Source organism: Martes martes (genome assembly GCF_963455335.1).
Source record: "Martes martes genome assembly, chromosome: 15".
Taxonomy (NCBI): Eukaryota; Metazoa; Chordata; class Mammalia; order Carnivora; family Mustelidae; genus Martes; species Martes martes.
In genome coordinates this window covers 42830855-42902943 of record NC_137903.1, presented here as the reverse complement: position 1 = coordinate 42902943, position 72089 = coordinate 42830855, and the positions used below count along the sequence as shown (strand labels likewise).

General features: G+C 40.6%; 1 pseudogene across 1 annotated transcript; it reads left to right on the top strand.

Moving 5' to 3' along the window:
• Window positions 1-25506: 25506 nt before the first annotated feature.
• LOC308355941 (large ribosomal subunit protein uL1-like) lies at window positions 25507-69937 on the top strand (annotated as a pseudogene). The gene is made up of 3 exons: window positions 25507-25641; window positions 68515-69088; window positions 69926-69937. The product of its transcript is annotated as a large ribosomal subunit protein uL1-like (transcript).
• The last annotated feature ends 2152 nt before the right edge of the window (window positions 69938-72089 follow it).

The following is a 72089-nucleotide window of genomic DNA, read 5'->3' as shown; positions in this document are numbered from 1 at the left end:
GCTTTGTATGAATGAGGATGAGGGCATAGGTTTGATATTATGAGGGTACCTAGATGATCCATCATTTTCCTTTATGTGCCCAGGAAGGCTTTGGGCATCTTATGAGTTCAACTGTGTCCCCCACAAAAAGTTATGTTGAAGTACCTGTGAATGTGGAAATTAGGTCTTTTCAGATAGAATCAAGTTAGGAAGAGACCACATTGAATTAGGGTAGGCCCTAATGTAATGACTAGTATCCTTATAAGAGAAGGAAATTGGGACACAAAGACACATGAGAACAACACAAGATGATAAAGACAGAGGTTGGAGTGATGCAGCTACAAGCCAAGGAACACCAGGAATTACTGGCAACTTACAGAGGCTAAGAGAAAGGCATGAAACAGACTCTCCCTTAGACAGAACCTCTCTGACTCCTGGATCCTGGAATTTTGGCCTCCAAACCGTGAGAGAATAATTTCTGTCATATTAAGCCACCCAGTTTGCAGCAATTTGTTACACAACACTAGGACACTAATGCAAAGACCAAGGGTCTGTCCTTGGCAAAACAGTGAAGTAAGTACCTCTGGAAACTGCTATTCTTGCCTGATTTACTGTACACACTTCATTCCATCTTGCTTACCTTCTCTCTACCCTCCATACTACTAAACTTCAGATCATCCATAGCTTCCCACAGCTTACATAAGATAGAAGACTTTGTCTTAAAGCTTTGCCAGATGTGAACACTGTCCATCTTTATAGCCCTCTCTCTTGCCTCACTTATTGTCCTTGTAGTCCCTTAAAATGACCCTTCTTTTGCATGTCTTGGTGATTTCATACAGATGTGTTCTTTGCCACTATGAAGACTCAACTCAAATACTACCTAAGAAGACTTCCTGAACCTCTGTAGGTAAAGAATTTTGTCTATCTTTGTTCTTTGGCATAGAGCCTCAAAAACCTGTGGAATTTTCTGAGTGGCAGAAGTGTCTGTTATGCTAATGACGCTACTCATGGTAGCCCCTTGGGTAACTTCAGGACAGGGACTCCTCATCAGAAAAATGTTGGGACTTTCAGTAGCTAGACCTCCAAGGAGAGAAGTATGAGTGGAGGATGAATTCAGTCATGTGGCCAATGATTTAATCAGTCATGGCTCTGCAACGAAACCCCAATAAAAACTCGGGGCACCCAAGCTCATGGAGCTTTCTGACTGGTGAATACATTGATATACTGGGAGGATGATACACCCTGACTTCATCTGAGCTCCCTCCCAGAACTCACTCAGTGTGCATCCTTACAACAAAACTGGAATCCTAAGTATAGCACTTTCATGAGTTCTTTGAGTTGTTCTAGCAAATGGTCAAAACCGAGCAAGTTATGAAAAACCCCAAATTTATAGCCAGTTGGTTAGCAGAGCAGGCGACCTGGGGACCACCAAAGTGAAGCTTGCTTTAGTAAGAGCAGTCTTGTGGAATATCGACCCTTTAATTTGAGAAATCTAACATCAATTCCAAGTGGTTAGCATCAGAACTGTACTGTAGTACACCTAGTTGGGTTTTAAAACAGAACAACCCCATTTTACTCCTCTCCACCTTTCTCCAGCTGGGTGTTAGAGGCTGTATTGTTTTTGCAGGTCTCCAAGGAATCCTCCTCCACAATTAATCTATATTGTTTGAGTTGGAAGAATCCCATTTCTTTAGCTCCAGATTAAGGATTTGACCCAGACCTGGCCAATACAAGGATTCCATTTTCCCTGGTTGCTTAGAATGGGCATATGATCCAAGTCAGCACAAATGAGATCATCTTCACAGAAAAGCACCTTCTTTTCTTCTTTCCTAAGTGGGTAATGTGCAAGAACACAGATGCCTGATCCATCCCTGCAACACTGAGGAAGAATAATGTCTACACAAAAGAAAAAAAGACTGGAAAGACTGTCCTGACAAGAGTTTCTGAGACCCTGAATCGAGCTGTGTTTGAAACCAGAAATGCCTCCTGGACTTCCTAATTACGTTAATCAGTGAATTCTCTCTTTTATTCAAGCTGGTTGGAGCTTTCTGTCACTTGCTACCAAAAGAATCCTGACAGTAGCCCATCCTTCCAAAGCACATCCATGACTCTCATTTCTACCATCACACTCGTTACCAGTATGAGTTTGTTTGCCTGTCCAGCCACTGGACCGGGAACTCTGGGGGAAAGATGGCTATGTCCAGTCTTTGATGTCTGCAATTCCTATCTCAATGCCTAGAATAGCAGTATCCAATACAGTTTTTTTTTTAAAATATATTTTTTATTTATTTATTTGACAGAGATCACAAATAGGCAGAGAAGCAGGCAGAGAGAGAGGAGGAAGCAGGCTCCCTGCTGAGCAGAGAGCCCGATGTGGGGCTCGATCCCAAGACCCTGGGATCATGACCTGAGCTGAAAGCAGAGGCTTTAACCCACTGAGCCACCCAGGCGCCCCCTCCAATACAGTTTTTGAATGAATGTTGGGTAAGTAACCGCCTCTTTACAGATGCTCATGGCATCCCTTTGTCCCTTTCGCCTTCACCGCAGCATCGTCTCATTCACATGGTTATAGAGGGGGAAAGAACCAGTGTAAAAGTTGAAAGAATTAAATTGGGGTCCTAGATCTGCTTTGTAACCTTAGCTGATTTTATCTCTCTCCAGCCTCATATGTAAAGTGACCAATAACTTAAGATCCTCCAAAAGAAAACCTACTGTGACTCCAATATCTGCTAAATTATGCATTAAAAACTAAGGCAGTCCTGTTAAGAGCTAAGCTGTGAGTTCTCCCTGGAATCACTGTGTTTTAATAGATGATTCCTAAAGCCTGAGAAACCTAAAAGAGTAAAAGAGGCAGGCTACAAAGGTGGGATGCTAAGCTACAGGGAGAAATGTGTGATAAGTGTGCCCAGCCCAGGGACCCCATACATCTCATCTTCCTTGGGATTTGCTATGGGAACTGCTACTGGAAAGATCTAGGATGAGACCAACTGCAGAAGATGGAATCTGACAAAGTCTATTCAATACGTGCACTACCCCACTCCCAGCTTAATCATTAGAACTAGACCATAGGGCGCCTGGTGGCTCAGTCAGTTAAGTGTCTGGCTTTGGTTCAGGTCATGATCTCAGGGTCTGGGATCAAGTCCTGCATCAGGCTCCCTGCTCAGCAGGGAGTCTGCTTCTCCCTCTCTCTCTGCTCCTCCCCTCTGCTTGTGCTCTCTCTCTCTCTCTAATAAATAAATAAAAACTTTAAAAAAAAAAAAAAAGAACTAGACCATAAACAAGAACTTGCCTAAAGCCCACTGGTTAGGTAAGCAGCTATGTCCATGGCATTGACACTGTCACCCCAAGCCCAAAAGGAAAGCATCTATTGCAAGAAAAAGATGGAGGGAACCCAACAAAGAAAACAGGCTAAACTATGTCTCTCAAGTCTTACCAAACAGGAGTGAGACCCAGACCCAAGTCCACTAGGAGACTGCCATAGCCTCTAGCTTCTAATGGACAATGTTTCTTTTCCTGAGGATATTTACTGCAATGTCTTTATTTTAGGCCAAATTTCCCTCAAGGGTAAAAGCTGTAGAAGAATATCAAGAGAAGAACTATTGAAAAGGACATATGTAATAAATCTGATGTCCCCCCCACCGACCTGCCCAACCTGACAGAGTCCTGACAGGGCACCCAGAAAGTGGGCTCTGACTGGACAGAGTCCACTTTTGTGCCTACAAACCCAGAGGCAATGCCTAGAAGAGAAGTCAGTGGAGGCAGAAAAAATCAGCTCCATCATTCAGGCCCCGGATTACTCCTGCTACCATCCCAGGGCTTGAGAGAGGGTGGCCACTGAAAATGGGAAAATAAAATAGAAGAAGGGAGATGTTCAAATTATTTAGAACAGACCCCTCCACAATGTTCATGCTTTCCTTCTGAATGACCACACATGGTCCCTCAGGGATTCCAGAAGATGTAGCTACATAGACAAGTCAAACGTGGGGCTGCTGATGAGAAAGTGAGTTTTGTTTTCTGTTTTGTTTTGTTTTTTTTATTTGACAGATAGAGATTACAGGTAGGCAGAGAGACAGGCAGAGAGAGAGGAAGGGAAGCAGGCTCCCCGCTGAGCAGAGAGCCCGATGCGGGGCTCGATCCCGGGACCCCGGGATCATGACCTGAGCCGAAGGCAGAGGCTTTAACCCACTGAGCCACCCAGGCACCCAAGAAATTGAGTTCTTAACACTCCAGGGAGAAACGATACTAAGTCCCCAACCCAGGCCCACTGGGTGCTGCTCCATGTGTTTCTAAAAACTTTAATTCCTTGGTTTAAGACCTGAATTTCTATTATAATGCATGTCCTCCCAGAAAGATAACATTTTAAGACAGTATCAGTTTATAAAGTGAATGAGTTCCTATTCTTTACTAAAGTAATTTTGATGAGTGAGGAAGCCTGGAAGGAAAGAGAGGAAGGAGGAAAAGAGTGCTCATGAGGGTGCCTGGGCACAAAAGGGAAGGCTGAGATGACCGCCTTCATAACTTTGCAAAAAGTTGTCCTAGGAAGGTGGAAATAAAATTGACTTTTTTAATTTATTTATTTGACAGACAGAGATCACAGAGAGAGAGAGAGAGGAGGCAGCAGGCTCCCTGCTGAGCAGAGAGCCCTAAGTGGGGCTCAATCCCAGGACCCTGGGATCATGACCTTAGCCGAAGGCAGAGGCTTAACCCACTGACCCACCCAGACACCCCTGGAATTAAAATTCTTAAATATTACCCATTGAGAGAATGTACATTGAGCACCCATGAGTCATCCCTACAGAGAACCCCACAGCTCCTAGAAATAAATCTTGCATTAGAAAAGCAGGAAGTATCCTGTCCATCTTCAAAAGACCCCAGAATATTTCTGAACTGTCTGTTCCTTCTTCCACACGGGCATGATCTGGGATTATTCCAGGGAGAATTAAGCATTTCTCTATAAATCTCACCTCCTCGACACAGGCTGTGGAAAGCTACGGGTCGTCTCTCCACATGCTTAGGCTACTCCCATCGTGTTCTTCATACTGCAGTTCCTAAAGAAAGAACCTCAAGAAAGAAGCACAGTAGCCGAATTCTTAACTGTGGGGACTGCCAACTTTCCCTTGGGTGAGAGCACCCTCTGGTGGTGAAAGTGTGATTTGTGGCCTAACCACTCCATCTCCAGAGGTACGCTGTCTCCTAACTGGGCTCAACCTTAAATCCTTCCAGATGGAAGTGTATTTCAGGATCTCTCTTGGTAGCATAATTATCCATCAGAATCAAAATTACAAGATCTTGGCCCAGGGCCTACTCTATTACTCCTAGCATGTAACTTTGGCCTAGTTACTGTCTTCCATCTCACTTCCTTTATTAAAGGTAGGAGAACATTGCCAAGTTAGGATCAAATGAAAATGCCTACTACTCTAAAAAGTACATTAAAATAAGAGATACCATTATGGCTTATCAGATATATACAGATCTCAGATCCAACAGAAAGTTCTTAATATTATACGCATATTCTGATAGCTGCTTAGCGTATGTGACCCTTACAAATCTCTTACACCAGTGTCTTCCTTCCGGATCCCTGCTTTTTACCTTTATCTAACCCCCTTACATTGTGATTCAGTGCTTCTACAGTCTGCCCCTGCTGCCTCCAGTTTCTTCCTCAAACCATCTTGCCAAGTGCTGTGCTATTAATCCCAACAGCCGTGTTCATCAAGTCACTTCCCAGCACTGGAACCAAGGGCAACTTTCCATAAACTTGAGTATGGATCTGCAAAAGCCAAAGACCTTGCACAGCAAGGCCAGAGCAGCCTGATGTTCCTCTACTTTCTTCCACCTGGCATCCCTAATATGATTGGATTTGTGTCCCCTGCTTTGCTGCAGGCTAGCAGGTAATCCCTGGTGAGGGGCATGGGACTTTCAACCTTTGCCTTTCTTCTACTACCCATTCTACTTTGCTCCTTCTCATATATACTGCAGCCCACCCAAACCAATCTACTTAAATTCTCCAAACACAGTGCTCTATCACGTATCCACGGATATGGAGTTTGCATGTGGGTTTCTTCTGCCTCAAGAAAATTCACCACACTTGTGGGTAGTCCTCACTCATCCTCCAACACTCAACACCAGAACCAATTCCTAGAAGCCTCCATTCACTCCTCACCTCCAAAGTTGGGTTAAGATGTATCTCCCCTGTGGACCCCTGTGGTTGCCATGATCAGGGCACTCATCACGCTATACTGTAATTGTCTTTTACTTGTCTTTCTTCCCCTATTGCCTGGCATAATATTCAGAATTCCATAGGCACTCAGTACAGTTTGGCAAACAGAGGATGGCTTCTCTGTTACCAAATTCAAAGGCCACTTTTTTTTTTTTTTCTAATCTTACCTGATCAGATTAGAACAGCATTGTCTGGCTGAGTACTCCACTTTCTTCCCTTGGCTTTCACAACAGCAAAGCCTCCTGGTTTTCTCCCAGCCCTGGTTTCTCTGCTGGAATTCTACATGCTGGAGTGTCCAGGGCTCTAACTTGGGTCTCCATTCTTCCCCGGGTTTATGTTCTCCCCAGGTGACCTCTCCCAGTCTCATGGATTTAAACGTTGTCCAGACATTGATGACTTAAGACAAGCCTGGGTCTCTAGCTTTTACCCTTCCAAGACACTCTAGACTTTCAACTAACTATTAGATAGCTTTGGTAAATTCACATCACCTATGGATCTTAAACTCAGCATGGTCAAACAGAACTCTTGATGTCCAATCCCTCATTCCCACTTTATCTCTAACTTTCCCACTTCAGTTGCTGGCCCCAGAATCCACCAAGGTGTTCAAGGCAACACTCAACAAATTATCCTTAATCCTCTATCTTTCCCTCACTTCTTAATTCATCACCAAACTCTATCAATCCTACCTCCAAAAGTGCCAAATCCTGTCACTCTCTCTCACTCCATCACAAGGGCCTTCTTCTAAGCCTCCACCTTCTGTGTTATAGAATCCTAATGGGCCTCCTTCTATCCACTCTTTCTCCCCTCCCATCAGATTTCCACATAGCACCCAGAGCGGATTTAAGGAGGCTGGTTAGAAGGCTATAACAGAGATGGTGTGAATTCTGGTGACTTGATTAAGACAGTGGTTTCTAGCAGTTATTTGTATCTTTGAAACTGGAGCATACATTTATACTATGTAAAATCCTACTTCTCACCCCACTTTTACCCAATAGCTTTAGCATTCAGTAATGTATCTTCTTTACATTAATTATTCCTCTGATGGTTGCCAATGGTGATTATCTAATACCATCATGCCTTCTACATTATTAGTTGGTGTTTTACTATAAGGAAGAACTTTCTCTTCTCTTCTCCCCATTTATTCACTCATTCATGTATATTGATGTGGACTCATGAGTTCCTTTTTCATTCAATAGGTTATAATCCGTAACTATCATAGTTTATTTTGATGCTCAGCTTGTTCTAGATTTGGCCTGTGGGAGCCCCTCAAGCTGGTTTCTGTGTCTTTGCCAAGTTCTCATCATTTTTTGAGCATTTTTTTTCTTTCTGACACAAGATATTCTAGGCTCATCTTAGGCTTTGCCCCAAACCTGGCATCCACCATTTTTCAAGCTGAGAGTGGCATGTAGAATCCAAGATCTGGGCTCCAGTTGGGCTCAACACTACTGGGGTACTGCTGTTCCCAGTCTCTTTCAGTGGACAGAACTAGAAAAGACGTATACATGTACACATGCATATATACATATACATACACCTTCATATGCATGTGTGCATACACATATACATGCATATACTCACACATATGTAAAATGCACATACACACATTTATACTTGTTTTATACAGCCATAATTTCACATCAATACCTTCAACTCTAACACATGGTCCATTTCATTCTAGCTTTGTCTCTTTCCATACCTGTTTTTTTCATCTCTGACAACAAGAAATACATTCTATCCAAGTCCCGTTTTGTAACTTACCTCCTGACACTGCAGGCGTGTGGCTCCACGTGGGCCAGGGCCCCAACCGCCCCTTGTGCCTGACTCCCCGCCGGCCTCTTTTGTGCTATTCTCACACACATCACTATATTTTAATTCTCTGCAAAGGGCTTATCTTCAGTGTACCCTTACTAGACTATCAGAGCATCCACAGCACCTAATTTAATGCCTGATGTCCAGTGTGTCCCCAGTAAATATTTGTTGAATGAACAAATGAACTCAAATGCATGGATCCTGAACTAAATATCAACTAAATATCAAATCATGGTGGGGAAAAGGAGGAGGTGGCAAATCATGGATAAACAGCACTCAGCCATCCCTGAAGTCTAAATTTCACAAGAGTGAACAGACATTGTACTTTCATGGGTCCTTCTTTATAGAAAGATCATCAAAGATGACAAGTGAGAATCTTTATATATCAGAGCAGCTGAAATAAAAAAGGATGGATGTATTTCAGAAAGCAGGGTTTTCAAAAACTGGACATCACCAATCTTCAGAGAGAGAACTTCTAAAGTCAATCAAGAATAATATGCAAGGGGCACCTGGGTAGCTCAGCTGGTTGAATGTTTGACTCTCGGTTTCAGCTCAGGTCATGATCTTATGGGTCATGGGATGGAGCCCTGCGTTGGGCTTCACACTCAGTGAGCAGTCTGCTTGAAGAGTCTCTCCCTCTGCCCCTCCCCCCTCTCTCAAATCGATAAATAAATCTTTTTTTTTTTTTTTTAAGAACTATATTCAGAGAGGATGATGAGAGGAACTTCCCCAGGACAGAAGACATCTGGGCAAAAAAAAAAAAAAAAAAGTCAGAGAAAAGAAAAGAAAAAGGGTAAAAATAAAAAAGAACACACAGAAAACTGAAAGTGGAGTTGGTAACCAACCAGGGAGACCTCTCAGCCACCTCAGAAAACAAGGACACGGGGCACCAGGCTGGCTCAGTCAACATAGCATACCCTTGATCTTGGGGCTCTGAGTTCAAGGCCCACGTTGGGTATAGGGATTACTTAAAAGTTTTTTTGAATCTTAGAAAAAAAGAAGACAAGGACACAAGTGCACCCGATCAATGAAAGCAAAAGGAACATTCATGAACAGAGGTGAAGTTAAAATTTCATGGATAGTTAAAACCATGACTTATTGATGATAGCTGCTTTTATCTTCTTACCAAAAGGAATGTGGGGTCATCCTTGAGGATTATACAAACTACAAGAAATTTCAAAAACGTATAGATAATAAGGAATATATTGTGGTCCAATTACAGCATACAGAAACACGTATTCCGTATGAAGCCGAGCACTCAGCTACTTGACAGCTTTGAGACCACAGTATTGTGGAGTCCTTGCAGGTCCCTCTAACGTACCCATCTTCCAGGTTTGTGGCACACCGCATTTACTGAGATTGTTTCTATGCATCCAAACAGTACTGGCTTTTGCATCTCTGGATATAACTTCTGGATGAGAACTTTGCTCATTGAATATTAACCACCTGCAAGATTTTCAAAGTACCTGGCAGAGATTTCTGCAACTCTACAGAGTGCCAGCAATTATAAGGAACCATCAGAAAGTTGTGAGCTGTTGACAATCACATTTGGATCTCAGTGACATGCTAGAAAATGTTTAACAGCTATTCGTGGGGAGGTAGGAACACTGATTTGTAGCATTGGCCAATCTCTGGGGTGTAAATACTCTTTCCATGATCAATTTCAAGACAAAATCTCAATGTCCCTGAACAAGGATTTGGGAGGAGATGCATAGAATTGTCTCCTGTGAGCTGGTACAAGACAACTCCAGTCAACCTCCGTCCATCCTACCCCTGTTTATAAACATATTTTTATTCTTGGTCTTTGTTCATACAAATAGTGTACTTCAAAATTGTTAGCGTATAACAGGAATGATGGTTAAGTTTGTTTTCTCTTTGCTTGGGGGTTTTTCATTTATTTATTTTAGAGAAAGTCCAAGTACATGCAAACAGGAGGAAGGAGAGCATATAAAAGGGCCTGTGTAACAAAATCATTTTCATGTTGGGACGCTGGGATGCTGTAAACAAATTCCTGAAGAGAATAAGCATTTGAACTAAAGTAAAAAACACCTCTTGTGCAGATGAATCACGAACCTTCTAATAATGACAGTACCCTCATTTTCACAGTACTTTATAGGTTTGAAAGAGCTTTTAAATGCATTGTGCCTTCTGGTGGACTTTTTTATTGAAGTGTAGTTGACATACAATATTATATTAGTTTCAGGTACATGACCTAGTGATTCAGCACTTAGATTACAAAGTGATGACCACAATAACTGTAACGACCATCTATAACCATACGAAGTTGTTATATATTAACTCTATTCCCTGTTACATTGTATCTCCATGTCTTACTTACAACTGCACATTTGTACCTTTTAATCCCCTTCTTCTATTTTTGCCCATCATCACACCCCTCTCCCCTCTGACCACCCCCAGACTCTTCCCTGTAGCTATGAGTCTGTTTCTGTTGTTGTTCATTTGTTTTGCTTTTTATTTGTTTTGTTATTTATTTGTCTTTCTCTGACTTATTTTCCTCAGCCTAATGCCCTCTGGGTCCATCCACGTTGTTGTAAATGGCAAGATCTCATTCTTGTCTATGGCTGAGTAATATCCGTGTGTGTGTGTGTGTGTGTGTGTGTGTATTCCACGTCTCCTTTATCCATTCATCTATCAATGGCACATGCAAGGCTCGAACTCACGACCCCAAGATCACTTCCTGATCCAAAATCAAAAGTCCGATGCTTAACCTACTGAGCCACCCGGATGCTCAGGAGTATGATCTTGAATCTAAGGTACAACATAGGGTTTTATCTGGCTCTAGAAGGGCAAGTGGGCTTAGACAAAGAAGAGGCAGGGAAGCACCCTGAGGCGACCTGGAGCAGAAGGCAGAAGTGAAAGCACGCAGCAGGCACGTGAGCAACAGGAAGTTAAGCTGCAGAGCGGGCACTGAGGCTGATTTTTCAGCTGACAATGAAAATATAAAGAACAGATGTCTTCCAAGTAGTGCCTATTCCTCTGCCTGATACAGCGTGAAAATCTGAAGTCTGGGTGTATACAATGGCCCCAAAGCTTAACGCATCCTGGTTCCTTCGTGGACTTGTGAACAGTCACTAGAAAAATATAAACAAACTACAGAACATGTCCAAAAGTTGGGAGCTCTTCCTAATAAACAACACAGAAGGAAGGGAGTATGGTAATGGCATCCAATTCCACAGTCCACTTAAGAGGAGAGAGCCCTAAGGAAGAAATGCTCCCTGGTAGCAAAGAGGACAATGCTGTGATAACAATGATGATGGTGGCAAGAGCAGTGTGGATGGAGGGTTAGTGACATCCCGGGAACCGGGCTTTACCTACATTACTTCATTTTATCCCCACAGAAACTTCATGACATTTATTATTAGACAGGACTTCTGGTAACAAGTAATGTAAAATTGACTTGAAATCACTTAGCATCAAAGGGGATTAACCATCTGGCCGAGCTAGAAAGTCCTGGGGTACATATTCCAGGCTTCAGAAATGGCCAAATCTGAAGAACCAAATGATATTATCAGGATTCTGTCAGTGTTCTCATTTTTCAGCTCATTTTACTCTGACCATTGGCTTCGTTTGCAGCCAGACACTCTTGGCATACCTGGGGAAACTGACAGCTGGGAGCTCCAAGCCCACCATTTACACTTAGAGGTCGAAAGGAAAAGAAATTTTCTCTCTTGTTCACTCCCTCCCTCTTGCTCCCCTGCTCTCTCCTTCTCCTTTACTCCATCACGAAAGGCTCTGGATGGCCCTGCTGCATTGGGTGCACACACGACACCCAGACCAAATGCTCCGAGGGCCAGGTTTAAGACCTGCGGCCATCTCTTTCCACCACAGGTAATGGGACTGACATACCTGCGGGCACCATAAGAGATAGGAGGGCAGATCCTAGTGCAAAGCAAGCTGTGAGGCAAATGCCCACCACAAGTAAACACTACCATTATCCCTACTTGGCAATGAGAATACTGAGGCTCTGGATGGTTGAGTTTAAAGCCAGGTTTAGGAGTAACACTGCCTATTGTCTGACTGACGGCTATTAATCTGAGAAACTTCTGAAAAGGACTGGACCTGAGCTCCATCCAGATCATTAGTCCAGAATCCAGGAGATAAGAACTGGGGAGCATATTTTTTTAATATTCTTGGGTGATTCCAATGTGCAGCCAGTTTTAAGAACTCCTGGCCTAAGCACCAGGTCCCTTTAGTAAGAAAGCCCAGGTTGCACGCAGCGCTCCCATCCGCCACGTTTATCATCAAACATCTGAGACTTAACTGACACTTCACCTGCCTCCCTGCTCATCTTTGTGTCCTCCCACGCCCCACCTTCACACCCGCAGTCCCTTGTACCTCGCTTGACACAGCAGGCATTCAATAAATCATCTGTAAAACGACAGCTCCCCAGATTTTCATACAAACACTCCTAAAGGGCTCAGAGGGGAAAACATCTTCACGATGTGATCGTGACAATAATGATGGGAAGGAGGAAAAAGCAAAAGGAAGAGTAATCCATCGTCCGTATTTTCTGAGTCAAAAAAGAAACAGAAAAAATAAAGATCTCAGTAGGTAAGATTATCATGTAACATAAATTATTTCTCCACATTAACATACCCTTGAAGCCAGTTCCTCAGTGTTCACTCTGCCAGGTTCCTTTAATTATGACATCCTATTCCCCAGTTAAAGACTAATTAAGCTTGTCAGCACCTTTCTAGAATATTAACTATTTTATTCTTTAAAAAGCTAGACTTCATTAAGTCAAAATCCTTTACGGAAAAGCAGTACATTCTAATGACTTCTTGATCTCTCATTTCATTTGACTATACCACACTAAACAATGGGTTTATTCCAATCAAAAGTTTAAGATTAATTTTCCTGCAGTCAAGCAACTGCATGTTGGTTAAAAGCTTCTGTCAGAGCTCTGCTAACATAATAGCTATTCGCTCTGTGTTCCTTTTGATAAATTCTGTTTCTTTCTCACAAAACAGATTGATGCTCTCAGACTTGCATTTTCCCCCTTGTCAGACTCCTGGCCTCTGTGTTTCATCTCTATTTCAGTGTAGAGCTATGTGCAGGGTAACTCTAATTTTCCCCACTTAGCTGTCTCTTTTCCTAGAGCCTCTCCATTTTCAGCTGCCCTGGGATTTCCCTTTACACCGCACCTGCCCTGACTCCGGACTCTACTGGGGCGTGGGCCAAACTCATAAATGTTTATAGGACTGTTTGCAGCAGACCGTGGGCACCAGTCACGAACACCTGTTGTTTCCTCACCTTTCTCCTGACCTCCAGTGCCCAACTCATGCTGGGCTCAGGCATTCCTTCCATCCAGAGGGTTCCTGGGGTTTGCATATCTGCATAACCATCTAATAATCAGTCTGCCAGTGGGTTCATTTCCAAAAAAAATACTGGACACTAAAGTGTGTTTCGGGCAACTCAGCTGAGCCCTGAGGCTAAAGAAGCATTTGCCTAAAAGGACCCTTTCTGTGAAATTCCAAGGCTTATTGGCAATCATAGCCCCTTAGATCATTTTTTTTCCACGGTTCTTGTTTGTTCATTATTATTGTCAGTAACCACTAAGGAAAAAGGAAGGTCTGATTAGGGAAAGACTGTATGTTTCCTCCGAGGAAGAATCTGGAATTTTCTTTAGGACCCTAATGTTCATGCATTCACTGCTCCTATCCCCATGGACCGCCACCGCCAACATAGCAGGATGGTAGACTTGCTGGATCTAGGAGTCTCCTTGCTTAATTCTTCCTGGACTCAAGCATTCCCTTCATCGGATGGCTGTATGTGTCAGTAGCACTTGAGTTCAATAGACTCCAAAGGGCCCACATGGGAATGTAACTGCTATTTGCAATACTGCTCTCATGGGAAAATGTGTACACATAATAAACCTGCAGCAACAGCAACATGTCTCCTTCCCTCTACCCTGACTCGGGCCCTACCCCGAACCCTATGGAAGGTACTAGATATCCAGAAGCACGAGGAAACAGCAGCTCATCTGCTCAGCACTCCTAACCACACTTGTCTTCTTTGTTCTTTTTTTTTTTTTTTTGAGCAAGAGAGGGAGATTATGAGAGTAAGAGAGAGAGAGAGAGCACACAGAGGTAGAGGGAGGGGCAGAGGGAGAAGGAGAGAAGGCATCTGAAGCAGGTTCCACACCCAGTACAGAGCCTGACATGGGGGCTCAATCTCACAACCCTGAGATCATGATCTGAGCTGAAATCAAGAGTCAGATGCTTAACCAACTGAGCTACCCAGGCATCCCTATATTTGCAGAATTTTTAATCTCTTGCTCAACAGAAGACTGGTAGATTCCCCTATCTGCATCCACTTTGAAGCTTCTGTGATACCACATTTCATGTAATGGTGAAAATTTACATCCATCACTCACAAAATACTGAGAATGGAAAAAAGGAAAATACTAATGTATCATGAGAATAGTTTTGACCTTATGGAGATCCTGAAAGGAACTCAAGGACCCACAGAATTTCATAGACCACACTTTAATGAGTATTCCCGACCCATGGTAAATCCCACCCAGCCCAGCCCTGGAGACCCTATACCCCAATCTAACCCCAGAAGATCATCGCGAGATAGGAGTTTGAAGATATTCATACAGCTGACCCTTGAACAACAGAGGGGTTAGGAGCACTGGCCCCCTGTGCAATTGAAATTCCACATATAGCTTTTGGTTCCCCAAAAACCTAACTACTAATAGCCTACTACTAACTACTACTAACTACTAATAGCTTTACTATTAAAGTCTTACCGATAACATGAACAGTCGAATAGCACATATTTTGCATGTTATGTGTATTATACACTATATTCTTACAGTAAAATAAGCTGGAGGAAAGAAAATCCTATTATGAATATCATAAGGAAGAACAAATACATTTAGACGACTGGACTGTATTAACTGAAAAAAGTGTGTACATACGGACATGGCTTTAAATCCTAGTGTTTTCATTGAATCAGTGAGGATGCATTTAGCAACAAGTAGCTAAGAAACAACTAAAAGTGGCTTAAGGGATAAGAATATTCATTATATGTCATAAGTCCTAAGAAGGATGGTGCTCAGATGGGCTGATTCAGCACGTCTTCCCATATCTCATTCTGCCATCTTCATTGTGTCACTTCTGCTCTTTGTTTTCTCCCTTAACATTTGTTTGATGGCATCAAGTGTCCCCGTGCATCAAAGCCTCACACCAGGACACCCAGAGGCAGGGAAAATGCAGTGTCCTTTTAAAAACAAGAATAAGCTTTCCAGAAGCCTCACAGTGCATAGCCTCTCTTGTTTCATTGGCCAAAACTGTCTTTCATTCTCATGCCTAAACCAATTCATTGGCAAGGGGAAGGACATCACCAGGACCGAATCAGACCAACTAAAAATCACTCCTGTGGCTGAAGAGGGACACTGCTCCCCACTGGTGAAAAATACTGGGGTTCTCTTTGCAAAAGAAAGGAGAGAACAGCTACAGTTGGGTGACAAATAGCTTCTTTCTGCCTTCTATCTAGCCGGGTTATCCTGGAAAAGTTACTAAACATTTCCCAGCCTCAGATTCCTTATCTACTAAGTACAAATAATAGTAGTACAGACCATCCAGGTTTTCGTGAGAATTAAATAGGATTGCTCATTAACAGCCACTTAGCACAGGGCCTGACACAAAATAAGTATCCAATAAATGCTAGCTACTAATGTGCCATTTAATTCTCAATAAATTTCCTAATTAGATATTCTTTCGGATATCTGAGCTGACCTTCCCTCCTCTTCCAGCAGCTAACAGTGTCCTCTATAATAATCTATCACATGATTGAAAGGCCTTCTTTTTTATGGTTTAATCACCAAGCAGCTTCTTCCCTACTGTCCCTTTGCCATGTATCCAACTTGAAGAGAACAAAAATAGACCCAGTGCTAAATTAGCAGACTGACAAACACGGAGGATAACAGGAAAATTACTATAATCCTGGCTATAACGCAGTTTACTCCATCTGCAATATCCAAAGATAATATTTGCTTTTTCACAATAAACTACCAAAGACTTGTATCTGGCTAATAGCACGCGGTGACCCTCAGTTCTTGCTCTTGCTTTCTTCCTGCCGTGTATTATTTCCTTCTGGTTGATGTGGGCCAAGTGTTTTCATTCTGTGCTACACACCACGAAAGACTTCTTCCTGAGAACTGCCTCAGATGCCTACGAAACAGGACATCGGAAAGAAAAATCTCTCAAATACAAGGTTTCTTTGGCTTGGTAGTGCATTATCTTTGCATTTATAGAGAACGCTCAGGGACGATGGTATGTGTGCGTGTTCTAGGGCGGTTAGAAAAGGGATGACTAGACTGTCTTGCAGGAGATGAGCGAAATATACATAAGTCATCTGAGCCTTTCAGAGGCTGTGTGTGGCTCAGGTGTTTCGTGAGGATTTCTCTGAGCAATTCCTCAAGATCATTGTAATACAGTCCTCTTTGTAGACAAGGCTGCACAGGACAAGAGAGCGAGCGCTGTGCCTGGGAAGTGTCTGTGCAACCTCCAGCAATGTCTGCGTCCTTCCTGAGCCCCAGCTTCCTCCCTCTCCACCCTGAACTCTGGAGCTCTGGTACTCCAAGCGGGGCTGATATTGCCTAACCATTGCCTTCTGGGATGTGAAAATCCTTTCACAACACTGTGCTCATGCGGGGTCCACTCCAGTGAGGGACTTGGGTGCTCTCCAAACATGCACAGCAGCTCCTACCCTTGGCAGACAGCATGTGAGCTGTGTCCATGTGACACTCTTGCTTGATCCTTGGCTGTGTGGTCTGCTTTTGTGTAACAAGAGCAATGTCTGGGGTCTATTGAAGATGTGCTTCACCTATATGGAAGTGCAACAGTAAAAATCTGTTAAAAAAAAAAAAATACTTGAAGAAGGGGCGCCTGGGTGGCTCTGCTGATTATGATGGGACTCTTCACTTCAGCTCAGGTCGTGATCTCAGGGCTGTGAGGTTGAGCCCCACTTTGGCCCCCATGCTGAGCAGGGAGTCTGCCTGAGATTCTCTTCCTCTGCCCCTGCTCATGCTTGCTCGCTCATCCTCTCTCTAAAATAAACAAATTAAAGAAATCTTTTTTTTTTAAAGGTACTTTCTCTCTGCCCCCACTTCCCTCTCTCTGTCTCTGAAAAAACACTTTAAGAAAAGATCTCAGTGTTTTGATGATCAAATGGCATAGGGTGCCAGAGATGGCTTAGAAACCCTCTCACCACACACATTCTTCATTTTCCATGTAAGAAAACACTGCTGCAGCAGGCTGGAGACGGAGTAGGGCTGGAACGGGCATTGGGTCTGCTTGTCCCAGAGAGAGTGGAATTTTCACTAAACCCTGCTACTTCTTCTAAATATACCACAGTGGCAATATCAGGGGTTAGGCACTCATCTAAACATAAAATACAAAAGTTATATTCATAAGGCTTTACACCTCTTGCTTACAAGCAATGTACACCTCTTCTTTTTTAACTTTTTAAATTTTAACTCCAGTTCATTAACATGCAGTGTTAAATTAGCTTCAGGTGTGTAATATAGAGACGCAACCACACTTTATTTCTTCTTTCATTTGAGCTTCAGCACACAGGAAGCAGACACTTAGAAGGGTTAAGTGACTTGCCCGGTGTCACTCAGCCAGTGGTTAAGAAAGCCAGCACTGGAGGCCAAGTCCTCCAACCCTGGTCTTGTATGTTTCCTGGACTTCGCCCTGCCTTCCATCAAACTAGCTGATCACCAAGGAATGAAGCAGATCTTTCCACTGCCTCTGGCTGCTGAATGATCAACCTGAAAAGAGCTGGTCCAACTGGCAATATTCTCCAAGCTATTCACAAGTTCTAATCTACTAATATTAACACTATAATTAAGTTTACTTTTAGGAAACTCCTGAATAGGAAACCAACCAGAAACCAGATGTTCTGGCTGATTTGGGGGGGGGGGGCTCTAAAATGGCTCATAGCTACATGCTTAACCATGTTAACGCACAATTATATGAATGGGCAGTTCACGTAGACACATTCCTAAATAAGCTAGTTTTTGATCCAAACGGTTTTTTTCGTCACATGATATTGATAATTTCTTACATTTACAATGAGGAGCCGCGGCACAGCGGTCAAGCAGGAGGGCTCCAGGGGTCATGTCCCAGCTCAAATCATGCCTCTTTTACGAGCTCTGCAACCTTGTCACCATCTCCTCATTCACATCATAAAGATAAAATTGCAGCGCATACATCGTAAAGTTGTTAAGAGAATTAAATGTGGTAATATCTACAAAGAATGTAAATTGTACCAAGCACATGGTAAAGGCTCGATACATGTCAGGTACGATTATTATTTATATAATGGAGGGGCACATTATCCTCATTTGATAAACAAAGAAACAGAGACACAGAAAAGTTAGACATTTTCCTAAAGCTACAATGTCTTAAATGGCCTTCTGGGAATTTATTTGCTAAAAACCTTACTAAAGGTTAACTGGTGTCAGGCTGAGAGCAAACATAAGACTAGGGGAGAGAAGAGGAGGAATCACAGGCTGGCTGGGTGGGCGGGGCTCTCTGAAGGGCCATGGGAGACCGCCCTGAGTTAAAGGTTGCCAACTTCACACTTCTGCTACATTTAGTGAGTGGCTAGTCTGTGCCACCCTGCTTACCTCAAGTGGTTTGGCTTTCCCTCAACGTGTGACAATGGCAGAAGAATCAGATCAAATAGAAAGACACATTTTAGGTCACATATTAAGACAGCTTCTGAGCAGAAGGCCTGCTGTGTCTAGGTCTGTTCCATGTGACATAATAAATCTGTTTAAATTCCAGAGGTATCAGTTATGAGGACATAAATTCCTTTTCTTATGACATCTGTAAGTCAGGAATACTCATGGCTGATACTGAGTTTAAAAAAAAAAATCAACTAAATTATCTACAGCGATGGTGTCATTTTAATTTCCAGTCTGTCTTGGATTAGTCAATAACTTGTTCAATGAGTCAAATCTGTCACTAGTTTATTTAAAACAATATCAAAGTACTGTAGAGGTATCTAAACTCTTATTCTCAATTTCTCTTCTTATCTCTTCACAGAGCAGTGAGAATATGTGGACTGGCACATACTACATTATCATAGCATTGCATAAATATAACGACATTTATTGTCAACTTCATGAGAAATTCAAAAGTCATCCCGGAGTTAACTTGAAGGCTCTGTCTCATTTAAAAAAAGACCCAGATTTTTTATTATTATTATTATTATTCCATTTTGTCATCCAGAGGATACTGGTTTCTATCTTCAAGCTTGTAATCTCATGGCCAGAAGCTTCCAGAGCCCCAGATATCACCTCCTCACTCAACATTCTCCAAAGCAGGAAGGGAAGAATGAGGGCAAATGGATTTTCTCCTCATGTGGCTCTGTCTTTCCTCAGGAGTATCTTGTCTAGAAGTTCCCCTAAGGTTCCCCTGGCTCATCCAAAACTGTCCCTATACCAAATGTGCAAAGGAGGATGGGATAGCTATGGCTCAGTGAGGCCAATGGAGAGCCAATCGATGCCTTGGGGTTTGACAACCACCTGTACAGAATCAGAGGCTTCAGCAATGAAACACAAGGAATGGACGGATGTTAGGCAAGAAAGGAAGAGTCTGCCACAGAAGTCTTAGCTTTTCCCAGACCACATAAGCCTTAAAACAGTCTGTGTGTGAAAATGTGGCATTCTGCAAGGATGCTAAAGGATACACACTCGAATTTTTTAACATTATACACACTTTTTTAAAGATTTTATTTATTTGAGAGAGAGAGAGAGAGAGAACGCACAAACAGGGGGAGGGGCAGAGAGAGAAGCAGTCTCCCCACTGAGCAAAGAGCTTCATGGGGGGCTTGATCCCAGCACCCTGAGATCATAACCTGAGTCAAAGGCAGATGCTCAACTGACTGAGCCCCCCCATGCATCCCAATATTATACAGACTTCTAATCCAAGAAACTTCTGGAATTCGGAAAGGACCAGAAGATGGATCTCCCATTCATGACCTCCTGAGCAAGGCTTTTAACCTCATAAGTCTCCTCTCCCTTGTTTGTAAAATGGGTTTATAAGAAGGCTCTCCTCAGGGGTATGTTCTGAGGATTTTAAAGTTAATAGAAATCACTTAAAACTGGTCTTGGCATATAGCAAGCCATAAATAAATCTTACCTTATTATTACTGCTAAGTGGTTATGGGGACTAAGTTGGAGTTTCTACATAATCCAGGGTTAGAAAATCATGAGAGCTTGAGAATTTGGAGATACCTAGGGCAGCTTCTGGGACTCATTTCACAAATATGCACAAGGAAAGAATGGGCAGGTACAGAGAGACGCTGCGGGCCATGCAGGTGACTTCAGAAAGAAGGACGTTAAGGCACTCGCTCTGAACCAACGGATATCCAGTGGACCCAGACCTGCCTCACGTCCAGCCAAAACCGAGCAGCTAGCGGTATCAACTCAGGGGCCTTACACAATCTTGCTCACATTAGTCCCTGTAGGGGCTAGTTTGACAAAGCCAAGAACCCTGGAGCTGCAGAGCTGTGTCCCTCGAGGTGGTGCTGAGGGTGTGATGCTGTGCTATCTGCTTGCCAAGGAGTGACTCCAGGAAGCGAGAGACTCGGGAATGACCCAGAGGACCTTTCCCAAACTGTTGACAGGAGCAGCTGGGAGTCACCGTGGCCAGCATGGAGTCACCGCCCGCAACAGGACAGGGGCTGGGGGCCGCTGGCACGCGCTGTCACTGAGGGTCATGAGACACAAAAGGAGGTGCTGTCAATAGCGATTTCGAAAAGACAGTGCTGGGGACTGCCAATGGAACTGACGTCCATGATTCAAAGCAGCAGACCCTAGGTGGGAACTGGAAGATCTCCTCGATCAGAAGTTCTGGCTCTCCTCGCCATCAGTGCAGGGGATCAAAGTGCTGGTCACTGAACAGCAAGCTGTAGAAGCAACAGCGTGGGCTCGGACTCAAAAGACCTGGACTCGAGTTCCGAATTTTCCATTCTGTGACCTTGGGTAAGTCCCTTATTTGTCCAAGCTTCAGAGAACTTAATAAGCCAATATATATGTAAATGCTTTACAACAACAACAAAAATGCTTTATAACATTAAAAAGTACCAGGAAAATCAAAAACACTGTTTCATTATTTTTTCAGTATATTCCTCAATGAATAGTAAGATCTGCACAAGGGAGCCTAAAGGGGAGACAGCCCCAGAACATCTGAGTAGGGGCCCAAGCCAGCTCTGGAGCCCCCCAACAGCAACCTTAGTTGCAAAACTGAGGTTTGGAGAATGAGAGACTCATTAATGTATTGGATCAGAATCAAATTTGTGATCTCGACTCAGGCCTCTGCATAGACGTGGTACAAGTTTTCAGCTGTTTTAATGTACTTGAAATCCCACTTTGTGTCCAATGAAAAACCACCTGAACATTTCCTGAAGAGGGTTTTTTAGGGAAAATTTAACCATCACACGTCTGTGATTGAACTTCCATCCGTGCAGCCCCTTCCAAAGTTCCTTGAGAAAACCAGAAGGCAGCAACATTTCAGCAGCTAGGAGAGAAGGACACATTACAAGCTGGGATCACAGCTGCTGAGTCGTCAGGACATCCTTCAGCTGGGTGCAGACGAGTGCTCTCCACCCCGTGCCCCTGTCCCAAGGATTCCCTGAGCACATCAGGGCGGTAGCACCACTTCCTTGCCTCCCTTGCCTTGGGCACCATCTTCTGTTTTGGCAACTACTACGCTTAGGACAGACGCCATCTGCCTATCCACTCTGATTTTCCACGGCACTGACGTGTGGGATTCAAAACTATTCAATCTACTGTCAACAGAGTCTTCTTTAAAAAAAAAAAAAAAAATTTAAGTAGGGGAGAAGTCAAGAAGTAAAGGAATCCAAACACTATCTAAAATCAAACAGAGAAACAGCATTCTTTTGGTCTTGTTTTTTAAATAGAGCTTTCCATCCCCCATGTGTTTATTCTATAATTAGAAAGTATGTTGTAGAAAGGGTGTTATGATCACCCTCTAAAAATCTTGTTTTTGTAACACTGAATTTGCCATATGATATTAATTTGGGGAAAGAAAAACACAGGAAAGCAGCCACAGCACAAAGAGTTCGCAATGCGGTGCTATGGAGTTTCAGAGTCAAAAGGAATAGCTAAAAAAATAATAATGTCTATTAATGTTTTCAGGCATGAAAGTGATGAAATTGTCTAATTTGAGTCCACATTGACTCTTGCCTAAACTATGGCAAGAGACTGAATTGATTATCCTGCTTCCCAATTTTTCCCTCCTCTGATTCATTCTCCAGAAATCATTGTCCTGAATCCCAGCTCTGATCCTTCCCTCACTCTGGTCAGAACCATTTAGTAGACCCTTATCACCTACAGAACTAAAGACTGCCTCAAATCTGGTATCACACAATCCTTCTAGAGTCATTCTCTACAGAAGTGGTACTGCTCCCGGGGCCGGGGGAGCGTCTGAAAATGCTGGGGGCATTCTCTCCAGTGATCGAACTGACAGGACTGGCTTTAGAGGCTGGTCCTAGGAACACACACTCCCTGAGGTGACAAAGAACCATGTACCCCAAAATACTAATGTCGTACCCATTGAAAAACTCAGAGCCTACCTTTTTAAGATTTCCTATTAATTTTCTGCTCCTTCCTCTGTCATATCCAAAACTCTGACCCTCTTCCCTAGTCCCACTTCCGACCTCAATGGCTGTGCTCAGACAAGTCTGAAATGTCCTTCCCAGTTCACCCATCTTTACTACCCTCAATCCTTCAAAACTCAGAATAAACTATTCCTATTGTCCAAACAGCATTAACTTCTCCCACTTCTGTGTTCCTTAATCACTCTGCTTATACCTCTGCTTTAACACTTGTATTCTGCCTTTAATTAGTGCTGTTTTCATTACTCTTATCTCTATTACCAAATCATACATTCTTTGAGGACAGGAATTGCCTTATTTATATATTTTTTTTATTTATTTAGTTGACAGACAGAGACCACAAGTAGGCAGAGAGGCGGCAGAGAGAGAGGAAGCAGGCTCCCTGCCGAGCAGAGAGTCCGAAGCGGGGCTCAATCCCAGGACCCTGAGATCATGACCTGAGCCAAAGGCAGAGGCTGTAACCCACTGAGCCACCCAGGCACCCCACCTTATTTATTTTTATACACCTTTAACACTGAGCACTCACTTAGTGCCTGGTGCTTTGTAGATTTGTTGAATTTAATTGAATTAAACTCATTCTTTTTAAATACTTTTTCCATCAAATATATGTGGAAGCATTCTAAATTTTTGTTAAACTACTAGTGGATTTAATATGTAAAGTTTTACTTTATTATATTAGTTCTTCATGGGCAAAACTCTGAATAAATTGCAAAAACGGTTGGTTTTCTGCCCCTGTAACTTAGACAGGGTTAAATCCTTTCAAAAGAAATAGCCAAAAGGAGTTAGTCTTCCAAAAGTCACAAGGAAAAGGAAAATGTAATTTTTTGGTGTTACCCAGTGAGATCTTTGTGTACACATAGCTCCCCAAATGACTAAACTTTACAAATTTCACTTGACTTTAATTCAACTTTAAAAAAAAAAAATTTTTTTTTTTAAAGTCACCTTTGGACTGGGATGAAACGTGGAAAATTCCAACTCAAAGTAAAATTTTTTTTCCCCCTAGGAAGCTGTGAGCAAATGAAAACAAGGTTTGGTGGGAGCATTTTACCACCTCTACCATAGGACGGGTCACTGCCAGCGCCATACCTGTTGATGAGACATTTGGCAGAAGGCCTGTTGCAGAAATACAGTCTGTGACTTTATTTTGCTGGAGATTTCATCCGTGAAGATTTTCTTTTCCAGTTACAAAGTTCTCCCAAGAGGGACATAGCTGCTTTTTGGAAACCTGTGAAGTGTTGGCAAGTCTTGCCCTGTTTACCATGGAAACTTGTACTTGGATAGAATTACAGTGTATGACCTGGTACAAGCATAGACGGATGTTTGATGCCTGCTGTTTTCTCTTCGTGTTGATTTGGAAATTTGAAATCATGGGCCCAGATCCAATAACTTTGATCCTTCCAGTTCATTTGTTCATCATGGCATATGGTCATACCTGCACAGACTTGAAAATACACTGGCAGATGACAGAACATATGTTACAATTAAACTTTATGGGTTTGGTTCTGATTAATCTGCATAGGGTTGTCTGAAAAGGGAGTAGACTATCGGTAAGCACGGATGATTTAATGTCTGCTTATCTGATGTTTTTTCTTTAGGAGTTCGAAAATATCATATGGCTTGGAAATTGTACTGACGAGTTATTATTTTTTTTTAAATAAGAAAGAAAAAAAGTAACTAAACCCGCCTGCAAGCAGATATTATCTACTTTCCTCTAAATAACTGTTTAAAGCATCTGGCCCAGGATTGTGTAAGAGATTTGTTTTCATGTCTTTGGGAAACAGTTAGCAGTCTCACACAGGACCTCTTCGCTTCTTGCCTGGATTGTGACAATAGCTTCTAACTTGATCCCAGACCACAATTCTCACACCCCACCCTCAATCCATTTGCCACAGTCTTACCAGCACTGTCATTCAAAAAACAGAGCGGATCACCCCAGTCCAATGGTTAAAACCCTTTAAACAATTTAGAAGAGGCTTCAGGAGAAAGTGCCAAATTAGCATGGCAAGGAACATCCTATCCTAACCATTCCTCTCACCTCACACGACCCTCCTCTGGACCACTCGTCACTTGCTCAGGTGTCACCCAGTGGTGCCTCTCTGCCTCTGAACCAGCTGCTCCCACGCACATGATGTCATCTCTGAGCTCGCAGCCTTTGCATGGCTTGACTCTATTCGCTTTTCACCCCATAGGCCGTTTTCTCTAGAAACCAACTGAAATTTTCTCCTCTAGAAAAGGTGACCTCCGTAAGCATTCCAGGAGTACTGTGCATATCTCTAGCATGGCAGCTGTCACAGTACCACGTGGAAGTAGACTCATGGGGGTTCCAAGAGACCACATTTTATCCAGAGCCTAAAAAATATCCCAGTACGTGGAAAGTACTCAATAAAAGCTGATCTTATTACGATGGAACAAAGGATGCAGGAAGGAAGAAAAGTTCGCATTTATACTTGTTTGTCCAGTTACACTTTAGGACACTGAGAATTCTTGATTTTTCCATTTTGAAAGGACCTCAATGATGAGGAATTATTTTTTTCCCTTCCTACCATTTTGAGAAAACAAAGTAGATTTAAGAACGAAGCTGAACTAAAAGAAAAGGTACACAAGGTAAGAATTGAAGACTGCTCTTTTCACGGTCAGCTCAGCTACAGCTCACGGTCCAAGAAGAACCCGAAGCATGCAGCGGCTCTAAAGCAGCAGATGCTGACACTCGGATCAGTGCGTTTGCCCCTCGTCCACCTGCCCGCTCCCACAGGCTGAGAGAAGGTCTTCCCCTCATCGCTTTCCAAGGAACACAATTAAGTATGCTCTGACAGGAGATGAAGAAGATCCGCATTCAGCAGTCCAATAAGATTGACAGCAAGGTCCAAACTGAGACGGATGCTGCCAGCACCGGCAACACTGCAGAGAATTCCTATCTCACGTATGACACGGAAGGTCCTCCGCTGTTCCTTGTATTATACCCTAGGAAGCCAAGTACAAATTGTGCAAAGTGAGGAAAGTCTTTTAGGGCACAAAACGAGTCCCTCATCTGCTGACCCAGGATGATGCCTCACAAGGTAAATGAAAGCATTCGGGTTGATTTGGAGACTGGCAAAATTACTGATTTCATCAAGTTTGACACTGGTGCCCTGTGTATAGTGACGAGAGCTGCTAACATGGGAAGAATTGCTGCAGTAATCAACAAAGAGAGATCCTGGTTCTTTTTTTGTTTTGAAACAACAACAACATGGGGCACCTGGGTGGCTCAGTGGGTTAAGCCTCTGCCTTTGGCTCAGGTCATGATCTCAGGATCCTGGGATCGAGCCCACATTGGGCCCTCTGCTCGGCAGGGAGTCTGCTTCCCCCTCTCTCTCTGGCTGCCTCTCTGCCTACTTTGATCTCTCTCTCTGTGTCAGATAAATAAATAAAATCTTTTTAAAAAGATATTAAGAACAACAACATTTATTTACTTATTTTACAGAGAGAGTGTGTGTGTGTGAGCAGAGAGAGGGGAAAGGGAGAGAGAGAATCTGAAGCAGACTATGACTGAGTGTGGAGTCTGATGCGGGGCTCAATTTTAGAACCCTGAGATCATGACCTGAAATCAAGAGTTGGCCACTTGACCGAATGAGCCACACAGGTGCCCCCATCCTGGTTCTTTTGGTGTGGTTCATATGAAAGATGCCATGACAGCTTTGCCTCTCAGCTCTCCAACATTTTGATTATCGGCAAAGGCAACAAACCAAGGATCGCTTCCCTGAGGAAAAGGGATACACCTCACATTGCTGAAGGAGAGACAAGAGACCTGGCAGCCAAGCAGAACAGTAGGTGAAATGATCTCTAGGTGATGTGAACTGGAAGGTCTCTGTACTTAATTAAAGATAATACGGCACAAATAGACCCCATAAATTCAGAACAAACTGATGGCTGCCAAAGACGAGGTGTTGGGGGAGGGGGACTGGGCAAAATGAGCGAAAGAAAGTGAAAGCTACAGGCTTCCAGGTATGGAATAAATCATGGGGATGAAAGGCACAGCATAGGGAATACAGTCAATGGTATTTTAATAGTGTTGTATGTGTGACAGATAATAGCTACACTTGTGAGCACAGTGTACCATACAGCCTTGCGGAATCACTCTGTTACACACCTGAAACAAATGTAACATTGTGTGTCAACTATATTTCAATTTTTTTAAAAAGATAGCACAGCACGATTGAAAAGAAACAAAGAATTGAAGAATGGCACAAACCATTTAAGAACTGAGTATTGATGATTTATGCAATCATCATCCAAATGATTTTGTGACCTTTGCACTTTGTACATTGACCAATGCAGAACATCTAATATAAAAATGCCAACCTTGGTTTGTGACCAATAAGCTGCCTCCATTTATCCCAAAGATATTGGTAATTTTCAGGATAAAATCATTTTAAATTCACTTGAATACAAAAGGAATTAACATAAAATTCCTTAGCAGTTTTGGGGAAAAAAGTATGTTATTAATTTGAACCAGTAATAGGGTTTATACCTCCTTCTCATATTTAAAACAATCTGCTTCCAGGATTTGTGACTTTTCCACTTCTTTTCTTTTATTCCTACATATGTGCTGACAGTTCAAAGAACCCAGTCTTTAGTTCTAGTGCCATTAAACCCAGCTCCAGTCCAGAATTCACACTTTGTGACTTCTTCCAGCCAGGCATCAAGGGATTAAAAAGCAGTGTTTAAAATCAGTCTTCAGGGGCGCCTGGGTAGCTCAGTGGGTTAAAGCCTCTGCCTTCGGCTCAGGTCATGATCCCAGGGTCCTGGGATCGAGCCCCGCATTGGGCTCTCTGCTCCGTGGAGAGCCTGCTTTCTCCTCTCTCTCTGCCTGCCTCTCTGCCTACTTGTGATCTCTGTCTGTCAAATAAATAAATAAAATCTTAAAAAAAAAAATTTAATCAGTCTTCAATGTAAGAGGAAAAAATCCTAGGGTGTACAACAGAAGTACAACAGACTTTCTAGCCCCCAGACTACATCTCTTCCCACCTCCTGCCCTTACTGGTCAATGTCTGAGACCACTTTAACAAACAGAAACACCAATTAAGAGAGAATAGGCTTAAGATGTTGAAGAGATTACCTGCTGACTTAAATTCATATTACCTACTATGTTTCCCTTTGCCTTCTTTGCCAGGAAGCTCAGAGCCCAATCCAGGTGTAATACAATGGTTCTATCCTCGCTTCAGTTAGATGCATCATTCCTTCTACTATATTTTATGGACTACACGTTTGTGCCCCTCCCCCAAATTCATATGTTAAAACTCTAACCCCCTAGTGTAGTTATATTTGGAGTTGGGAACCTCTGAAGAAATAATTAAAGTCAAGGCAGGTCATTAGGGTGGGGCCCTGAGCTAATGGGATTAGTGTCCTTACAGGAAGAGTCACCAGAGTGCTAGCCTGCTCTCTTTTTCTTTCCCCTTCCCTCCTCCCCTCCCTCCCTTCACACACTCTAAGGAAAGGCCATGTGAGGACACAGCAAGGAGGCACCCAAAAAGAGAGCTCTCACCAGAAACCAAATAAGCTAAAACCTTGATCTTGGACCTTTAGCTTCCAGAACTCTGAGAAAATACATTTCTGTTGTTTAAGCCATCCAACCTACACTATTTTGTCATGGCAGCCCCGCTTACACAGAGGATTCTCTCCTTATTGGACTCTTGATTGCTTGCCCAGCAATTAGTCCCTAAGATCTGGCTGCTGTAAACTCCACTGTGCAGCATCTCCCATCATCCACCCACCAGTCTCAAAATTTTTGAAAAATTATTTCATACACTTAATGAAATTAAAACAGATAACAACAGCACAATAATTTGGGGGCTACACTCAACCTATATTTACAACTTTATATTCAACCTTGTCTATTGCTTTTTAAAGAGTACCCTCTGTAATTTCATAAAAACTGGAGCACCTGGGTGGCTCAGTTGGTTAAGCACCCAATTCTTGGTTTCAGCTCAGGTCGTGATCTCGCAATCATGAGACTGAGCCCCGCATCAGGCTCCATGCTCAGCACAGAGTCTGTTTCAGATTCTCTCTCCCCCTCCTTCTTTCATTCTCTCTCTCAAATAGTAAATAAAAAAAAAAAAAAAGCAATGACAACTTTCTCCCTTCTTATATTTAATGTCCAGTTTTATAATTGCTGTTTCTATAAAACTGTCCAAATTGACAACTGTACTACTATAGCTTGATTTCATGGGACAGTGTGTCATTATCAAACACCGGAAAAAAAAAAAAAAACCTACTTCTACCTCATTTGCTTTGTTTACATGTTTTTCTCTTTTTTATAATCTGTAATATCATCCAAAATCCAGCCCCACCACTCCATACTCAGCCCTGTCCTTCCTACCGTAGTCAGCAAATAAGTTCAGTATTGCCCATTTTTTGCTGTCCTTCAGTTTAGTTTATGCAAACTCTTTTCTTCTCATAAGATATACTCCAGGGGTGCCTGGGTGGCTCAGTGGGTTAAAGCCTCTGCCTTCTGCTCGGGTAATGATCCCACGGTCCTGGGATCGAACCCCACGTTGGGCTCTCTGCTCAGCAGGGAGCCTACTTCCCTTCCTCTCTCTCTGCCTGCCTCTCTGCCTACTTGTGATCTCTGTCTGTCAAATAAATAAATAAAAATCTTTTAAAAAGACATACTCCAGATAGCTATCTTATAAGACTTCCAAACTGTGAGATCTTCTAGGAGAAATATAGATGCTTAGAGCTACAAAAAAGCTAGTATTGTTCAAAGAATACTTTTTGTATCAAGGAAAAAAAAATCACTGATTAAGATAACAAGAGTTTCTGAGTGCCTCAGCGAGTTAAGCATCTGACTCTTGATTTCGGTTCAGGTTATAATATCAGGGTCATGGGATTGAGCCCAGTACTGGGCTCCACACTCAGCAGGAAGCCTGCTTGAGATTTTTCTCTCGCCGTCTATCCCTTCCCCTGCTCAGGCTCTCACTCTCTGAAATAAATAAATAAATCTTAACAAAACAAGAATTTCCACTGCAGCTCACATGCCTTAAAAACTATCTATAAGCTATGTGTAGAAGAATGAAACTCGACCATTCTCTTACACCATACACAAAGATAAAGTTGAAATGGATAAAAGACCTCAACGTGAGACAGGATTCTATCAAATCCTAGAGGAGAACATAGGCAGTAACCTTTTCGACATCGGCCACAGCAACTTCTTTCAAGATATGTCTGCAAAAGCAAAGGAAACAAAAGCAAAAATGAACTTTTGGGACTTCATCAAGATCAAAAGCTTCTGTACAGCAAAGAAAACAGTCAACAAAACAAAGAGGCAACCCACAGAATGGGAGAAGATATTCGCAAATGACTCTACGCACAAAGGGCTGATATCCAAGATCTATAAAGAACTCCTCAAACTCCAAACCATAACAGACTCTTGATCTCACAAAACAAACTGAGGGTTGCCGGGGGGAGGGAGATACGGAGAGGATGGTAGGGTTGTGGACATTGGGGAGGGTATGTGCTATGGTGAGTGCTGTGAAGTGTGTAAACCTGGCGATTCACAGACCTGTACCCCTGGGGTTAATAATACATTACATGTTAATAAAAAATTTAAAAATTGAAAAAAAAGAACTCCTCAAACTCAACACACACAAAACACATAATCATGTCCAAAAAATGCGCAGAAGACACAAACAGACACTTCTCCAAAGAAGATATACAAATGGCTATCAGACACATGAAAAATGTTCATCATCATTATCCATCAGGGAGATTCAAATCAAAACCACATTGAGATACCACCTTACAGTTAGAATGGCCAGAATCAACAAGACAGTAAACAAAAAGTGTTGGAGAGGATGTGGAGAAAGGGGAACCCTCTTGCACTGTTGGTGGGAATGCAAGTTGTTACAACCACTCTGGAAAACAGTGTGGAAATTCCTTAAGAAATTAAAAATAGAGCTACTCTATGACCTTGCAATTGTACTGTGGGTATTAAACCCCAAAGATACAGATGTAGTGAAAAGAAGGGCCATCTGTACCCCAATGTTCATAGCAACAATGGCCACAGTCGCCAAACTGTGCAAAGAGCCAAGATGCCCTTCAACAGATGAATGGATAAAGAAGATACGGTCTGTATATACTGTGGAGTATTATGACTCCATCAGAAAAAATGAATACCTAACTTTTGTATCAACATGGATGAGACTGGAAGAGATTATGCTGAGTGAAATAAGTGAACCAGAGAGAGCCAATTATTTACGGTTTCACTTACTTGTGGAGCGTAAGGAATAACACGGAGGACACTGGGAGATGGAGAGGAGAAGTGAGTTGGGGGAAATTGAAGGGGGAGACAAACCATGAGAGACTGTAGACTCTGAGAAACAAACTGAGGGTTTTGGAGGGGAGGGGGGTGAGGGGTTGGGTGAGCCTGGTGGTGGGTATTATGGAGGGTACATATTGCTTGGAGCACTGGGTGTGGTGCATAAACAATGAATCTTGGAACACTGAAAAAAAATAAAATTAAAATTACAATATTAAAAAAAAGTTGTCCATAAAAATTCTGTGAGCCAAAATATTCTGAATTTGCATTTAATGAAATAGTATATAGCTGAGAATACTTGAGATAAATCTATTTTGACTTTTTTTTTTAGATATAGAAATAAAGAAATGACATTTATTTTTTCAAAACTGTATTTGGTCATTTTGACAAAAACAACTAAAACGTGGTTGAATCTTGTAGATTCCTATGTGGACAGACTTCAATGAGATACAACATTAGTAAAACAGGAAAAATAATAAACTGAAGTTAAATGTGATTTGAAAGTACTTTATAAGCAACTAAGAAAAATTCTAAAATCTCTGTCAAAATTAGCCTCTTGGACATTTAGAAATTAAATAAAGTTAAATGATGACTCAAGATGCAACAGTGTGCAAATACAGAATGACCATTTCCACTTAGCTGTCAAGCATGAGTTCAAGTGTGCTTCTATACATGGTTTTGGAAAAGACGCTTGGTCAGGAAAGTGAGTACCAGTTCTCACTTCTTTGAAAATTAAGGTACTTAGTGTTTCCTAGAAATGCCCAAAAAGAGTTCAGCAGGCCTGACATTCAAGGTGTTTCATGGCATCCCCAATATATGACTTTTCCAGTTTTCTATTCCCCGGTCCTATCATAGACTCTATTCTCAAGTCAAACCAAACTCCCCCTTGACCAGACTATCAAATGTTCTCCACCCTGCCCATGCTCTGTTCTTTTACTATCTATCCCCTTGCCTCTTAGAATGAAATCCTCATGAGAGCAAAGATTTTTCCTTGTTTTGCGCTGTATCCCCAGAGTCTAGGACAGTATTTGTCATAAAGGGAGTACTCTATAAATATTAAAGGAATGAGGGGGACCTGAGTGGCTTCATCAGTTAATCATCTGCCTTCAGCTCTGGTCATGATCCCAGGGCTGCATGGGGCTCCCTGCTTAGCAGGGAGCCTGCCTCTCCATCTCTCACTCCCCCTGCTTGTATTTCCTCTCTCACTGTGTGTCTCTCTCTCAAATAAATAAATAAAATCTTTTTTAAAAATATTAAAGGAATGAATGAATAAATGAGTGAAATCATTCCCATAAACATCCAAGCTTCACTGTCTATTTGTGCCTTGGCATATAGTTTCCTCCATCCTGAAGGCCGATATTCTTCTTCTATACATCTTCATGGTCCAGCTGAAATTTTATAGCATCTAGGCCCATGTGAGAGTTGCCAGTGCACACACTTCAGCCCTCTCCATGGAGTGGAAGAAAGTTATGGGATCAGCCTTCAAAATTTTCTTGTCACATACACAGACAACACAGCGTGCACACATACCTGCACGCATGAGCACACACACGCGTGTGCACGCACACACACACACACACACAGTTGTCACTCAGAATTTATTACATTAATGAAGAGTGCTATTGCATGAGGTGCCATGCAAGTTCTAAATGTGATTTCACCTTAGCTAGAAATTAACCAGAAGAGTAGACCTATCATTGGATTAGTGCTATGGAATGGCAAGAGAAATGTATCAATTACTGGTGTTCGATCCACATAGAAACAGCCAGAATGGCGAACTCTGCTGCCAATCACCACAATTAGTTAATAAACTTGGATTTAATTTTGTCATGTTAAGCTCAGTTGTCCCTTGTCTGGCTCCTGGGACACAGCCAGGCCTCCCTATGGCATTCTGATAGGAGTTGGGGAAAAGAGATGGAAAAAAGATAAAACAGAACCTCCTCAAACCTACATAAATCTGAAAGCGCCTCCTGTCCCTGGGCTTATGTCAGGGTGACCTCTCTGCTGCCCTGGTCAGGGAATCTGACATGAGTGGGTTAGAGATTTATGAAGGCAGAAGGAGAGGTGCTTTTGTTCATCCCTTGAACTTATGGGGGTTACTTAGTACCAAGCCAGTCACATCCTCATGTTTTCAACCACCAAATTCCCCTTTCTTGACCCTCTCCTTGCACGCACTCAATCTCGACCAGCCAATTCAGTAGTTTAAGTTCTTTCCAATACACTTTAATAAGAATTCTCATGACATGTGATGACAGTGAGTCCTCTGACCATAAAAAATATCAGGGTTTAATCTCATGCTTTTTTTCTCTGTATTACTCTTATGCTCACTCTTGGCCTTGTAACACAGAACTATGCCTTTTTTACTTCAACTTGCTCTTTAATATCTCTTGCTGGATCTAGAAGTGAACAAAATTGTTGGATGATAGTACAGCTGGCGCCTTTATTTTGTTTCTTTGACCAGTGTGAATGGGGGTCTACAAACTGACCAGTGATTTCCAAGGTTGATTTTTTTCATACCTACGTTGTGAATAAAATTCTTAAAACTAAATTAATATGGTCTTACCTTTAAATTTTTGAAATAAATACTGGGCAATAGCATTTCTTGACACAAAACATAGCAAAACTTGCTGTGTCTCCTAACAGGCTGGGAACTATTGTTTTCAGAAACAGACCTAGTCCATTTCATGAATACAGTCCACTTACCTAGCACAAAGTTTAGATCAAGGTTTTTGTTTTTTTTTTTTTTTAATTTTTTTGTTTTGGTTTTTTTTTTTAGGATTTTATTTATTTATTTGAGAAAGAGCATGAGCGTAGGGAGGAGCAGAGGGAAAGGGAGATAGAATCTGAAGTAGAGCCCTATGTGGGGCTCAATCCCATGACCTAGAGATCATGACCTGAGCTGAAACTGAGTTGGGTGCTTAATAAACTGAGCCACCCACACGCCCCAAAGTTTAGATGTTTTGTGATGATAATAAATTAATTCATATTTGCGTACCTGCGTGGTTCAGTCAGTTAAACATCTGCCTTCAGCTCAGGTCATGGATCCCAGGGTCCTGGAATCAAGTCCCGTGTTGGGCTATATGCTCAGCTGGGAGTCTACCTCTTCCTCTGCCTCTCCACCCCCTCCTTGTTAGCAAGCTTATGTTAGCTCGCTCCCCACCCTCCATCTTGCAAAAATAAATAAATAAAATCTTTTTAAAAAATAAACTCGGGGCGCCTGGGTGGCTCAGTGGGTTGGGCCTCTGCCTTCGGCTCAGGTCATGATCTCAGGATCCTGGGATCGAGCCCCACATCGGGCTCTCTGCTCGTCAGGGAGCCTGCTTCCTACTCTCTTCTCTGCCTGACTCTCTGCCTACTTGTGATCTCTCTCTATCAAATAAATAAATACTAAAAATATAAAAATAAAAAATAAACTCATATTTGTTACTTGCAAATTCTTTGAAATTTAAAATATTCACCCTTCTTTAAGTGCTTAAAATTAGAAACCTGATGTATGGGAAGGTTACACAGACAACTGTTAGGAAATGCACCAACCACTACCTCCAGGTAGGGTTGCCGACATTAGAAAACAGTGCAAGAGTCATCCCACAGGTCCAAATAGAGAGATGCATGTTCGCAGACACTAACCCAGCCCACTGAGGCTCGTGAGAGTCAGACGTGAGTTATGGCTTGCTCACAAGACCATCTTTAAACATGATATAAAACACCCTACACAAATTGGAGCATAAATCAGAAACAAGAGGAAGCAGTAAGGAAAGGTTAATCATGCAGCCTCAATCCCAACTGCAGGTGCAAAGAGCTAGAAAGTATTTTTTTCAGTACCAGTGCAAGTAACACAAGTAACACTAATACTGATTTACTTAATAATATTTAGAGCTTATTACTCCGTATTTGTTTAATACCTATTATGTGCCAAGAACTGCTTAAAGTCCATTAACACATCAGTCATAGAAAACTCACAGCAGGGACAAATGCATGGCTCAGTCAATCGAGCATCCGCCTTCGGCACAGGTCATGATCCCAGGCTCCTCGGATCCAGCCCCGTGGGCTCCCTGCTCAGCGGGGAGCCTGCTTCCCCCTCTCCCTCTGCTGCTTCCCCTGCTCATGCTCTCTCTCTCTCTCTCAAATACATGAATAAAATATTTTAAAAAAAGAAAAAAGGAACCTCACGGAAGGTCGTGGGTGGTAGGCTGCAATTACTGTTTTTAATTAAACATCATGCACATGAAGAAACAGACACCCAGAGAATAGGCTACTTGCCCCCAAATCACACAAACAGTGAGGGGCTAAGGGGTGGAGCCAGGATTCAAAGCCAGGGATTAACGGCTCCAAAATCCACACTATTAACACTATTAACCACTATACTGCCTGCCTAAGGGGTACAAACCAGGTCTACAAACTCTAGTGAAAGATATCTTGAAGTCACAGAACATTCGAGAAGCACCACACAAGGAGGAGGAAAATGATCCAAATCCAGGGTGTTGTGTTGCTGCAAACTTCATAGGGGCAACAGACAAGTCTGATCAGTAGAGGCAGCTGTCACCACGACAGGTATAACACCTGCATGATCACTAAAGGGAGATATTCAACGACGGCCTAAATAGAAGCCACTAAAAGCCATCCAGAAAAAAACTGTGCATTTGTTGTGATCAAATCAAATTCCTAAGAAATATGACAAACACTGCAGTGTGAATTTTCCTCAGTTATATTCAAGGGGGAGTTGGATATACCCTTCTTGGCATATCAGCTACAAAAGGGACACAAGAAAGGAAATGAAAAATATCAGTATGTCAATGAGGCACCACCGAACTAACATCACAACATCATGAAGGACTGGGGTGTTTTTAGAAACATCACAACTCGTTCAAAGTTACTCATTTCTTAAGCTTAATGGATGATAGGAGCGACCGGGTGGGTCAGTCAGTTGAGGGTACCACTCTGGATTTTGGTTCAGGTCATGATCTCAGGGGTCATGGGATCAAACCCCAAGTCGGGCTCCTTGCTCAGCCAGGAGTCTGCTGGAGATTCTCTCTCTCTCTCCCTCTGCCTCTGCCCCTCCCTCCCTGCTTGCTCTATGAATGAATGAATGAATGAATGAATGAATCTTTAAAAAAAAAAATTAATGGACTATATCCATGACCAGCACAAAAACTCCTTCAGACAATGTGAGGAGCTATAACCAGTGAGAAGAGATTAGAGCTCCATTGCTAATTAGTCATTTTCTTTGTGGTTTTGTTTACTAGCATCATCACTTCCTACCTGTTTATTCCTCTTTCTTCTCATGCATTACCATATGTGCTAATGACACATGGTTTTTAGAAGATAGGCACCCCGCTTGAATCAGGTATGCCTAGATGAGGTACTTAGACCTGCTTGGATTGGTGAATCCTACCATGCGTTAGCACTGATGTGGGAGAAACAACCAAAATTTCAGAAATTACCTCAAGGAGCCAGTTTTAGGGGATCGTGACTTAAAAACCAATGTTTGAAGCCTAATGCAGACTCAAAATTATGGATATTATTTTTTTAAAAGATTTTATTTATTTACTTGACACACAGAGATCACAAGTAGGCAGAGAGGCAGGCAGAGAGAGAGGAAGAGAAGCAGGCTTCCCGCTGAGCAGAGAGCCCGATGCAAGGCTCGATCCCAGGACCCTGGGATCATGACCTGAGCTGAAGGCAGAGGCTTTAACCCACTGAGCCACCCAGGTGCCCCAAAATTATGGATATTATTAAATAATTAAGTTCAACTATTTCAGCAACAGGAAATGCCACAGCCATCATTATAGTTCACACTGAAAATAATGACACCCAAATGTCCATGTTAGCATCCAAGATTATAAATGAAAGGGATTGCCGGCTTTATGAGATATAGTCGGATGGTACAGTCAATGAAATGATCACATAAAATGTAGCATTTCTAATCTATTCAATTCTTAGGAAATCAACTGAACAAACATAGAGCCTTAACTAAAAATCCTGTTTTGTAGGAACGCCTGGGTGGATCATTCAGTTAAGTAGTCTGCCTTCAGCTCAGGCTGTAATTTCAAGGTCCTGAGATTGAGTCCCACATCAGGACCCTTGCTCAGAGGGTGAGCCTGCTTCTCCCAATGCCTGTAGCTCCCCTTGTGCTCTCTCTCTCTGACAAACAAATAAAATCTTTTTAAATAAATAAATGAATACCCTATTTTGTATATAAGTTCTACAAATATATTTCACTAATATTGATTTACTTTTGTAAAGGAAAATACAAAATCAAAAATGAAATTAAACCTCCAAATGGAAAGTATATGTGATAAACATATATAATCATCTAGAACCAATATTAAGACACTTGAAGATAAGCAGAACATGTAACCATATCCTCAAATAACACTTTTGTTAAATGACACATGAATTGCTAGTGAAAATTACAGTTAAGCTTCTTATTTTTAACAAATCTACAAACTTGAAGCTTTAGCACCGCAGTGTTCTAGCATTTACTCCCTTACTCATGCTAGTAATTGTACAAATAAAAATATAAAACAATAAATATCTTGTTATTAGAATCCACTAAGATAATATGCCATCATTCTGACATTTATTTCTTTATGAAAGTAATTAAAAAGTAATAATAATGCTGAATTATATGATACTACAATTAGGACATCTGGGATATTGCATTCAGATTAAACTGCCTGAGCTAAAAACATTGTTATAAAATCTGAGGAAATAAAAGTATTTCATTTGTTCATTTGTTCATTTATTCAACTAGTATTATTAAGTACCTATAAAACAGTGTAACATACCACTTTTGGTAAATATTGATATATTATTTCTTATATAGTCTAAGTTCAATAAATATTCTTCTTAGATACATTTAATGAGCACAGTTATAAACCCTTTTTTTAAGGTTTGATTTATTTATTTGACAGAGAGAGAGAGAGAGCACAGAAGGGGGAACAGCAGGCAGAGGGAGAGGGAGAAACAGGCTCACCGAGCAGGGAGCCCGATGTGGGGCTCGATCCCAGGACCCTGGGATCATGACCTGAGCTGAAGGCAGACACTTAATGACTGAGCCACCCAGGCGCCCTCAGTGATAAAACTCTTGAGAAAATCTCACATAGTTTTCCCCAAATTTTGTCCCTGAGACCAATTTTTATTTGAGGAAAATACACATTAAAAAAATGGGGGACCACATCAACAACTTTCTTACTCCCAGATGTCCAAAGGAAAAAACTGCTGTACTGTACTTGAACCTTTTCTGTGTAAGATTTCTTTTTCAAAATAGATTTTTTTTAATATTGAAAAAAGACAGGCTAGAAATTGCATCCTTTGAGGCTTTTGAAGGGTTCCACTGCAGAATTAAGCCTTATGTCTCTAAGTCTTTTTGCTTTGCCTTCCGCCTGATAAATCCTTTTCCACTTTCGAGTCTTTGCACTTGAATTCCTTCTGCCAGAAAACCCTCACATTGAATGTGCCCACGGCTTTGTTCCTCACTGCATTCATGTCTCTGCCCAAAGAGCATCTCCCCGGCAGTAGGCTCCTCCAGCACTCTGCATCCTTTTCCCGGCTGCAATAGACTATTATATGAATCTGCTCTGGGTCCTTGTGATGGAAATAAGAAAAAGAAATTCCTGTGTAATAGACTCAGTGTTAAGATGGCTCCGTGACATGGATCCTGAAATAAATCACAGCATTACTCATCCTCATGCATCAATAAAGAATCTGTTTCCAGACATAATGACATTTACTGATTTGGAAACTATTTTCACCTTAATATGAAAGAATATTACTTTTGTTAGAAAATTCTTGGAGGTCTGATAACATCTGCTGGAATGTTCCCTCCCAGGCACTGTGTATGTGGCTTCTAAACTTAGACAGACGTGGCTTCAAATCTCAGGTCTTCAACGAACTAGCTATGTGAGCATACCCCTGAAACTATTCTCATTAAAAGCACCAAAAAAACCCCCAAAAATCCAATAGGCATATTCCAGTTCTTGTGCTATTAGACCACTGAATCATTTGGTGCAGATGACAACTCCTTTTTTTCAAGAAACTTTGTTTTCTTTCTAAATTTTTGGCTGCTCTTTATCGGTCATCTTTATAGGTTCTTCCCTTTCTTTGTCTTCCAAATATTGATGTCTCTCAGAGTTCTGAAGTAGGCACTCTCTTCTCCACACTCTTCATTCCTTCTTGGTGCTCTCATCCTTTCCCATGCTATAGAACTACTGTAGACAGCTGTCTCTCAAGGTCAATCCAGGCATACAACTATCTATCAATACCACCGTATAGGGGCACCTGGGTGGCTCAGTGGGTTAAAGCCTCTGCCTTCGGCTTAGGTCATGATCTCAGGGTCCTGGGTTCGAGCCCCGCATCAGGCTCTCTGCTCAGCAGGGAGCCTGCTTCCCTTCCTCTCTCTCTCTGCCTGCCTCTCTGCCTACTTGTGATCTCTGTCAAATAAAAAATCTTTAAAAAAAAAAATACCACCATATAAATGTCCCTGAAATATTTCAAATGGATCGTGTCCAAGCAGGAACTTGGCATGTGCTATACACCTAGCCCATCATCTCCAGTACCTTATTCTAATGAAGGCACCATGATGCACCAGTCACACATTTCATAAAATATCACCCTTTACTCTCCTCTCACCTTCTCCTTCCCTTTTCTAATCATTCACCAAATCTTCCTTGTATGTTTCTCAAATTGGCCCATGTCCCTTCAACTCCACCATCATTGCCCTATTTTGGGGGGAAAAAAATCATTCCTGACCTGGATGACCTCTAGAGAACAGAGGCGTAAACCTGTAACACTGCTACAAGAACTAGTCAGTGAACAACTTTGGATATTTGGAATAAATGAGCATTTTACCCTAGTGATTTTTTTTAAGGGAGGCAGGGAGCACAGGAAGATGGAGAGAGAGACTCTTAACCAGTCTCCACGTGCAGTATGGAGCCCAACATGGAACTCGATCCTACAACCCTGAGCTCATGATCTGAGCCCAAATCAAGAGTTGGCCACTTAACCAACTGAGCCATCCAGGTGCCCCTACCCTAGTGATTTCTGACTCTCAGGGAAGGTAAGGGTCACATCCCTTTTTCTTGTCAGTCAAAGACTATGAGCCTTCATAAGGACGTTTCATTAATTAATGTTAAAGCAGAAAATAGAAGCATTTAATATTTGGGGGCACTGACTGTGATACTATGATAGCCAAGTGACCCTATACAAGTCCAATAAAAAATCTAGCCCATTTGATTCTATGTTATCTAAGGTTGGTTAGACTGAGAATATTAACAGTTAAGATTTAATAAGAGATTTAGGAAAAAGCACATTATAAAAAACTAATTGTCATACCTTCATATTAATAAATGTGTACTACCTATACCTCTTATGATAGACCTGAAAGCATCGAAATAACAATTTATGAATACCCCAGTTGGTTTAAAGTATATGGTGTTTTAGAAAAAGTTGATATTTAAGTAGTTATTTAAATAATTACTACTCTTGCAGCTTGTGCGAAGCCTGTTATGAGGCTTAATCTCTCAATCCTAAAATCAAGACCTGTGCTGAGGTCAATCAGTCGGGTGCTTAACCTACTAAGCCACCCATGTGCCCAACTACTCTTACAACTTAATTTTTTAAAAAAAGACAACCCAGGGGCTCCTGGGTGGCTCAGTGGGTTAAAGCCTCTGCCTTTGGCTCAGGTCATGATCCCAGGGTCCTGGGATTGAGCCCCAAATCGGGCTCCCTGCTCAAGCAGGGAGCCTGCTTCCTCCTCTCTCTCTCTGCCTGCTGCTCTGCCTACTTGCGATCTCTGTCTGTCAAATAAATAAATAAAATATTTTTTTCAAGACAACGCAATTAAAAAATAAGCGAAGGATCTGAATAGCTATTTCCCCAATGAAAACATATAAATGGCCAAAGGGTCCACAAAAATATGTTTAACATCATTAGTTACTAGAGAAACGCAAATCAAAACCACACTGAGACACCACTTCACACCCACTAGGGTACCTATCATCAAAGTAACGAAGAATAACAAGTATTGGTGAGGATATGGAGAAACTAGAACCTTCATATATTGGTGGTGGGAATGTTAAATGGTTCAGCTGCTTTGGAAAACAGTTTGGCAGTTCCTCAAAATACTACCATACAAAACTGCACCACACCAGCAACTCCACTTCACTTCCATACACTTTTGTGTATATAGGTATATAAACAAAAAAATGAAAATAGACGTCTACACAAAAAAAAACTTGAACACCAATGTTCACAACAGCACTATTCATTATAGCTGAGAAGTGGAAACAACCCAAATGTCTATCAACAGATGACGGGAGAAATAAAATACAGTAAATCCATATAATGGAATATTATTCAGGCAGTAAAACAGAATGGATTCCTAGAGCATTCTACAACATGTGTGAACCTTGAAAAGATTACTCTAGGTGAAAGAAACCAGATACAGGTCAGTCTAACTTTAAAACCTGCATATACAGTGCCCGAGGAGGAACATCCCATTCTACTTGACTTGGCAAATTCAATCAGCAAATGTCATGGGACCTCTAAGAGATTTTTAACAGAAGTGATATTCTTTAATATTAAGGTGTAGTTTCCAAACCAGTAAATCCCATTATGTCTAGAAACAGAATGTTTATTGATGTGCAAGGATGAGTGATGCTGCAGTTTGTTTCAGGATCCATGTGATGGAGCCATCTTAACACCGAGTCTATTACACGTAAGTTTCTTTTTGTTATTTCAAACACAAGGATCCAAAGTAGATTCACATAAATTTTCTTTCCTAAAAATAAAATACCAAATGTATTTACAACATACTGTAATTTTTTTTTTAAAATCTATTCAGATGATTTGAATAATTGTGTAACAATCTCCCTGATTTTTTAAAACCTACCCTCCTAAATTCACTGAATTTCTGTAACCCTTAAGTTATAAAGAGATTTCAGGCAGAAGTTTTTGAAGGTTAATTAAATACAAAGCCTTTGCAGACTTATTAACTTTTTAAAATCATTCAGTGTTCAGAGATTCAGGTATGATGCTACCGACTACTTTATTCGCCATAAGAGACAAGTGTACATCTCATCTATTCTTAGAACAAAACCTATCTTTGCCATCCCTTATTATGCCACATTTCATTACAATGGAGAAAACAATCACTAAAATAGAAAAGTAAAAAACCTCCCAGACTTCCCAATAACCTTAAAAAAAAAGTCATGGCGAAGATAGTATTCTGGAACTGAGATGCTCTGTTACATGAGAAGGGGATCCATAACTGGAGAAGCCAGGTCAGTCCACAAATCCCATCTAAGAAATAGATAACATTCCTAAAGCCAAGACCAAATGCCTCTAGTAAATCCTAATTGCTATGTATCATAATGTTTTAAAGGTAAAATACATTCAGTGTCAAGGTCACATGTTTCCCCATTGTCCCTCTGATGTAAGATTGCAGTCACTATTTCAATGCATTTTACTTCAATAAATATTTCTTGATCATCTGTACACCTCACCTCTTTTCTTCACCTCCTACCTAATGAGCAAAAAGAGAAAGAAGTACTTTAATGTCAAACCACAGCTCATGATTCCACAGATTAAGGTTGAAAGCCAAGTGTACAAATTCTTGAGAAAGATTGTATTAGCCAAGTTTCTTCTCACTACAAAAGTTAGACACCCAACTCAAATTAACCTAAATTGAAACAAAAAATTTTTAATTTTTTCAAATAAGTAGGCTCCATGTCCAACATGGGGCTTGAGCTCGCAACCCTGAGCTCAATAGTCATATTCACTACTGACTGAGCCAGCCAGGCATCCCAAAACAAAAATGTTTTAAAAGAATACATTGGCTTATGTATCAGAAAAGTCTAGAAATAGAAGTAGTTTTAGGCATAATTTGACCTGAAAGTCCAAAACACATCATCAGGCATTTTCACTTGATTCTGCTTCCCTCTACAAATTGGTCTTCCCTTCTAATCACAATCTTCCTCCCTGTAATTAGGGAAAAATGGGCCCTGGCACCGCCAAACTCACGATATCCTAGTACCATAACAGCAAAGGAAAGAAACAGTCTTCCCCAACCTCCCCTAGCACAGAAGTTCCAATTTGGCTTATGAGTTTCGTTAACATACCAAACCCTCTAAGGAAGTTGGGGTATAAAACATAGTGGCTGAAAGTTCTTACAGGACCTCACAGAATAAGAAATAATGGTTTCCTCAAAAAAGTTAGATGCTGGGGCGCCTGGGTGGCCCAGTGGGTTAAAGCCTCTGCCTTCGGCTCAGGTCATGATCCCAGGGTCCTGGGATTGAGCCCCGCATCGGGCTCTCTGCTCGGCGGGGAGCCTGCTTCCCCCTCTCTCTCTGCCTGCCTCTCTGCCTACTTGTGATCTCTGTCAGTCAAATAAATAAATAAGATCTTAAAAAAAAAAAAAGATGCTGGGTAAACAAGTAAGATTAATGCATTACATTTCTTGCCGTCTTCCTCAATTTCTTTCATAAGTGTTCTCTAGTTTTCAGAGTATAGATCCTTTACCTCTACAGTTAGGTTTATTCTTATGTATCTTATGGTTTTTGGTGCAATTGTAAATGGGATTGATTCCTTGATTTCTCTTTCTTCTGCCTCATTCTTAGTGTATAGAAATGCAAATGACTTCTGTACATTGATTTGATATCCTGTGGATTGGAAGAACAAATACTGTTCAGATGTCTATGCTACTCAAAGCAATCTACACATTCAATGCAATCCCTATCAAAATACCATCAACACTTTTCACAGAGCTGGAACAAATAATCCTAAAACTTGTATGGATCCAGAAAAGACCCTGAATAACCAAAGGAAGATTGAAAAAGAAAATCAGAGTTGAAGGCATCACAATCCCAGACTTCAAGCTGTATTACAAAGCTGTAATCATCACGACAGTATGGTACTGACACAAAAAACAGATGCATAGATCATCAAAACAGAATAGAAAACCCAGAAATAGATCCTCAACTCTATGGTCAACTAATCTCCAACAAAGCAGGAAAGAATATCCAATGGGGAAAAGACAGTCTCTTCAATAAATGGTGTTGGGAAAATTGGACAGTCATATGCAGAAGAATGAAACTGGACCACTTTTTTACACCATACACAAAAATAAACTCAAAATAGATGAAAGACCTAAATGTAAGATAGGAATCCACCAAAATTCTAGAGGAAAATACAAGCAGCAACCTCTTCAACCTCGGCCACAGCAACTTCTTGCTAGACACTTCCCCAAAGGCAAGAGAAATAAAAGCAAAAGTGACCTACTGGAACTTCATCAAGATAAAAAGCTTTTGCAAAGGAAAGAGTCAACAAAACTAAAAGGCAACTATGAAATGGGAGAAGATATTTGCAAATGTCTTATCAGGTAAAGGGCTAGTACCCAAGATCTATAAAGAACTTATCAAATTCAACACCCAAAAAACAAAAAAACCCAGTCAAGAAATGGGCAAAAGATATGAACAGACATTTCTCCAAAAGACATACAAATAGCCAAGAGATACATGAAAAAGTGTTCCACATCACTTGCCATCGGGGAAATACAAATCAAAACCACAATGAGCTATCACCTCAAACTGGTCAGAAGGGCTAAAATTAACAACTCAGGAAGCAACATTTGTTAGAGAGGATGTGAAGAAAGGGGAACCCTCCTACACTGTTGGTGGGAATGCAAGCTGGTGCAACACTCTGGAAAACAGTGTGGAGGTTCCTCAAGACATTAAAAATAGAGCTACCCGGGGCACCTGGGTGGCTCAGATGGTTAAGCGTCTACCTTTGGCTCAGGTCATGATCCTGGGGGATCCATCGGGCTCCCTGCTCAGAGGGGAGTCTGCTTCTCCCACTTCCTCTACTGCTCCCCCTGCTTGTGCTCTTTCACTTTCTCTCTCTCTCATATGGATAAGTAAAATCTTAAAAAAAAAAAAAAAAAAATAGACCTACCCTACAACTCAGCAATTGCACTTCTAGGTAGGTATTTACCCAAAGGAGCTAACATAGTGATTCGAAAGGGTGCATGCACCCCAGTGTTTATACCAGCAATGTCCAAACTAGCCAAACTATGGAAAGAGCCCTAATGTCCAATGATAGATGAATGGATAAAGAAGATGTGGTTTATATATACAGTGGAATATTACTCAGCCACAGAAAGGATGTAATCTTGCCATTTGCAACAACATGGATGGAACTGGAAGATACTACACTAAGCAAAATAAGTCAGTCAGAGAAAGACAAATACCATATAATTCCACTCATATGTGGAATTTAAGAAACAAAACAGAGGAACATAGGGGAAGGGAAGGAAAAATAAAATAAGAAAAACAGAGAGGGAGGCAAACCATAAGAGACTCTTAACTATAGGGAACAAAGGGAGGGCTGCTGGAGGGGAGGTAGGTGGAGAGATGGGGTAACTGGATTATGGGCATTAAGGAGGGCACTTGAAGTCATGAGCACTGGGTGCAGTATGCAACTGATGAACTCTTGAATTCTATCTCTGAAACTAAGATTACAGTTATGTTAATAAAAATTGTTTTTAAAAAAAAGGACATGATCGGGGCACCTGGGTGGCTCAGTGGGTTAAAGCCTCTGCCTTCAGTTCAGGTCATGATCCCAGGGTCCCGGGATCGAGATCCGCATCGGGCTCTCTGCTCAGCAGGGAGCCTGCTTCCTCCTCTCTCTCTGCCTGCCTCTCTGCCTACTTGTGATCTCTCTCTGTCAAATAAATACAAAAAATCTTAAAAAAAAAAAAAAAAGGACATGATCATAAAAGAAAAAGATTAATGCATTACAGAGAGTAAGATGTGGAGGCACAATTCTATTATAAATAACCAAATACATCATTTAAAACAATCTCACAAAATAAACACTCCACATTCAGATGACCCCACTGCTGAATTCTACAAATATTCCAGGAAGAAAGAATACCAATCTTACATAAACCCCTTTCATAAAATAAAGAAAAAACATAACAGCTTGTTTTATGAGGTTAGTGTAACTCTGATAAAAAGCGTAAGAGCACATTTTTTTTTTTAAAAACTACAAACCAGGGGCGCCTGGGTGGCTCGGTGGGTTGGGCCTCTGCCTTCAGCTTGGGTCATGATCCTGGGGTCCTGGGATGGAGCCCTGCATCGGCCTTTCTGCTTGGCGGGAAGCCTGCTTCCCTCTCTCTGCCTGCCTCTCTGCCTACTTGTGATCTCTGTCTGTCTAATAAATAAATAAAATCTTAAAAAAAAAAAACAGTATGTTTCATGAACACAGATTTTAAAATTCTCATCAAGTATTAGCTAATGGAATTCAACAACACAAAACAAAGATAACATACCATAACCAAGTAGAGTTTGTCTTAGGAATGCAAAGTTGGATCAACATGAGAAAATCAATCAATGTAATTCAGTACATTTACAGATTAAGAGAGAGAAAAAACATAATCATCTCAATAGAACACAGAAAAAACATTTGAAAAAAACTCAGTATTTATTCCTGCTAAAAATCACAGAAACTAGGAATCAAAAATAATCTTCTTGATCTGATAAAGGACAACCACTAAAATCCAATAGGAATACACTGAATGCTTTCCTTGGAAGATTAAAATTAGACAACAATATCTGCTCTCATCTCTTTTACTCAACATTGTATTCAAAGTCCTAGATAGCACAATAAAATGTTTTTGTTCCTTATACGAAAGGAATTGCGGATTTTGGATTGATGTGCTGGTTCCCGTTATTTGATATTCTATACTTCTGAATCCCATCGACTCACCCATGTGATCCACAAAACTGTGGATTAGGGCAGCTATTCACTAAAACAATTTTCAGTAGAGATGAGACGGGATTATTTTGGAAACACATATGATCCTACATACTTATCTAGAAGGGGGAGAAAAAATAATGCTTCCAAGAACAGACTGACTTTACTGAATCATGATAATTTGCCTGCAATTGTCTCCTTTTTTATGAAGCACACTCATATCATTGCCTTTGGTTACTGGGGAACAATAATGACTGTTCAAATTCTCCTTCCATTTCTCCTTCTCAACTTTTTTTAAGCCTCAAATCTCCACCATATTTGAAAAGTAACAGTTCATTGTCAAAAACGGTCTTGTTTTTTATTGCAAAATGTTGTCTGCGTTTTATAACAAATTTACTTATGGCTGTGTTTATTGCTGTTTGTTGTGAACATAAAGTTTATGGTATAGCACATAAACTGTATATGTTACTCCATTCAAAGCAATTGCTTGTTAACAACCACATTAGTTATCTGGTGACTAGGAAGATATTGTAAGCATTTTACATCCTAATATGGTAGTTTGTTATGTGTTTGTAAACAATGGCCCAAAATAGGTTACAAGAAGATAGACAGATATGTTGTACAGTCTGGTCTTAACACTGAATAGATACCTAGATACATAGATGAAGATAGAAAGAAGGACAGAGAGATAGAATTTGAGATAAAGACACAGAGATAGATAGAGATCCAGAGATGGATGAAGGGATAGGCAGATAGAGACAGAGACACAGACAGGGACAGGGATAGGGACGCAGATATAAAGATGGAGACACAGAGGCGCCTGGGTGGCTCAGCGGGTTAAAGCCTCTGCCTTCGGCTCAGGTCATGATCCCGGGGTCCTGGGATCGAAGCCCCGCATCGGGCTCTCTGCTCAGTGGGAAGCCTGCTTCCCTTCCTCTCTCTCTGCCTGCCTCTCTGCCTACTTGTGATCTCTGTCAAATTAATAAAACCTTTAAAAAAAAAAAAAAAAGATGGAGACACAGAGGAAGAGACAAAGGTATAGGCGGACATAGAGAGAGAGACATCCTGGGCAGATGGTCGGCACTGCTGGTGGACTGGTAAGTCCCTGAACCTAGAGCAAGCCAGCAGATGCCAGGCACTGCCACCAGCACTAAGAAGAATTCCAAGAGCCTCTCCGTACCAACTTCCTGTGCACCCAGAAAGAACTTTCCTTCTTGCTGGTATTATATTGTGCCTGGTGATTCTCATCTGCTTCAATGCCTTGACATAGACCTGAGGGCACTCCGTGTCAGCGGTTGAGATGGTCCTCACCTTCTTCTGTCATATACATGTGTGACCTGCACACCAAAATGCAGTTCATCCGCTAGCCCTGAAGCGTTTTTTTCTGAATCCTCATTGTTGTGAACCACGAGCTGACCATGTCCACTGCTGTCCCCAGTAAACAAGGGAACCCCTCCAAAACTGACACCAGGGTACTTATCACCAAGGGCCTCTTTGGCCATGATGACTACTCTACACTTCTATGGGAAAAAAACATACAGTAGCCTCCACTGACTGCAGATGACGAACAACAGGCTAACGCCCTCACTTCTCTGCAACCCCCAAGTAAATTCTCCTTCCGAATAATTCCTTCCACTGCCAACAATGCTCCGTGCCAACTGCCAGCCCCTTACTGAGCTAAAAGCGCCTTGTTCGGGGTTATTTGGCTTATGGTCTGCTGACCAGCTGTACCCTTCTAGGTTTAGCTAACTTTAGGTCACTTTCTGCGTACCCAAGAGAAGATACTGGTTCTAAATGGTTCAGGCCCCACCTAAGCCATAGAGTGAAGGGAAGGGGTACTTCAGATTTGAGATTCCAAATCCCAGGCTGTGACCCCACTCCAAATAACCTCCTCTGTGTAGAAAGTGACTCTAGAGAAGGATAAATAAAAAAGAGACAGATGGTTCGGAAACAGGATAATAAATAATCTTTTGATGTTTAAAAAAAAAAAAAAAGGAGGCATTCTACCAGAAGAAAATCGAACCAGGAAGACATTCATTAAGGTATGTCTGATAAACTTTACTGACTACCAAGATAAAAAGCTTTTGCACAGCAAAGGAAACTACCAACAATACAAAAAGACAACATACTGAATGAGAGAAGATAGCTGCAAATAATGTATCCAATAAGCAGTTAGTATCTGAAATATACAAAGACCATATCCAATTCAACACCAAAAAGAAAAAAAAAAAGAACAATCTAATTAAAAAATGGGCAGAGAGGGGCATCTGGGTGGCTCAGTCATTATGTGTCTGCCTTCAGCTCAGGTCATGATCCCAGGGTCCTGGGATCAAGCCCCGCATTGGATTCCCCGCTCAGCAGAAAGCCTGCTTCTCCCTCTCCCACTCCCTACTTGTGTTCCTTCTCTTGCTGTCTCTCTCTCTGTCAAATAAATAAAATCTTAAAAAAAAAATGGGCAGAGGATCTCAATAGACATTGGTCCAAAGAAGACATGCAGATGGCCAACAGGTACATCATCAGGGAAATACAAGTTAAAACCACAATGAGCGATCACCTTATACATGTCAGAATGGCTACAATCAAAAAGACAAGAAATAACAAGTGTCGGTGAGGATGTGAGGAAAAAAAGAACACTTACACGCTGTTGGTAGGAATGTAAATTAGGGCGGCCACTGCAGAAAAGTGTGGAGTTTCCTCAAAAAATTAAAAACAGAAATATCACATGATTCAGTAATTCCACTAGTAGTTATTTAGCCAAAGACAACAAAAACACTAATTTGAAAAGATATATGTACCCTTATGCTTACTGCAGCATTATTTACAACAGCCAAGATATAGAAGCAACCCAGGGGCCCATCAATAGATGAATGGATAATGAAGAGATGGCATACACACTCAATGAAATATTACTCAGCCATAAAAAATGAGATTTGGGGGAACCTGGGTGGCTCAGTGGGTTAAAGCCTCTGCTTTCGGCTCAGGTCATGATCCCAGGGTCCTGGGATCGAGTCCCGCATCGGGCTCTCTGCTCAGCAGGGAGCCTGCTTCCTCCTCTCTCTCTGCCTGCCTGCCTACTTGTGATCTCTGTCAAATAAATAAATAAAGTCTTAAAAAAAAAAAAAGAGAGAGAGATTTTGCATTTGCAACATGGATGGACCTAAAGGGTATGACACTAAGTGAAATAAGCTAAAGAGAGACAAATACCATATGAGTTCACTTATATATGGAATGTAAAAAACAAATGAATACACGAACAAATGAAAACCAGAAAGAAACCCATAAATATAGAGAACAAACTGATGGCTACTGGAGGGGAGGAGAGCAAGGAGGATGGGCAAAATGGATAAAGGGGAGTGGGAGGTACAGATTTCCAGTAACGGAATGAGTAAGTCATGGGGATAAAAGGCATGGCATAAGGAATATATTGTAATAGCACTGTATGGCGTGAGATGGTAGCTACACTTGGGAGCATAGCATAACATACAAATCTGTGGAATCATCATGCTGCACATCTAAAATGTGTGTCAATTATATTTTGATTTAAAAAAGTGAAAGGCATGCCTGTACTGTTTGCACTTGGAGGAAGATTAGGGAGCAGAAAGCAAAAAAATACAAAATCTAAAACTGCAAACTATTTTGACTGAATGACTGAATTTTTGTTTCATACGCTCATGTTGTTAAAAAAAAAAAAAGGCTTCAATGGCAAAAGGATTTACCTACAAGAAAAAACTTGTTTAAGATAAATTCCATTTCTTGGATGCTGAATTCAGTCAAATGCCAATTTTTCCCTCTTTTGAGTTCATATTACTCACACTAAAAGAGAGGGCTATGTCACCATATATACATATCCCTAAAGCACACACATTCCCTCCCCCATCATCTCTATTGCAAATTTCATTTCAAGTCTCCCTAACAATGGAGCAATGTTTGCAGTCCAATGGCCAATCCCCCCTTGGGTCCTGAAATAACCTCCCACAGGCTGACAGCAAAGGGTCAGAAAAAGACACTTAACATACAGACTTTCTTCAGCTCTCTCTATCACTAGCACTCTCACCCCACCTTCTAATCATCTTATCTGGATGAATTTCTCCTCTGCAGAACCACACCAAACGTGAGCTTATTCTACAAGTCTGAGAGGAAACAGGATTAGTGTAAAAAGTCTGGTCTTAGACTCCAAAGTCCATTTCTGGCAAACCCAAATGCATATTTGGTCAAGTAGAAAGTGAACCAGAAAAACTTGGTTAGAACCACAAAGGTATAAATGAGTCACTGAGATATTTTATGGTGTGCTTTATTTGGAGAGTGGCCATTCTGGAAAAGGTCAGCAGGATGGCTTCTCCCCACAGGACACTGGGACTTTCTTAGATGATCAGTACTGTTAGGAGCAATTTACTGTTCTTTCTTTCTTTTTTGTAGTAAAATTGCACAAATGCAGGAGGGGAAACTTTAAACAAAACAGGGAGTTCCTTCCTATTATAGCCCTTGGGCAGTTCTTTCTCAAAATTACCTCCAGTAGGAGTCTGTTACTTTCCAGAATCTCCATGCATTTATATATGTGTATGTGCTTTAATAGTAATCTATCTAATTCTGTTGTTTGACACAAATGAAGGACTGTGGTTTATTCTGTATTTTTTAACAATATATCTATCTCATTTTTAAGGAGCTGCATATTTCCCTATTATATATTTAGGTTGTTCCCAAATTTTTAGTCATTATAAATTATGCTACAACTTACATGTTAGGCTACAACTTACACCTCTTTTCCTACTTGAGAATTTATGTCCATTTAGATAAATTCCTAAAATAGAACATCTGCATGAGAAATTTTCTCTTTGGTTAATTTTAATAGATATTGCTAAATTGTCCTTTCCAGGGTTATTTGCACGAATCTGTCCTCGAGATAACGGTGGATGGAAGTACCCCTTTCCCATGCAAACCAAAACTATAATGTGATATCTCCAAACACCCATCAGAATGGCTAACATCAACACAAGAAACAGGTGTTTGTGAGGATGTGAAGAAAAGGAAACATTCTTGCACTGTTGGTGGGAATACAAACTGGTACAGCCACTCTGGAAAAGGTCCTCAGAAAGCTAAAAATAGAATTACCCTACAATCCTCATTGCACTACTAAGTATTTATGCAAAGGATACAAAAATACTAATTCAAAGGGATACACACACCCCAGTGTTTAGAGCAGCATTATCTACAGTAGCCAAGCAATAGGAACAGCCCGTGTCCATCAATTAATGAATGGATGAAGAAAATGTGATATAGTTATACAATGGAATATTACTCAACCATAAAAACAAATGAAACCTTGTCATTTGCAATGACCTGGCTGGAGCCAGAGATTATTATGCTAAGCAAAATAAGTCAGTCAGAGAAAGACTAATACCATATGCTTTCACTTACATGTGGAATTTAAGAAACAAAACAAACGAGCAAAGGGAAAAGAGAGAAAGAAAGAAGAAAAGAAAAAAAAGGAAGGAAGGAGAGAGGCAAACCAAGAAAAGACTCTTAACTATAAAGAACTGTTGGTTACCAGAGGGGGCAAAGAGGATGGGTGGAACAGGTGATGGGAATTAAGGAGTGTACATGTTGTGATGAGCACCGGGTGTTGTATGGAAGGGTTAAATGAGTATATTGTAGACCTGAGACTAATATTACACTGCATTAACTAACTGGAATTTAAATAAAAACTTGAAAAAAGAGAGAAAAAATTTCCTTGCCCATAGCCTCGTTAATGTTATATTACCCAATTTTTAATCCTTTCCAATAATCTGGTAAGTAAAAAAAAACCCTTTTGTATCCTTTTGTTTCAATATGCATTTCCTTGTTTATAAATGAGGTCGAGCACTTTGATATGTTTTTTGTATTTCTTTGCATATATTTTTCTGTAAAGTGCCTGGTTATATTATTTGCTAATTATTTTTTCTGTGTGTAACTTGCATTTTTCCTATTAGTTTATAAGAATACTTCTGTAGGGGCGCCCGGGTGACTCAGTGGGTTAAGCCTCTGCCTTCGGCTCAGGTCATGATCCTAGGGTCTTGGGATCGAGCCCCGAGTTGGGCTCTCTGCTCATTGGGGAGCCTGCTTTCCCCTCTCTCTGCCAGCCTCTCTGCCTGCTTGTGGTCTCTGTCCGTCAAATAAAATCTTTAAAAAAAAAAAAAGAATACTTCCGTATTAAGAAAGCTAGTATTTTGCCTGAAACATCGCATATATTTTTACAATTTGCCAATTGTCTTTTGACTGTTTATAACAGTTATTGCTATACAGAATGCCTTTTTGTTAAGTAGGCTCCATGAACAGCGTGGAGCCTAATATGGGGCCTGAACTCACAACCCTGAGATCAAGACCCCAACTAAGATCAAGAGCCAGTTGCTTAGGTGGCACCTGGGTGACTCAGTTGGTTAAGGGTCCAACTCTTGATTTTGGCTCAAGTCATGATCTCAGGGTGCTAAGATAGAGCCATGTGTCAGGCCACTCACTAGGCATGGAGCCTGCTTAGGATTCTCTCACTCCCTCTGAGCTCCCCACCCACTCACTCACCCACTTTCTCTCTTTAAAAAAAAGTCAGATGCTTAACCAACTGACTGAGTCACCCAGCCACCCCAGAAAGCTTCTTTTCCTTTGGTATATAGACATTTATGAGTATTTTCTTTTACCTTTGTGTTTTTATATCTTCATTAGAAAATTCTTTCTTACACCAAAATTACTAATTTTTTAAAGATATACATCTTCCTGGGTGACTGGGTGGCTCAATCAGTTAAGCACCTACCTTTGGCTCAGGACATGATCCCAGGGTGCTGGGATCGAGTCCCACATTGGGCTCTCTACTCCGCAGGGAGTCTGCCTCTCCCTATCCCTCCCATTGCTCATGCTCTCTCACAATCTTTCTCAAAACACCCCCCCCAAAAATATATATATATATATATATGCATACACACACACACACACACACACACACACACACACACACACAGTTTCCCACTTATTTCTGACAACTTAGAAGTTGACAGACTCAGCTATGTTTTTCCCCAAATGGAAAGTTCCAATACCAAATTAATAATCTCTGTTTTCTCACTGATTTGAAATGTCACCTTTACCACATAAAATTCCCATACTGTTTTAAGTCTATATGTAGGCTCTTCTCTCTTCCACAGCCAGCCTAGGATATGCAGAACTCTACAAGTTACAGACGTACCACTTTGGTCCACGAGGCAGCTGAGCCAGGACTGAGGCAGCCCAAGTCTTAAACTGGTGGTTCTGCATGCAGCCTTGCTCTGAGTTCCCAGGGCACCATGAAAATATTTTCAATTTCTATGTGTACCCAAACATGAAGAAGTCTGTGAACCACTAGTGTTTTCAGGGGTGTAAGATGAAGCAACCTCCACAAAAGGCTCAAACCCAGGTTCCATCTTTACTGGCTGTGTGACCTTGGGTGAATTATCAATTCACCTTGTTTAAAACAGAATTAAAACAGTTTTCTATTATTGTCTATTAGGAATGGATGTTGAATTTTACCAAATGCCTCTTAGCATCTAAAAGGCAGTACTCTGTGGGGGCGCCCGGGGGCTGGTTGAGCATCCAATTAATCTCGGCTCAAGTCTTGATCTCATGGTTGTGAGTTCAGGCCCTGCATTGGGCTCCATGATAGGTGTGGAGCCTACTTTAAAGGGGCGCCTGGGTGGCTCAGTGGGTTAAGCCTCTACCTTCAGCTCGGGTCATGATCTCAGGGTCCTGGGATCGAGCCCTGCATCTGGATCCCTGCTCAGCAGGGAACCTGCTTCCCCTCTCTCTCTCTGCCTGCCTCTCTGCCTACTTGTGATCTCTGTCTGTCAAATAAATAAATAAATAAATAAAAAGAAAAAAGAAAAAGAAGATAACACTACATTTTTAACCCTTTCACCTATTAAACGTTTGAATTAAATCAGCAGGTTTCTTAATATTCAGCCAAATGGTCATTCCTGGCAGGAACTTTGCTTAGTATATATTATTCTTTTAAATCACTAATGGATGCTATTAGAATTTTTTTTAAAGTTTTGACATCCAGAAGTTATATTTGTCAATGATTTTCTTTTCTTACTGTACCACCTTTATCAAGTTTGAAATAAGTGCTTTCTGGCACCATAGAGAATATTCAAAAGCTTTCTCAGTATATCAGAATAAGTGAAATAACATTGGGATTATTTATTCTCTGCAGGTTTGAAAGATACCACATGTGAAGATCTCTGACCTTGGTACTTATTATGTAACTCTTTGACAACTTCCTCTATTTCTTCCAAGAAAAGCAGTCTGTTTACATTTTATATCTTCTCTCTCATCAATTTTGGTCATTTATGTTTTCCTAAAAAAAGAAAAACATCTATTTTGAACAGATTTTCAAATTTATTTGTTCAGACTTGATCAAGGAAGTCTATGATAGTTCTTTCAATTTCCTCTAATCGTGATTTTTCCATTCCTGTATACAGTGAAGTTGCATATTCAATTGTATAAATGTATAAGCTAACATTGACTCTAAACCCTCAAATCTACTGTGGTTACAAAACCATAACATTATAACTGAGCAGAGTAAACCAAGCAAAACTCCAGAATTTTCCAGGTATCCCCTTTAATCTTTCAGGATCTGATAATTATCTCAGTCAACAAAAATTTACTGAGTATCTAGCCAATATTGTTGTAGGCAAGTAATATAGTACAGAATATGATTTAAACACCCAAATGTAATGGGAACTTTACCCATAGCACTCCAATAATCACACTCATATATATTACTTTGAGAGAGATTCAAACTCAAACAATTTTTAAATAGGGCAAAAAAAAAAAAAAGATGTTCAATGACTGGATTTAGCTTGGTGTTGACATCTTCAGATCCCTGCATACTACAAAGACACACACTATTTGGCAGAGCTCAATGTCAACAATTTGCCCAAGACAAGTCCTGTAAAATCTCAGAATCTAACCTACTGACTTCCTCAAATGCCTTTTCCCCTTCCTTGCATGTAAAGTACAACTTTTCTTAAATAACATGTTCAATTACGTAAAATTATTTTGTATGTGAAAAATTCAATGCAACAGACTACATACATAAATAATACACTCTTATAACTGCTGAATGCCTGTCCTTATACGGTTCACCCCTTGTACTACATTTTCTATCCCACTTGTTGCCATTTCTACTTCAGGGACACCAATGGTGAATAAGTTGGACCTCCTTTGCCTTTCCTCTTCAGATTTACCCTTCCACCTGTCCCGTGATAATGAAGATGGACCTGATAAACATTTCTCCTTCATGGGCTGGCACAGTGCCAGGAGAGGGCACAGGAAAGACACTGAGGAAGAAAGAGGTGTCTCTTCCAGGTTCTAGTGCTCCTGTAGGCAGGCCCCTGCGGTACAGGTGGCTTCTGCAGCACACACAGTTTCTGAGAGGCAGGTACCAAGAGCTCTCAGAGACCAGAAGCCCATGGCGCCTCCCCCTGAGAAACTTCCCTAGAATCTTCTCTGCCAGCCCAGCAGCTCCTGGTGCACAACTCCACGGCCTCAGCAAACTTCCCCTTCCAGTGAACCACAGCACATCCTCTTCACAAGATCTGGATCTCAGACCTGGGTGAAAGGGAAGGAGGTTTTCCAGAGTTTGGATAACATATCTTCCTTGACTAACAATATACCTGATTCCTAGGGGTGGTAGGTGTTAACCTATATCCACTACTTATGAATTTAGCATTCCTTTTTACTCCTTACTAATTGTTATGGGCCAAATCATGTTCTATCAAAGGTCGTATTGTTAAGTCTTAACTCCCAGTATCTCAGAATGTGAATATATTTGAAAATAATGGCCTTTAGAAAGGTAATTAATTAAAATGAGGTCTTTAGGGTGGGCCTAAATCAAATATGACTAGTGTCCCTATATGAAGAGGAAATGTGGACACAGGCACAGAAGGAAGACGATGTGAAGACGGGGCGGGGGTGGGGGGAAGAGACAGCCATCCCTAATCCAGGGAGGATGGCCTTGGGATAAATTAACCCTGCTAATTTCTCCATAAATTGTGAAAAAATAAATTTCTTTGGTGAAGCCATCCAATCTGTGGTACTTGTTATATGGCAGCCCTTGGTAACTATACACTAATCAATTGCCCATTATTCCAACCTTTTGCTAGGGTTAATAATTCATTATATTATTCTTTTCCAGTTACAATTACTATCTAGTTTTTGTCTCCATTCATAGTTTTCTTAAACATTCTTAATTCTTTATAATTAACTTTTTATTTATACCTAATTTTGCAAATTTTCTCAAACCTGTCTTCCATACACCTCATTGTTTTTTTCTGCTTTTTAATACTACTTCCATTCTTAGAATACTTTTTTTTCCTTTCCATTTCTTTCTTGTAGGCTTCCAAATCACTTTTTGTCTCTTTATGTTGTCTTAGTAATTATTTCTTTAAAGTCGGTATTTCTTCCTGTGCTCTTGTTTTGTAAACACCTCTCTAAAAATCTCCTAAGGGGCACCTAGCTGGTTTAGTCAGTGGAGCCTGCAACTCTTGTTCTCAGGGTCATAAGTTCGAGCCCTACACTGGGTGTAGAAATTACTTAAAAATAAATTTTTTTTTAAAATCTCCTTGATATCTCAAACAGGTGTTTATTTGAAATATTCAACTACTGCTTAACGTAGTTTTTCTGATGTCTACTCACCATCTACCTTGAGGGCCTTTGGCTCCTTTCCTCCTTTCCCTATTGTACTTCAGTTTAAGCCCAGTGCTGCCTGACTTTTAAGCCATTCTTTCTATGCCTGCTATTTGCTGAAGGAAAAACCAGGGAAGTAAGGTGGCACAACAGACAAGTTCAATAACCACATGTTTTTCTCAGATATCTGTCCATGCTGCTGGGAACTCCAGACCACATCTCCACGCTCTCACTGTGCCTCATTCCACATAAATGGGATGATTTCTGTATGATACCATCATTTACTAATTCAGCTCAGTGACGGGTTGACACAAAGCTGACTGTCACTCGCTTTCACTCCTCCACCATGTCATAGCAACACTCTTCATGAGATGGCTTTGCTTTCAGGTTCCTTAATTCTGCCTCCCCTGCCACTCGATCAGTGTAGAATGAAGTTGAGGGCTCTTCCTAAGCCTGTCTACATCTAAGACTTTGCTATTCCAATTAAAAGACTGCTATTTGTACTGTTCAAGTCTGAACCACCTACGCTGGGGAACCCTGAACACTGCTCAAAATACAGAGATATCTATCGCTGTGACATTTTCCCTTTGGCTTGATTTGACTCCTTTGCCAGTTATTCTTTAATCTCAGGGTGTGATTGCTATTTCCATCAGTTGTTTGCTACTGTTTATTTAACCTTTGTATTACTTTTGATTATTTCAGAGACAAGAATGGAGCAGAATTACCTTTACTCTATCATTGCTTAACCATAACTCCCTCATAATTAGCATTTGAATCATCATGGATGCTTCAAATGTTCTAATCATGGTTGAGCAAAAGAGGAAGTTGACCGTCCTATCTCCTCAGTGCTATGTGCTGCCTCTGATACAGCACTGGGACTGGATTTTGTCCCAAAACCCTTCTCATTCTAGCTTTCCAGGGACCACTATCAACTAATGAAAGTTGGCACGTGACAAGAAAATCATTTGCCAGAGGTACCTAGCTGGCTCAATTGGTAGAGCATGCAATTCTTTTGTTTTTTTAAAGACTTATTTATTTATTTATTTGTTTGTTTGTTTGAGAGAGAGAGAATGCAGGCATGTGTACACAAGGGGGGAGGGGCAAAGGAAGAGGGAGGGAATCCTCAAGCAGATTCCCCACTGAGTATGGAGCCTGATGTAGGACTCTTCATCCCAGGACCCTGAGATCATGACCTGAGCTGAAATCAAGACACAGATGCTTAACCAACTGAGCCACCCAGGCACCTGGAGCACTGACTCTTGAACTCAGGGTTGTGAATCCGAGCCCTACAATGGGTGTAGAGATGATTTTTAAAAACTTTTTAATCTTTAAAAAAAAATCTTTTGCCATTCTGTATCTACATTTGTGATCTCGCATAAATAAAAAATTTATTTGTGAAACCCCTCCTTTATAACCTCTAATAGTATCAATTGTCCAGTAAATTTTAGGGAAATTTTTCCAATGACATCACTGGTAGATCATCTTTGCTGATGCCTGGACTCCCAAAAGTCCACACTGATTCCTAGTCTTTACTTCCAACATGATGCACAGTCAGAACACGTTTTAAATCCTCTGACTGAAAGGCACAGACGCATATCAGAGAAATCTGAGAGAATAAAATTATACCAGATGTTAACCCTAAAGCATCTTTCCACCTGTGAGCCACCACAATCTAGTTTGTTTGAGCACACTCTTCACAGACTCTTAAGGTTTTCGCTGGAATTTATAATCTGCAAATGGATGGAATAAATTACTAAAACAAACCATTTCCTGTTCATTCTGGACTGTCTACAACTAGTTAAACTTTTAGCTTTGAACTTATAGCCTTTGCTCTCTGAAAAATACACATATTTTTGGACATTGCAATTGGGTGATAATCCAAAAACTAAAAACTTGGCCATTTATTTTCTTTGTAAACACAATTTTGAAATTGTTTTAATAGGATATTAAATCTGACATTTCTTGTTTTCAGTTACTTTTTTTTATACAAAAGATGTCACATATACATCATAAAACAAGGTGCTTGACTACTTCATTCCTTCATATGTTCAACATACAACTCCTGAGTGCTTACTATGCACTCTTTTAAAACCTACTGATACAGGAATATACAAAACAGACAAAAATGCCTGCTTTATTGCTGCTTCCACTGCACTAGACATCAAAGACACCTCTTCACTCACTTCTTGATTGTCTAAGAGATGGCTAAAAATCCATTGGGAGGTTGCTAATAAGGATTTTTGCGGGGGGTAGGGGGCGTGGAGGGAAGACTGTTGTTAGTGTTATATTTCTTTCTCCCCATTGAAGAGAAAAAAATTTCCCTGGTCACCTCAACCCCGCTGAAGGTTCAAAAGGACCATCTGAAAAGCTAACACACATTTTCTGGAAGCTGAGAGACGTAGGGGAAGCTAGCTGACCCATGGATGAACAAAGAAGTGAAAATAAGTATAGCTAAGAGCTTCCCATAGAAGAATAAGTTTGTACAACAGTAAGCTACATATCTGTTGAGAGCAGGGCTAAAGGGTCTGTTTCCCAATGATCAGGTACAGACCCTGTAGAATGGAGTTGCCTGATAGTCAAGTTAGTTAGCTGACCTTGACTCCCACCAAAACTTCTGGCCAAGAGCAGCGCAGTCTCAACAAGAGGATGAAGGCAACCCATGGATGCAGAAGTGGAGTGGAGGGATGAAACTGGCCACAAGGAAGCAGCGTCCCTCATGCCAGGAACCTCATGGTAGGGACACAATCACTAAACTGAAAGAAGTACCATAGGGAAAAAAGGACAAGCCTTGGATTCCACTATGCTCAGGTGGCATCACTAACACCTTGCAACTTTACCAGACCAGAAGAACTGTTCTGCCGCTTACTTCTCCATCTATTCTAACATTACAGGGCTCCTAAACAGCAACGATTAAGTGTAGAATGCAGTGAAACAAGAAAAGACAAAAGTTAGGTCAAAACCCCTCCCTACCTCACCTTTTCAGTCCTCTAAGACCAAGGCAGACCTAAACTGAAGGAGAAGAGATTTTTAAATGAATAAGATTTTGGATTTTGATACTTGTCTGTGATGTACTTTTAATTATTTATTGAGACAGAAAAACCATGGGACCTTACTAAGGCTCTATCCCAGGGGCTAGAAATAACTAATCCAAAGAACAAGTGAAAAATGAAGGGCTTTCTGCCTCACTCTATTCAGCTCATTTAATAAGTTTAGTTACATTTAAGTTTAGCTTTTCATAAGTTAGAAATTCATGGTTAGGAAACCTTCTGAATTAGATTTACTGGGAGAACAGGGTAATACAGCTGTGGATTCTTTGATGTGAAAAGTAAAGTGAAACGATGCCTCCTTGACCAGTTTCTAATTATCTATGGCAACAGAAGATTAGAGGTTCACAGAAAAATAATAATTTTTACTACACTATTCAGCAGCTTCCCAAAGTTCTCCCAAATACCTCTAATTCCTTCTATTGTCTAATCTCAGAACAGGGAGATTGCGACCTGCGAATTACAGAGCTCCTAGCTGAGTAATTTTTTTGTCCTAAAGCTGATTCTGAGTATGAAACCTATAAAAAGTTCAACTGTGATCAAATAAAGTTTCAACCACCTTTGCCAGAGGATACAAAGTTCATCCAGAATAAGAGATAAATGAGTCAGAGATTAAAGATAGTAGCTGTCTTCAAATCAGTTTGCTCTGGTAGCATGGATCCAGCAATATTGAAGACATGTCCTCATGTCCTCAACTTATCACAGAAACAATCTTTCTGAACACATGATGGACAACTGTGAAGCCTAAAAACAGAGAAAGGACACATGTAAATTCTACCTCTAATGAAAATAAACTAATAACTCTAGAGATGATAGCCTTGTCACCTTAACTTTGATACCTGAAGAGACCAAATTCATCAAGCATTTCACTTATAAAATACTAAAAGATCACAAGGTGCTACTGAATAGTAAGCAGGACTTTGGGAAGGATAAATCAGCCAGACCTATGTGGTATGAGCCCATGACAGACTGTCAGGCATTACTGATGGAATGAGAAGAGAAAAAGACTCTAATCCTGGTTTTAAAAGACATACTCATAAATAAAGTTGGGGATACTTTCAAAGTACATCACTATAGGAACTCTCAACTTACTAGAAGGCAGAACAGATGGGAATTTCATTCTCCACTTTTCTTTCCTGGAGAAAGGACAAGAGGGATGGTTAAGCTTTAATATATGGGGGAAACAACAACAAAAAACACTACCAAATTTTTTGTAAATTGGGAGCGTGTCATTCATTCTGCAGGTGGAGAAAACACACTTTCTCTACTTTGTTTCCATCCCCCACCCACCAGCATCTCTCCACTCTGAATTCATAAATCTGTAATATTAAAAGTCTATAATATCTGTAGCCATCTATAAATGGCTTTGCAGATGAATTTTTTTTTAATGCTACATTCCTCCAAAAAAATCAAAAGCTAGGGGATTTTGCTACTCCTCAAAAAATGAGAGAGGTTCAAGGGATGCAGAAAAAGTAAGCTAGCTGGGTACAACCAAGATAGGCTGAACAAAAATAAATGAATTCATGGGATCTGGGTTTTTTTCATACCAAGGAAATGGAAAGAAGTTCAATCCATGTAGACAGAATCACAAGAAGAGAGGAATTGAGTGCAGGATTCCATTGACTTTAAGATGGTTTTGACCTGAAACCAAAGGGTATACTCCCACAGGAACCAAAGAAGCCTCAAGGGGTTAATCAAATTATAAGAAACTTCCATAAAATCTCAGAACTTTTCACAAATGTTGCCTCAACTGAAACATTGCTTTGCTGTGATAATATAACAAGCTCAATCTTTTCCACCAGTGGAAGCCATTCTTTTTCAAGTCCCTTTCATTAATCAGGAAAGAGGAAATAGGGCTTCAGATGTTCCTTGCTCCAACCATTCTACCAACAACTCATGACAGCTTTTTACCACTCTTATTACCATTAGTTACAGATCATACGCCCATTCCTGATGACTTTGATCATCCCTACCCAATCCCATTCCTATTCTTACTGGCTTAACACCTAGTTCCCTGGCTATAAAATTCCTTGATTCCAATGCATCCACTAATACTTCACTTCAGCTATAAGACGGCACAGCCACACTTCGGATTTTACTTGTAAAATGGTTCCAAACTCATAAAACCTGGTTTTTCTCTATACATTTTCATTCCCTCATTTGTATCGAACTTTTTTTTTAAGAGATATTGAGAGCAGTGTGGAAGCAGGGTGGGGGGTGGGGGGTACAGAGGGAGAGGGAGAGAGAATCTTAAGCAGGCTCCATGCCCAGCACAGAGCCCCATGCGTGGCTCCATCTCAGGACCCTGAGATCATGACCTGAACCCAAATCAAGAGTCAGATACCCAACTGGCTAAGCCACTCAGGCACCCATGAACTCTCTTAACCTTCATTATGATCCCAGAACTTTGGATTATAGAGAAAACAAAACTAACTTTAAATATAAACTTTCATATTTATAGGCCATATGACTTTACAAGAGTTATTCCATAAACCTCAGGCTATTTCTTGGTATAGCAACACACTGCCATTGCCTGATACAACTCAACTGACATTCAACTCACCATTAGAAAGTCCATCACAATATACAAAATGATAAAAATTGGCTATAACACTGTAAGCTAAAAATAAGACCACATGACATTTCCAAGGGGAATTTCCACTAGCTGCATTGTCAGTCAAAATGGATTAAGAAACATTCTTGAACTATAAATCACATTTTCCACAATCTAAATAAAATATCATAAAAATGCCAAAAAAGGGAAGAAAGGCTTCGCCTCTCTCTCATTATGTGTCTCCAACTCTGAGATACAAGGAGTATACCAACCAGCAAAACAAATGACTATCTTTCAACTATATCAGCCAAAGCCAGAATAAAAAATAGTCATGTTTTTTATTCTTCTATTTACTATTTCTTTTCTTTCTATATCTATTCAAGGACTACCATCTCTAGTGCTCAGTGCAGTAGAAAGCAGACAGGGTATCAGGAGGTATATTATATCCAATCATTTTTAGTTGCCTATGTATGTTTAAATAAAAACCCTATTGGAGATACAATTTTTCATCCCACATTATACCAGGAAAAAAAAAATTTCATCTTATGCCCTGGTAAATCATAGAACCCAACTGTTAAACCTAGATCTAACACCAGTGCCTACTTGTGATCTCTCTCTCTGTCAAATAAATAAAATAAAATCTTTAAAAAAAAATAGCTAACTGTACACGCCAACCTTCCCATTATAAAATAAAAAGTTTAATCTATTTTTTAAAGATTATATTCCTATTTGTCACCAATGAGTAACTGGAATTTCAAATTAATAAAAATACCAATGACCATATCACATAAGAAATGAAATACTTAGGAATAAATCTAACAAAATATTAATTGGTTCTGTATATTGAAAATTACAAATCATCATTAAAAGTCAAGGAAGATCTAAATAAGTGGACATACCACAGGAAAGGACTAGAAGACTCAATTTTTTTAAAGATTTATTTTATTTTTTTATTTGGGAGAAAGAGTGCACAAGCTGGAGGGGCAAAGGGAGAGGGAGAGAGAATCCCAAGCAGACTCCACTCCCAGCATGGAGCCCAATGCAGGGCCTGATCTCACAACCCCAAGGTCATTACATGAGCCAAAATCAAGAGACATTCAACTGACTGTGCCACCCAGGTGCCCCTAGAAGACTCAATATTGTTAAGATACCAATTCTCTCCAATTTGATCTGTAGGTACAGTGCAATACTAGTAGATATCCTAGCAAGCTATGTGATAGATATTAACATGCTTCTTCTAAAAGTTGTATGGAAAAGCAAAGGAACTAGAATTGCCAAAACAATTCTGAAAAGGTGAGCAAAGTTGGAGGAGTCAAAATCATAATGAAACAGGGGCACCTGGGTGGCTCAATGGGTTAAAGCCTCTGCCTTTGGCTCAGGTCATGGTCCCAGGGTCCTGGGGTCAAGCCCCACATTGGGCTCTCTGCTCTGCGGGGAGCCTGCTTCCCCCTCTCTCTCTGCCTTCCTCTCTGCCTACTTGTGATCTCTCTGTCAAATAAATAAATAAAATCTTTAAAAAAAAAACATGAGACAGGTCAGTGTGGTGTTGGCAAAAAGAATATAGTTATTATGATAACCTAATAGATGCTGGAGACATGAAGTACAGTTTCTGCACCTTCCCAGACATATGAGGAAAGCCATGAGAAACTCTTCATTGCCCTACCCGCTTCTGTGGCCACATGAGCAAGCCCAGGAGAGACCAGCAGAGCAATCCAGTAGAGACCAGGCAAAATTGCCCACCCACAGAATTTTGAACTAATAAATGATTGTGTTTTAATTTTGGAAGGTGGTATCTTTACATTGCAATAAATAACTGATATGCCACAGTAACTCCAATGCCAACTGGCAGTAGCACAATTATGCTGGAGGGGAAGCCAACACGAAAAGAAATGGTGGCAATCTTAGCAAACTGCTTAAATATTTTACTTTTGCTTGTTGTGATGAGCATTGGGTGTTGTATGTAAATGATGAATCACTGAATTGTACTCCAGAAACCAATACTGCACTGTATGTTAACAAACTAAAATTTAAATTTTAAAAAAAATTTTTTAATAAAAAAATAAATATTTTACTTTTGCAAATTTTATAAAAGTATATAATCATGTGATCATGTGAACACATTGTCCAGAACCTTGGAAGGGACATGGGTAAGTACAAATCCTTGGAAGGGACATGGGTAAGTGCAAACATAAGCATCATTCAAGGTAAATCCATCTCTGGTAAGCATGATGCTTAATTTTGAAATACTAACATCCTCTTTAGTGCCATAGAGAATAAAGGAATGCCTGGTATAACCTCACTATATAGCATTGTTCTAGATGTCTTGCTCATAGAATAACAGTATTTAATGTTTATTATGTGTCATACACTAAACTAAGCATTTCACATAGATTATTTAATTCAGTCATCACAATAACCTCATAAGGTAGGGACTATAACAACACTCTTCAGATGCAGCAACCAAAGCTCACAGTGGTTGTTAACTGCCCAGAGTTACATAGTTATTAAATGTCAAGTTTGTATAAAGTCTGTGCTCTCAGTACCTAAGCTCTGTAATACATGAAAGATCTAAAAAATAAAATTAAATGGAAGGAGAATATTTTATTTTTAGTTTTTATATATTTTTCCTATGACTGGCAGGGGATTTTCTAATATGTTTTCTAGATATGAAGAAAAACCATCTATGCTTATATTCATTTTAGAGATAACCACCTTACTGATCTCTCCCATAATCTTAAATTGATGCTCTAGGGTTATACCAGTAGATAAACATATCATCTGGAAACAGAGATCAGTGCATGCATTCAATTCTATAGAAACAAATGGAAAATATATTAGAAATATTATAACTAATAGAGTTCATCGAAGTGAATACACAATACAAATTTTTTAAACATAGTTTTCCTTAAAGCCAATAAAAAACAGTGAGAAAACATAACAGGGACATGTAATGCTTAGAATAGAAATTAAATAAATTGTACCTAGGAACAATAATGAAACATGCAAATCCTGCTTGAAAAAATTTCAAATATTTAATAATCGAAGGTATCACATGATGGATCAAAGAAACTATATATAAAAGCTAAAACTGTAAATAAAACTCTTAAAAGAAATCATGGGGGAAAACTTTCATTATATTGAGTTTGCTAATAATTTCTCGAATATGACAGCAAAAGCACAGGCAACATAAGTAAAAATAAATTGGACTACTTCAAAATTAAAAACTGTGCACCAAAACACAATACAGTAAAAAGGCAACCTATGACATGGGAGCAATATTTGCAAATCATATATCTGATGAAGGATTAAGCTTCAGAACATATAAAGAACTCCTACAACTCAATCACAACAACAACAAAAAGCCTGATTGAAAAATGGCAAAGGATTTGAATAAACATTTCTCCAAAGAAGATATGTAAATGGTTAACATGCACATGAAAAGATGTCCAACATTACTAATCACTTGATAAATGCAAACAAAAACCCCAAGTAGATACCATCTCACACTCATTATGATGGCTACTGTCAAAAAAAGAAGAAGAAGATAGCAAGTGCTGATAAGGGCATGGAGAAATTACAAACCCTGTGTACAGCCAGTACATAAAATGGCATAACCATTATGGAAAATAGTATGGTGTTTCATCAAAAAATTCAAAGTAGAAATACCATATGATTCAGCTATTTCACTTCTGCATATTTGCCCCAAAGCATTGAAAATAACGTCTTGAGGGGCGCGTGGGTGGCTCAGCGGGTTGAGCCTCTGCCTTCAGCTCAGGTCATGATCTCAGGGTCCTGGGATCAAGCGCCGCATCGGGCTCTCTGCTCAGCCGGGGAGCCTGCTTCCCCCTCTTTCTCTGCCTGCCTCTCTGCCTACTTGTGATCTCTGTCAAATAAATAAATAAAATCTTTAAAAAGAAAAAGAAAAAGGAAAATAACGTCTTGAAAAGATATTCATATACACATGTTCAAGGCAGCATTATTCATAATAGTCAAAAATTAGACACAACCCAAGTGTCCACTGATGGACGGACAAAATGCAGTACATGCATACAATGGAATATTATTTAGCTTTTATTTTTTTAAAGGTTTTATTTATTTATTTGACAGACAGAGATCACAAGTAGGCAGAGAGGCAGACAGAGAGAGAGAGGAGGAAGCAGGCTCCTTGCCGAGCAGAGAACCCGATGCGGGGCTCGATCCCAGGACCCTGGTATCATGACCTGAGCCGAAGGCAGAGGCTTAAACCCACTGAGCCACCCAGGCGCCCCTTATTCAGCTTTTAAAAAGAAAAAAGTGTGACATATTCTTCAATTGAAATGAACCTGGAGGACATTGTTCTAAATGCAAAAGCCAGTCACAAAAGACAGTGCATGATTCCTCTTACATAAGGTATGCAGAGTACTCAAATTCACAGAAACAGAACGTGGAGTAGTGGTTGCTGGGGGCTGGGAGGAGGGGAAAATGGGGAGTTTAAGATTATGATTTCATTTATGAAAGCATCTTTGAAATGACAAAACTATAGAGGTGGTATACAGATTGGCAGTTGTCAAATGCTGGGTGACAGGATGAAGGAGGGAGATACTGGTGGCTATAAAAGGATAACATAAGCCATTTCTTGGATGAAACTACTTTGTATCCTCACTGTAGGTGATGATCACACAAATCTAGATGTGTTACAAAACTGCACAGAACTAATTACACACGCACAGAAACACAAATATGAGAGTGTATAAAACTGGTGAAACCTGAATAAGGTCAATAGATTATATTAGTATCAATTTCTTGATTATGATATCATATTACAGATAAGTAATATGTATGATTCCTGGGCCAGCAGCATTACCTGGAAGTTGTTAAAAATAAAACTTGGGGGACTCCTGGGTGCTTCAGTGGGTTAAGCTTCTGCCTTCGGCTCAGGTCGTGATCTCAGGGTCCTGGGATCGAGCCCCGCATCAGGCTCTCTGCTCAGTGGGGAGCCTGCTTCCTCCTCTCTCTCTCTCTCTCTCTCTCTCTCTGCCTGCCTCTCTGCCTACTTGTGATCTCTATCTGTCAAAAAAAATAAATAAATAATCTTTTTTTAAAAAATAAATAAAAAATAAAAAAAGAAAAGAAATAAAAACGTGGGCTGGACTCCAGACCTACTGAATTAAACCCCATACAGACCAGACAGAATTACCACTCAGAGATCAAGGTTTCCAAGCTGGAAGCAGTAACTGCATGTGACTTCAGGATTGCTAAACTTGGGGAAGAGATGGGGCACCTGGGTGGCTCAGTGTCCAACTCTTGATTTCAGCTCAGGTCATGATCTCAGTGTTGTGGAATCAAGCTTCACATCAGGTTCCATGCTGGGTGTGGAGCCTGCTTAAGATTCTCTCTCTCCCTCTGCCCTCCCCCCCAAAAAAACCTTGGGGAAGAGATGACTGTGACTCATGAAAAAGAATAACAGTGCTATGAGACTATATAGGAAATCCTACTTAGGAACCAGCAAAAGCACTAGAGATTTTTGGAGACAGTGGAACTGCAGATCAGCTTGAAGAAGTATGACACTCACAAGGACAAACATTTCTTGGGCACCATCAGGCTTAAGTTCACTCCCCTCCCTAAGTTCTCCATGTGCGTCTTAGGAGACCAGAAGCTCTGTGAGGACACCAAGGTTGTATCCACAAGAATATCCCCCACATGGACATTGAGGTGCTGAAGAAACTCAACAAGAATAAGAAGTTGGTCAAGAAGTATGATGCATTTTTGGTCTTAGAATTTTTGATCAAACAGATTCCACAAATCCCAGGCCCAGGCCTGAAGAAGCTTAGCAAGCTCCCTTCCTTGCTGACCCACAATGAGAACATGATGGCCAAAGTCAATAAAGTGAATACCATGATCAAGCTCCAGATGAAGAAGGTGCTGTGTCTGGCAGTGGTCCCTCAGCCACATGAAGATGGCAGATGATGAGCTTGTATACGATGTCCACTGAGCTCTCTATTTCCTTGTGTCACTGTTGAAGAAGAATTGGCAGAACCTCTGTGCATTACACATCAAGAAAGAGCACCCTGGGCAAGCCCCAGCACCCATACGTACTGAGGCACAGCTTACAAAACCCTAGCGCCAAAAAAAAAAAAAAAGAACAAATAATGTTTAGAAAAATTGTACAGCTGTGAGGATGGACTGCATTTGTTGGCTCACCCAGCACTATCTCCATTCTGACCTTCTACTCAGGAATGTCCCTTGACACTGTCTGGCCGATGAGATATAAATGGAAATCTGCTGTAGTGTTCCTAGGAAAGCCTTTTTTCTTTTTTTTCTTTTTTTTAATTTAAAGATTTTATTTTTAAGTAATGTCTACAGCCAGTATGGGTTCAAACTAACAACTCTGAGATCATGACATGCGTGTTCTACCAACTGAGCCAGCCAGGTGCCCTGGAAAACATGTTTTCTTTTTCTCTCTTTCTTTCTTTCTTTTTTTTTTTTTTTTTGAGAAAAAGTGAGTGAAAGTAGGGGTGGAGAGCGAAGAGAAAAGAAAGGAAAATAGAGAGAATGCCAAGCAGTTTCAACCCCTAGAACGGAGCCCAGGACTCCATCCCACAACCTGGAGATGACGATCTGAGCCAAAATCCAGAGTCGGATACTTAACCAACTGAGCCACCCAGGCACCCCACATGTTTTCTTTTTTTCTCTCTCTCTTTTTTAAAGATTTTATTTATTTATTTGCTTATTTGAGAGAGAGAGAGTGCACACACGAGTGCAAGACTAGGGGAGGAGCAGAGGGAGAGGGATAAGCAGACTCCACACTGCGGTGTAAAACCCTGAGATCATGACCTGAGCCAAAATCAAGAGTCAGATGCATAAGGGACTGAGCCCATCACCCCACCCCCATGTTTTCTTGATCCAGATGTTGCCCCTTCCTTTTTTAGATCCACATCTAGGGAAAACTATCCTAAGGGAATAATCAGATAAATGTATACACATTTAGCTCATGATGCTCACCATTGTGTATTTATTGGAAATAATGTTCAATGATAAGAGAACAAATAAAAAATAATAAGGAATTTCTGTTTTCATAGGATGGAATTTTTGTGGCCATTATGGGTAATGACTATTAAGAATTTTGATGACATGGAAATACTTAAAATATTAGGTGAAAAATCAAAGTGAGAAGCTATATACATTTTTCATAAACAATTTTATACATGCATATTCACATATATACACCCTCTAAAACTTAATTTAACTTGAAAATAAGTATATATTATGACTCTTTTGAGGTAGGAATAATGATTATTCCTTAAGCATTATTTAAATGACTAGAGTTTCAGTTCTTCTCTCTTACATAAAGCACACTGATGATTTCTGATGTGTAGCCAGGACTGAGAATCTCCAATACACTCTTGTAGGGGTGTGTGTGTGTGTGTGTGTGTGTGTGTGTGTATAAGATCTTTTTTTAAATATAAGAACACTCCAAATGTTAAGACAGCTGTAACTGGGTATAAATGCCCCATTACAAGGCATTTTATATTTTTGTGTACTTTTATAATTTTCTACCCTGTAATCATTATTATTTTTAATATAATTTTTTTTATTTTTAAATGTTTTTAGTACAAAAAATGATTTTAAATGTTTAAAAGGGAAGAAAATAATCCAAGTTCAAGCTAGACCTACACAGAGCTGGAGAAGCAGCTCAAACAACAAAACAAACTACCTGAGGGGTCTTGAACACCTGCCTTCCAATGGTGACACTGCCTGCTTACCAAGCTCTGCTTGCAGATGAACATCTGCATGCCTGTTTGCTTACTCCTCCATTGGTCCCGACAGTGATATTAGGTTAATTTCCTGAGCCTTTCCAAAGACTACAAGTGTATGAGTATACACACATATTAAGTTTCTTCTATTCACATGTAACTTTTTCCCAATATGAGATAAATTCTTTTGCTCTCCCATGTTTTTGCCTTTGGGAGTCTCTATTTTAAGATTCACAGAAAGCAGAAAATAAAAAAAAATACATTGGGAAAGAGGAGTTAGCTTTTCAAGGAGTGGTAAAATGATCTATGTTCTTTCCATGCACCACCTCTCAGCTCCATTTCCATTTAGAAGATAAAATATAGCAGGAGAAACCGGACCCTTGACATTTTGTCAGCTGTTTTTCAAACAGTTTGTGATTCTCAACTTCAAATTAAATGTTTTTATTTTAGAATAATAATTTAAAACCATTCAAATGCCTCATTAGTTTCCACTGCAGAGTTGGTGATAATGATTAATCATGGAATCAACAGCTATCACTCCCAAGGCAAAACTCCATCCATACCCAATTCATTTAATGACCACAGGAGTATGCCCTTTGTTTTCCTTAACTACCCTACCTGAGAGTCTCACCATTTATTCCAAAGATTCGAACCCCAGAGGAGTGAAGTTCACGGTGTACTTTTTGCCATTGACAGAATCAGAATATATATTGGATAGAATACATAATTTCTAAAATGAGCTTTTGGATGAATTTATTAAAACACTGAGTTATGAGATGACTTGTGGGAAATCAAGGTAAGTCCATCATTACTGAACACAGAGCACAAACCAGAATTTCAAAAGGGAGGAAGAGATGATAAGAAACTACTATGCATGCCGAACAGACTTTGGATTCTATGCTGATTTATATACTCTCTAGAGCCACATAATTCAACTGGCTGTTTATTGGACTCTTCTGTTCTTTCTGAAAAGACAACTCTGAGTTTTGGAATGCCTATATGGCCAAAAACTACCTAGCTTCTGAGGAAGGGTAAATTCAATTTGTTTAACAGACATATTACTTTAAGAAATAAGTACAATTTTGCAAACTTTCAAGTCAGATACATAATCGATGGCACGTGAAGTCCAAACAGTTGCTGCTGTTTCCACAGCGCAAGTCATGGAGACCACCAAGACTGTCTGAAGGCCATTTCTCAGAACTCTCTCAGAAGCCCAGCTACCCAACACTTGGCTGAGGTTTCTGATCTGACAAGCCTTAACATTTACCAAGGGGTTTATGAGACCAGCTCACCAGACAATCTTTCAGTGAGCTAAATTCAGTATGTCACCCACCCCTGA